Here is a 72,089-nt window from a genome sequence, read left to right on the forward strand (position 1 = left end):
CATTGGTATATTTCCCTAAAACTGGGATATTCAGCTTTATTCACTATTACCTGTTGTATAGTATCTGCTACTTTATTATGTTATTTGCCTTTTCATAAATATGTTCTGTATCCTCAACTTGACTGTTTGTTCCTTGAGAGCAGGTATTTCCTTTGCCTAGCAAAGTTCCTGACACAGAGATGGTATTCAATGACAGTTTGTGGTTGATGAGTGTGGGGTGATACAGTAACACAAAACACTCTTAAGTTATGAAATACCCATTCCTTCTTCAAATATTGTTTTCTCCTTGTAAGACATAGTTTATGTGTAGAATAACATTCCATGAACCTCTGGGTTCTCTTGGCAGGGCTGTTTTGCCTCCTGGCCTACTCAAAGCATTTTCCTCCTGGTGTGTGCTGCTTACATTGTGACATACCTTCCCTTCTGCCACAAGTTAGTCTTGTATTCTTGGTATCAAGCACAGGTCGGCTCAAATATTGGTGACAAATGTGTTTAGGAAGTGAAATCCACAAGAGATGTGTCACAAAATCACCAATACTAATGCTGGGCTCCTGGGGATTTGTGTTAAGAAATTTCCCCACCAGCTTTTATCTTTTTCTGAACAGTTGTGTCAATAGAACTTCAGTGGCCTGCTCTGGCAATTCTTCAATTTGTTTAACACAGAAATATTCCTCTCAAGGATAAATTTTCCTCTTTTCAACTCTACTAGTTTTCACATAATAATATATCTTTGTCAACCAACACTTTCTGTGTGTGTTCCATTGGATATCAAACATGACACAAAACAAGGAAGGTCTTACTCTTTTATCAGTACAATGTTTTTTTCTATCGTTCGAGCTGACCTGGTGTCAGCAGCTATTTCACCAGACACCATCATCTGTACTCACAGTTAACCACAGAGATGTACACTCAGATTTTGACCTTTGTTCTACACACTGAGGACAAAGAAGAAGAAACAAAACTGGTTTATCTGAATAAATAAATTCTACCATTTACTATAATTCAGTTTTAAGGTGGTTTTTAAGAATTATATACTCATTTTAGCTAAATAAATTGAAATCTTCCAAACAATGGCAGATATATGATTTTTATTATTTCATTGATTGCCATATAATTTAATGATTTGCATCTTTGCTGGGCATTATATTGTCTACCTGGCTTGTGAAACAAATAATGAAATCACAACTTAGTCTTTGGTGGTAGATTAATGATACTAATAATCTTATACTTTATGCAGTGTGCAATAAACTCAAGGAAATTATATTGTCAAATGTGGAATTTGGTCTGAGAAACTTTTAACTTAGTATTTGTTGGGGATCATTGAGGGGGACAAATAAATACTACCTCTCTTCCCCAGGGAGCAAGGCTGATGGAAGTCCAAATATGATCTCTATTCCACACAAAGCTAATATTTCAGAATGTGGCCTACATTGTATACAAATGTGTTTCTTAATACTGAATTCTGGAATTAGACCAATTTCCTCACAAAGTCATAACTGTATGGATTAAGGCAACTTTCTGCACAGACATCACAAACCAAAGGGCTGGAATCTGTGGCTGGAGCTGAACAGACTGCCCGCTCATTGTGGGCAGGGCCTTCCTAAGAGAACGGACAGCCTAGAGGAAAGGGTTTTCATACCCACTTTCTCCTTCTGGACTCACCAGTCACCTACAGGCATTTAGGGGATCATGAATGAGGGGGTGGAGAGAGGCCAGGAGTGTTTTACTAATGAGGCTCCCTCTGCATCAAAGGAAATATTGGGATGGCCAATAAGCATCTCTCACCACTAACATCTCCTAGGTTTTTGCACCTTAATCCATTGGGTTTAACTATTAAATCTTTGGTCAACCAAAGTTAGAGCCATGCCACTGGGAAAGGGAAGTAGGGGTCTCTCAGGATGACCCTTCCCCTGAGGCTGCTCTGCAAATACTAGTCACTGCTCCATTGAGTACCTACTAGGACCACTAGTAGGCAGTATAGATTTTACACCCAAAAGGCTCTAAAATAGGTCATAACAATAACTAATTAAATTAACTCCTCTAAGGCCACTCTGTATTCAAGGCTGAAGTTCACTTATATGTTACTTCACCTCCCAAATGTATACAACCACGAATCCAGAAGGGCCTATCAGAGGTTCTTCAAAGAGAACAAATGACAAGTCATAAAAATACAATCCTTATTATCAAATTCCCAGGGAGAAATGAAACTTGTAAACTTAATTCCCCTTCCAAGCTGTATCCATTAAACTCTAGTAGAAAGCAGATGGCACGCTCAAACTGGGCAATAGAGAAGAGTTTAATAAAAGAATTGTTTACACCAGTGGAGACAGGGTATAGGGAAACAGGGATGGACAATGTTCTGGGATTATCAGGAGGGAGTACTTGACAACACCCTGGGTCTTAAGGGGCACAAGGAGGGAGAGATCCTCAAATTCTGAAGAAAGTGATTGTATGGAGACGGCTACCTTAAATAGAGGGAGGAAAGTTAACTCGTGGTGATCTGGGAAGGAACAAAGGGAATAAACACCCTGACCTAGTTTTCCTCTTATCCTACTGGTGCTTTCCAATGGTTGAGTTCAGTGGGGAGTCAGAGGGCCAGGTGCCTGCATAGGCTCTGGGGCACAAAGTGTACAGAGTGATCTGGGGGAGCAAGCAGAAAAGAACCAGCTCGTAAATCCAAGTGTAAGAAAAAGTGCTAAGGAAATAAAGTCCAAAATCTAATTCTGTTGCCCTTGTGTTGTAAAATGCCAGAGAAATTTAAGTGCAAAATCCATTCTGTTTAACTTAATATTCTGCTCAGTCTCAGCTAGAGTCATTGCTCAGTGCTTGGCAGAGTTGGGTTTCTTTGAAAAGCTGCAGGCTGAGCTATTTCCTTCTGCAATGGCTCTAGATCCTTCAGGGCCTCAGAAGTTGTATTTGCTTAATGCCAAATGTTTGTTTTGTGAGCTACACTTTTAAAGAGACCAAATGATAACTAGGCGCATCAGACGGTATCAGCTCTAGGCACACACACAGTAACTTTTGAAATGAGCCAATCCCTAGTCCCTAGACCAGTTGTACAAGACAAAATAATATTTCCAGAATCCAGAACCCAGGATTTCATCTACCCAAATATTATTTTTCGAAGACCACAGTATTAACTCAAAGATAGCTAAGTGAAGACAGAGAAAATATTCTTTTTTTTTTCATTTTTGTTAATGTATTTATTTTAAACTTCATTCTTTGGAAAATCTCTGAACATTAAAATATCTAAATTTTGAAGCCTTCCCAGAAGACAAAACTGGATCTAGTGTTGGGAGTATGAAAAAGAAGGATTTTGACTTAAAAAAAAAAAGTTAGAAATCTTTATCAATTAAGAAATAAGAGATGACCTAAGAAGGATTCCACACTGGTAGATGTTCCAAATGATAATTCTAAGATTTCTTCCAATTAGAACATTTTCTAATGTTATGGTTCTTTCCTGGTTTCTTTGATCACTGTTTTCTCTGAACTCCTACAGATTTTATCTACCCAAAACATAAATTAACCTTATGTTTCTCAACTGCCTATCAGATAAAATATTCTTGATCTAGCTTTTCTGTAATGCCAGTCTGTGCCAGTTGGTCCAGAATTCTTAAACTCAGATGGGAGAAATCAGTAAAAGCTTATTTTTTCCTTTCGCCATATATGGGGGAGATATCCACCTCTGTGTGCCATGTCTTCCAGATCTTGCATTTGAGAACTGGCTGCTGTTTTTCAAAGTTTAGAAATGTTTAATGGTGGAAGCTTCAGACAGAAAATCTTATTTGAGGAGCCCCTCTTTTCCATCCCATAGTCAAAGCCTCTTCTTTTTGCATTTTTTCTTTGTACAGTTTATCTGTGCCTGACATTGAAAATCTAAACCTAGAAACTTACTAGTGTAGTGTGGCACAGGCAAAACTCAGATATAGCATGAGATAAATCCTTTCAGCATAATAGAAGCAAATTTCTGTCTCCTGTCTTATTTTAGGGCCTCTGTATAAAAAGACTGCTTCCTACAGTTGAACTTTGTCTCAGCCACACATGCCTAGGAAGCTACACCTGTGTGGTCCAAGGTCTTGCAGCAGGATCCTGCCTCCAGAGCTTGCCAAGTCAGCTATACATCAATCTTTAGATGAAGCCCACAGCCCCACATTCCTTATGTCTATCATCCTGTTCATTAGTCCTAGTGCATGTAGCACTGCCCCCCAAAAAAGGAGCCACTGTAAGCTCTGATCACCAACAAGTGAAAAAATACCATGAGGCTTAAGGCTTAAAGTCTTTCAGGCCAGGGCAGAAACAAACAAACAAACAAACAAAAACCAATTGGATAATTGTACATTTCAAGGTAGTCTGATAATATTTCTACACGTGGTCAAAGTTAAAAAACTGAAGCCATAGATCATAGCTACCCCAGAAACCTCAGTCACTCCTGGTGTATGTCAGTCCCCAAATATTAATTATCCTTTCTGTTACAAAGACCCTGGCCCCATGTACCAGATATTTCCTCCCTTAGAAATAAAAACAGGCCTCCTTACCCACCATAGGGTAAATCTTATGTCCTGACCTGGAACAATAAAGAGTATAATCTTGTGGTGAGTTTGGTTCCCAAGAAAAGGAGAGAGGAAGATGCCAGATAACACATGTTCAGTTTCTCCTTCTGTGGCGACCAGGAAAATGCAGTGCTTACATTTTCTGCAGCAGGGAGCATAACTGACTGACTGCCCCAATTTCTGCCCTTTCTGGAGCCAACTCTGCAATTGCTCTGAAGCACCTAGGGCTGCTCCCACACCGTGACTGAGAAAGGCTCAGGGACTAATGCCACTCATTCCTCAGACTTTTATAGTGGGCAACCTACATGTGAGGGCCCCATTGACCTTACCAAACCTCTCAGAATGACACCTCAGTCTGAGAATTTTACTGATTCTCCTTAACGGGTATCAGACCTGCATTGCGTTATGAAGGCTCTCTCCTGCCTTCCCTGGCCCCCTTCCCTGCATCCTTCTTGGGCATTTCCTTCAATAAACCTCTTGTGTGTCTGATCCCATCTTGCATCAGCTGTACAGAGGACTCGAGCTGGCATACCTTCCAAACTCAACGATTTGTTAGGTAATTCTGCCCATCTCCCCTAGACTGAGTGAGAGGGAGGAGAGAGATAAGAGTGTGAAGCTAGAAAAATATCTCTTTACATGGAATATGACATCAGGGTTGGGAAATAAGCTGCATGCTGTCTGGCTTCATTACAAGAAGTTAGGGAAACTAGAGTATATCCCGTCTTTTGTCTGTTTAAAGTGTGGCTACATCCAAATATGTCTTAAAGAAGTTGCCAGGAACAGAATATTAAACAGGCCCTTTATATGGCCTCATATGGCTTTTCATTGTGGTGAGAAAATATAGCTGATTGATTTAACTATTTGAATAAAAATTAAATGTCAAGTATTTAGTTTTTAAATTTCAAGTAATTGCTGTTGTGTCTTACAAAAACTGTGACCTCTTGATTCTTTCTTTTTAGTGCATTTCAGTTTGGTTAAAATTGTCAGCATCCATTCAGTTGCTCAGCCTAGAAATTTTGATTCAGCTTTCTTTATGGTCCCTAGTTAATCAGTCATCAAGGGCTTTAGAATGTACTCTTCAAAGATATCCAGAATCTATTTCCTCCTTTCTGATAATGTTCTTGTCATCAAATTTGACCTGCTTAAATAGCCTTGTTATTAACTCTCTTCAGTCTCTTCATTATTCCAATTGATTCTTTTTTTCTAATCTATATACCAAATTATATTACTTTCCTGCTTAGAAATTACTTTCCATTACCAGTAAGATGAGGTTAAAACTTCTTATCATGATGCAAAAAGTTCTTGATAATCTGACCCCAGCTTCTCTTTTGAGAATCATGCCAGTGAAACTTCCCTTCTTCACGTCCCCTATTCTAGTCACACAGCATAATTGGATGCTCCTTATATTTATTTGTTAGCTGTTTCACTTTTTTTGTGTGTGATTGTGAATGTTTTTCTTTAGGCCTTGAGTGTTATTTCTTCTTCCCACTTTCCTTTATCTAATGACTTCCTCCACATTTTTTGAAGCCTGGCTTAAAATCACCTCTTCTAAAAAGACCTCCAAGGTTTCCCAGGCAGAAGTAATCATCTCTAATATTTGCTCTTAAGATGTTGTATATATAGATCTACCATGGCACTTTTCAATCATGTTTTAATTTTTTTCCCCATGTGTCTTTGTCCTTTTTGATTGTAAACTCCAATGAGGCTAGGCAATTCTGGTTGGCATATAATAAATATTGCTGAATTTAGTAAAAATTTCAAGACATTATAGAAAAGAGGTCTAGGAATAATCAACATTAAAATGTATTTCTCCTTTAATATATTTATTTCTGTTCAATAAATAGTAAAATTTCTAGATATAAATTAAAGTAGCAGAACCTTGCTACAAACTACTTTTCAATATCATGAAATTTTAAAGATTTTGGTTTTCATCAAAAGGGCTGTATGTAATATTCAGAATTACTTAAATTATATTATTGCACCCAAGCGTCTCTTACATCTTTTAGCTCCAAAGAAAAGTTTTAGCTTAGGATGTAGTGAAGTCATACATCAAAAACTGATTGAATATTTTATATATATTATTTCTTCTTGGTTTTTTTTCTTGTTTTACTATCGACAATCAGCAGCAAAAATAACCATAACTTACTTAGCAAAAAGAACCTAAATGTAGCAAATACTAAAAATGTATATGGAGCTGATAAATCAGACATATATAATATAAGCAACATTTATGAAACATTCATACTGAGTACAGATTCATTTTAGCAACCTCTTAGTTGTTCTTACTGAACAAAGGGAGAAGATGTATGACCTTTTTGGTTCTCAGTTTCCTTAGTTGTAAAATAAAGGGGTTGGTCTAGACTCATTCATTTATTCAGAATGCTTACGTGCCAGGTGTTAGTGTTGGAAATATTAATACAAAGGTGAACAAGATAGATAGAGCTCCTGTCTTCTACTGATTTAAAAGACTTAAGTGAATTTAAAATTCTTTTTTCTTTAGAATTTCATAAACATGACATTATGGTACAAATTAGCTGAGATGGATAATGAAATATTCATATTTTCTTTTTTATTCAGAACCTTATTTTACTGATGTTTATATGATTAAACATTCTCATTGGAAGACAAGTTTTAATGGTTGAATTGTGATAAACATATTGTCACTATTTTGAATAGTAATTGGCCCTTGACTTTTTTTTGGCCCTTGACTTTAAACAACAGAAAATTGGTTGATGTATTGACCACACACAGACTAGGGTTTAGTCCGACATATGCATTTTAATTCCCAGAGAATTAAACTAACTAACTAACTCCCTTATAGAGAGTTCACTTTGCACACCAACTCTTATTCAATTCTAGATTGACATTATTGTCTATGGCCTTGCATATGACTTAGTAATGGAGACTGGACATTTTTCTGTTGCCTTAAATGTTGTACAGAGGGGACAACTGATTCAAAAATATGAATTATTTAGCCCATCTTAAAATGGACAATGGGTGATGAATAAGGAGGACAAAAGATAAGCAAATATCCACTGTTTTAGTAAATCTGCCCCATGGAAGTTTTAGGAATTACCCAGATGACATAAAGACACTAAGAGGAAGATAATGATTTTTGAATCCATATTATAAATGATTTTCATTTCAATTGCTAATTATGTATTTGTTAATACCATGGGAGATGTATTCACTATCACACTCCGATCATATCCAAAGGACTAGTCTTTAGAATCAGAAAACCTTCCACTGTACTTTTAAAAACATGATCCCAATATGTTGCAGCCATATTATATTCCTCCTAAGTGAAACAACTCAAAGATAAAGAAAGGATCTTTCAGCTCACTTTTCCATTTGAAGATTAGAAAACTGTAATATTCCTTAGTGTAACAGGAATGATATTTTCATGGTATTAAACCAAAATGGATTTTTTCCCTGTAGTTTTATGGCTCTCATATGAAGAGCCATGCCTGGATATTCAGATTATGCTACTATTCTTTAGCTTAGAGAAGATACCTCTTCTATAATTGAGGCTGGGAACTGGGGTTTAATGGCTCCTGGGAAGGAATTACATATAATGGAGGAGAAGTCTTTGCCAGGGAGAAAACAGAAATGGGATACTCTCCTTTTCTGAACATGTGAATTTAGGGAAGGAAAAGAAAGAAAGAAAAGATGTGGTAAAGAGGTCCGATTTTTAAGCCCTCATTTTTCTCCTCTTGAGAATAGAACCCAGTGTGTGTGTGGTAGAAGCATCCATGCATGTGTGGAATAATCTGAGTACATCAGAGAGTCAAGTAAACACAAGCCCAGGGGAGACTGCAAAATTCAGAGAGAATCTCATATTTGACCCTATTAAATATGGCAAGGGTGAAAGCACAAGTATGGTAAAGGGAGTTGGCTACTGGATGACACAAGGCAGCATTCTTGACTTCACAGGTATGAACGGGTATGTGAGGGGATTAAGAAATTTCCTTATCCTCTGGTGAGGAGATGTGGAGGGACCGATACTGTCAATGGTCCATCAGAGGCCCAAAGTTGAGACAAAGAGGTCTCTGTGTGAGGGACCTCATGACCAGAGTCACAGATCTAAGACCACAAACTCCCATGGTGGATGTCATCATGATGCTTCAATAGAAACGTCACACAATAGTAGGCATCAGTTCAAGAATTAGATCAGACCAGTCACATCACAGCAGAAACTAGAAAGGATCCAGAGGACACTGCAGAGATGCAAGATCACTTTCGCCATAACGCCACGAGGCCCTAGTAATCCCACACACTATATAGGAGTGGATCCAGGAGAGGGAGAATATCCCCATGACTACTGCTACATAATAAACCAAACAATGGTGTAAAACAACCTTTTTATTATGCTCATGGATTTTGTAATCAGGAATTTGGACAAAGCATAGTAAGGATCATTTTCTTCCACCACATAATGTATGAATCTAGGAACACTCACTGGCTGAGAGTGATTCGATGCCTGGGGCTGGAATCATCGGGAGGTGTCTTCACTCACATGTCTGGAGGCTGATGTTGGCTGTTGGTTAAGACCTTGCTGGGGCAGCCAGCCAGAGTACTTCCACATGGTCCCTACACGTGGTCTGGTTTTCAAAATATGGAAGCCTCAGAGTAGTTGGACTCCTTACCCGGTAGCTTAGGGTTCTAAAAGCGAGTGTCCCAGTGGACAAGATGGCAGCTACATCACTTTTAATGAACTAGCTTTGGATGTCACATAGCATCACTTTGGCCATACTCCCTTGTTTGGAGCAATCACAAGATTACTTAGATTTGAGGGGAAGGAACTTTGACCCCATTTTTTCTTTCTTTCTCTTTTATTTTTTACTTTTTAAATCATGTTTTAATTTATGTATATGGCTTTTACATTTAATTGGGAAATATTTGAATTATACAAAATAATATATTTAATGTATATACAAAGTAAATTACATATTTGTCACTTAGATGTGTAAAGTAACTGAAATATATAAAGTTACACATAATCAGTATGTATAGTAATAATATAAACACTGTAAGTACAATATCTAACTTTAAGGGTTTTTTTCTCAGGTCTTATTCTTTTGTTTAGAACATATTCCTCTGTTTTTTCATTTTGCTTGACCCTCTGTGTTGGCTTCTATGCATTAGACAAAACGCCACCTCTCCTAGTCTTAAAGGAGTGGCCTTGAGTAGGAGATCAATCTTATTGTTTAATCCTGCTCTAGCTCTCTGTTGTCTCTCAAACATCTGTGATTGTTCAAGCAGCCTATTTTATTTTTCATGGCTCCCAGTAGTTGAGGGTGTGCTAAGACCTGTCAGTGTTGCAAAGGGGAGGATCTCAGTCAGTACCTAGATTCAGGTTGTTTGGAAGCCAGACCTGCAGGCAGCAGCTTTTAAAGTATGCTAATATATACAGTCCTATGGGACCACACACATAATCCCCACCCACCAGTGGCAGGCAACGTAGAGGTGTCCCCGGTGGCAGCCACAAAAGCTGGGGCACCAGACATGTGTGAAAGCTCCTCTTTGGGAGATACTGGCACTCTGGAGCATGGAAAAAGGGAGAGAGAGCACAAAGATGGCAGCCACCAGTCTCTGTCACCAGACCATGGCCCCCAAATCAGATGCCTGCCCCTCAGGATGACACCCCAAGGCAAGCAAATGAGCTTCTCCCACACAAAGTCTGGGCGCATCATGATCAGCCACTCATTCACTTGGGCCCTGGTATGTGTGAGTCCAAGCATGTGAGCCGTTTTCTGAGCCATTTCTCAAGTTACTATAGTTTTGTGGGTCTCATGGACATGAACCCCCATGGTTTTCAAAGCTAGATGCTTTGGAAGCTTGTTTCCAGGGTACAGGTCTTAAAAGGACTATGAGTCCCTTTAAGCTGCGCAGGGCATGGGGTTATGGTGGATTGTATCCCACCTTCTCCTACCCACTTTGATGTGGGTCTTCTTTCTTTCAACCAGGGCCATCTCTCACTCAGCCATTTTCTATGTTTTTTTCAGAGGAAGCTGTTCCATATGTAGCTGTAGCCTGGGTGTGTTCATGGAAGGAGGGGAGTTCAGGATCCTCTTCTGTTGCCATCTTGAACTGGAACTTTAGACCCTTTTCCTTCCTTCCTCCCTCCCTCCCTCCCTCCCTTTTCCTCTCTCCCTCTCTCTCTCTTTCTTTAATTTTTTTTAACAGTTTGAAGTGTAGTTGATTTACAATATTGTATTAGTTTCTGGCGTACAGCAAAGCAATTCAGTTATACATATATATTCTTTTTCATATTCTTTTATATTATGGTTTATTACAGGATAGTGAATATAGTTCCCTGTGCTATACAATAAGTCCTTGTTGTTTATCTATTTTATATGTAGTAGCATGTATCTGTGTGTATCTGTGTCCCACACTCCTAATTTATCCCTCCTCCCACTTCCCCTTTGGTAACCATAAGTTTGTTTCCTATATCTGTGAGTGTGTTTCTGTTTTGTAAATAAGTTCATTTGTATCATATTTTAGATACCACAAATCAATGATATCATATGGCATTTATCTTTCTCTTTCTGACTTTTTTCACTTAGTATGATAATCTCTAGGTCCATCCATGTTGCTGCAAATGGCAGCACCTATCTATCTATCTATCGATGGACATTTAGGTTGCTTCCATGTCTTGGCTATTGTAAATAGTGCTGCTATGAACATTGGGGTACATGTATCTTTTCAAATCATAGTTTTGTCTGCATATATGATGAGGAATGGGATTACAGGATCATATGACAACTCTATTTTTGATTTTTTGAGGAACATCCATTGTGTTTTCCATAGTAGCTGCACCAATTTACATTCCCACCAATAGTGTAAAATGGTTCCCTTTTCTCCACACCCTCTCCAGCATTGTTGTTTGTAGACTTCTTAATGACAGCCATTCTTTCTGGTGTGAGGTGGAACCTCACTGTAGTTTTGATTTGCATTTTGCTAATAATTAGCGATGTTGAACATCTTTTCATGTGCCTATTGGTCATCTGTATGTCTTCTTTGGAGAAATTAGATCCCATTTCTTGATGGAAGGTGGCAAGGTCACATTGTAGAAGAGAAAGTAGGATAGGAGATATTGTTCTGGTAGTCTTTGGAAAGTACAGGGAGAATCCCTGAACTGTATTTACTTGAAAGGGAGTGTTATACACGAAAAGGAGACTAGTTAAACTCAAAATGACTGAGATGATATTAATTGGTATAAATTTCCCTGTTACCCAGTGGAATGTGGTTCATTGAAAAGATTAGATATGTTTTCTTTTTCACATATTGTAGTAATAGGTATTTATTTTGTAATCCCACTATGTTAGCCTAATTGATTTGGGTTTAATTTTGAAACCACTATATTCTCTGCCTATGACATTTTGGTAGCTAGCCTGTGCGGTCTCCAGTGCCTAATATCAATTTCAACTGTCCATGAACAAACATTTCTCTCTTGACCTATAGTTAGTCTTTTGAATACCTCCAAATGATGATTGCCTATTTCTTGGGGTGCTCAAAAGTTCTTCACCTTAAATAACAGTCTATGATGTCTTTGAGAATACACGTCTCTTCCAACTGTCAGCAAATTCTTCAGATTAAACAGCCTTCTCTTCACTTTTAAAAATGATTTCCTTCCTTTTTAGTCCTCAAGTGATTTTTCCTCACGTCCCTTTTGCCCCCAGTCCCAGGTGAATTTTGCATATGCTATCTTGTCTATTTACTAAATTAGACTTTCTAATTGTCCCCCAATTTGTTGAAAAAATATATCCAGTCATGGCAACAGAAACACACAGAAGCATAAACTATTTATTATGTTTGGGAAAATATATAGCTATTACAGAGTGACTAAAATGGGGCATTCTGCAAAGAAATTTTCCTTTGTAAGAGTTTGGGATGGAGTGGGAAGTCAAGTACTCAAATGGGAATCTACCCATGATACAGGTAGATGCAATTCTCTGAAAGTTAGAGATGATTTCTGTAACTGAAACCCTAAGAATGGTGAGAGTGCCAGAGTGCCAGTGCCTGAGGAAAGAGCTAGTGCCTCCTCAGGCCAGAGAGGAAGGAAAGCCAAGAACCTGCCTGCGCCTCTGGTCATTTTGCCTGAGCTGAGAGACATTCCAAAAATAGATAATTTTATTTTATTTTATTTTTTTTAACATCTTTATTGGAGTACAATTGCTTTACAATGGTGTGTTAGTTTCTGCCTTATAACAAAGTGAATCAGCTATATATATATATATATATATATATATATATATATCCCCATATCTCCTCCCTCTTGCATCTCCCTCCCACCCTCCCTATCCCACCCCTCTAGGTGGTCACAAAGCACCGAGCTGATCTCCCTGTGCTATGTGGCTGCTTCCCACTAGCTATCTATTTTACATTTGGTAGTATATATAAGTCTATGCCACTCTCTCACTTGGTCCCAGCTTACCCCTCCCACTTCCCCTGTCCTCAAGTCCATTCTCTACATCTGCATCTTTATTCCTGTCCTGCCCCTAGGTTCTTCAGAACCATTTTTTTTGTTTAGATTCCATATATATGTGTTAGCGTACAGTATTTGTTTTTCTCTTTCTGACTTACTTCACTCTATATGACAGACTCTAGATCCATCCACCTCACTACAAATAATTCAATTTTGTTTCTTTTTATGGCTGAGTAGTATTCCATTGTATATATGTACCACAACTTCTTTATCCATTCATCTGTCTATGGACACTTAGGTTGCTTCCATGTCCTGGCTATTGTAAATAGAGCTGCAATGAACATTGTGGTACATGACTCTTTTTGAATTATAGTTTTCTCAGAGTATATGCCCAGTAGTGGGCTTGCTGGATCGTATGGTAGTTCTACTGTTAGTTTTTTAAGGAACCTCCATACTGTTCTCCATAGTGGCTGTATCAGTTTACATTCCCACCAACAGTGCAAGAGAGTTCCCTTTTCTCCACACCCTCTCCAGCATTTATTGTTTGTAGATTTTTTGATGATGGCCATTCTGACGGGTGTGAGGTGATACCTCATTGTAGTTTTGATTTGCATTTCTCTAATGATTAGTGATGTTGAGCATTCTTTCATGTGTTTGTTGGCAATCTGTATATCTTCTTTGGAGAAATGTCTATTTAGGTCTTCTGCCCATTTTTGGATTGGGTTGTTTGTTTTTTTGATATTGAGCTGCATGAGCTGCTTGTAAATTTTAGCCTTCCGCAAATTCCTACCCTCCTCTAGAAATTGTAATAATAAACAAAACACACAGGACATGTTCTATTTAAATATATTTACCACAAGATTTATAGAGTAGTCATTCACATTAAAATTTAAAATAGCAAGCATTAGGTCAGAAAATGACATGCAGATACTAAGCCAATTGCTTAGCTATTTAAAATTGCCTACAGGCAGTTCACGGAAGGCTATCTTGACATGCTGCTACAATTCTCTATTATGTTTATTGTATGCTATCACATATAATATTCTGTTCTATGTGGATGTAGTTGAAAGGGCTTTAGACATAAGACTGTGTTTTGGTCATAATTTTGCTATTAAATAAGTTATTTCTCCTTTTTTGGGTTGTTATGTTCCTCATGTTAAATAATTAAACAATGTGTTAGATAAAATAATTTCAAAGTTTCTATCCAGTGTTGTCAATCTATTCATTTCTCTTATTTTAAGGAGGTGATGAAGAATAAAAAAGAAACTATAGTTTAATTTTGCACAAAATGATTCTCCTGAATCACATATGTTGGTCGCATCCTGACATTTATGAAGGAATTATGTTAAAGAGATTTTGACTATTTCTTATCTGTATAACTTTAAGTGGATTTTGTAGAATCTTGATGAAATTACTGAGGTATTTTCATTATAAAGGTGGAAACATGTTTCTGTACAATAACATAGCACTTCAAATAAATTTATAAATACCACAAATGAATAAATGTAAAATTAAATTATCCTTGAACTTCAGGCATATGACATCATTTAATTTTGTCATATGATAGAAATGCCTCATTTCTATTCATATAGGAGAATAGAAAAATAAACTAGTGTAGACAGTAGAATACTTTGGAGAAAAAATAGTCAATTTAACTGCAAATAACTAGAAAGATTATTGATAGGTGTGAAAAAGAAAAGAAATATTTACCTCAGTTTGATGATTATTGTGAAAGGTAGTATATTTGTTTTAGGAAAAGGTGTCTAAATAACTTTTCTTCAGATTGAAAGCGTATTACCTTTAATTGTGACTTAAATGTTTTGTGATATTTGATTACATTTGAGATTTTACTTAATATGAAATTACATAAACCAATAGCTGAGCATAATTAAAGCACATGATCTTTGAAACCACTAAAACATTAATTGTTTTTACAGGATGAAGACTAGAAGTAGATTTGTAATATTTTCCTTTGGCAGAACAGAATTCCATTAGAGGTAGTTTATTTATTTTTTAACTAGAGATTATTTATCCCCAAACTATATTGTATGTAAAACTATAATTTATGATAGATTTAAAAATTGATTAGAATGATGCTTGTGGGCCCAATTCCCTTGGCCATTTAGTTCTCTTCCTTTTTTCACCCAAATAGACTCCTTACACACCCCAGAACCCTGGGCTACAGGAAAGCAGTTTGAAAAATCAATACCTTATTGTATAAAGTAATTCTATATTAGTACATAAATGACAACACTAACTTGTGACAACATGACCAATATTTAAGATTGATAGACGTTATTATTGAAATTTCTTTGTTTATATATGTAAAATTCAAATGATTGTTGCCTTATTAATAGATATTTAATCTTTATGTCTCAAAGAGATTGGCATGTGAAAGAAAGGTAGTCAAGTTTAAAATGGTGTTCCAGATCACCTGGGAATAATTAAATGAACTAGAGAGTTTATATGTAAGAAATCAATGGGTACCCTCAAACAAATGAAATAAAGTATTGCTTGTAAGTTTGTTCAAATTGCTACATTAAAATCCTGGCTAGAGTCAGATGTTTGTGAAAAACACAGTCCTATTGATTTATGAAATAGTAGGAAACATACTTTGTTTTAGGTTATTTTTATTGAGTCTTTTCACTTTTGAAAGTTTTAAAATGACTGGAGTGTCAGATCTGGATGGTTCTCTGGATGTTAATGAACTGTTCACATTTACTCAGATGAGGTTAGCAGTGGCTGGAAATCTCTCCAACACATTTTACGGCATTTATGTAGTAATGTGCTTGTCTTTGTAGAATATTTGCCACTGAGCATCTTCCTGAGAAGCAGTCAATAAATATTTGACTGACAGGACACAGAGCTACTAAGCTAACAGATGTTTTTGTTGGCAGTCTCAATATAGCAAAAGCAGAGTTACTTGTCATTGTTTATGGGCTATCCTATCTTCCTCAATCTTCTGTCACCCTTAGTCATAAACACTGTACCATTTCCTCTGAGTATGTAATCTCAGATTCACCTCACCTTTTTCTCATCTCATATTTCAGTCATCAGCAAATCAAGAATAGTTACTGTTTCCCTACTCCACAAAACCATAACCATATTTTTGAACCAAAACCTCCATTCCTTTGACTCTGAACTGGATATACATGTGGGAAACTGGGCAAAAGCCTGTTGATTTTCAGATTAGCTTCTGTTTTTCTAGAAAGAGAGAAGCAGCATCACTAGCTAACAGTAACAATAATCTTGCCCTTGTTAATGACATCACACTGGACATCATTAATTCTTGAAAACCTTCAAGGTAGTTTCATGTTATAGAAATTACCCAAGCCCCTGAGAAGTACTCATGTAGACACTTCTATTTGTGAGCCAATGGTATAATCACATCATACCAGGAACTGCTAGAGAAAAATCAAGCATGGTCTCTCACTTTAGGAATTTATAGATAGTTGGGAAGGCAGTGCTGTGCTGTGGTTAAGAACATAGATTCTAGAGCCAGACTGCCTGAGTTCTTCTGTCACTGTGCAATTTTGGGCAAGTTACTTAACTTTTCTACCCCTCGATTTCTGTATGTCTTAAATGAGGATTATGAAAATCACAACCACATAGAGTTGTGAGAATTAAATGAGCTAATATAGGTAAAAGACTTTGTGTCTGGTATATAGTAAGCTCTCTGTGCTTGCTATTACCATTAGTTGGCAGGGCACTTTGTTTCCCCATTTCTTACTTCTCCATTTTGGACTTAATTGAATTGAACTCCAAAAATAATACTGCGGAAAATGCCTTTCCCAGTATTTACTTGCGCCAATTGATATGCTTGTGTGTGTGTGTGTGTGTGTGTGTGTGTGTGTGTGTGTGTGTGTGTTGCATATGAAAGAAAAGGAGCTGAGAATTAAGCCAGTATTTGATATCTGTTTCCAGTCAGGCAGATGAACTGGGTTTGAATGGCCATGTTTAAAGACTGATAGAACTAAGAAAGATCCGGGAAGATGCCAGGCAAGAGGTGGTGGTCAGGAGCTGAGATAACTCTCAAGCAGGACTTTGTGAACAGCAAACAGAGTTACTTCAGAGTGTTTCAGAAGAAGCTCTTTATTATATAAATAAAGTTCAACTTTATTGATTTACAGTCACTTATCCTACTTCACTCTAGTCTACTTGCCTAGTTCAAGTAAATCAATACCCTTTTAACACTGGGCACTTAAACAAACAAAGAAACCCATTTAGTAGGTGCAGGCCTCAAACAGGAAAAGCTAAGAATGAATAGTTTTCTAGGCCCCATTCTCCCATTGCTGGCTCCAGAGCTGATCCTGAGTAATAAGGTATTCTGTCCCTGGGCAGAGATTAGCTGGGGTAGCTCCGGTGTGAATGGCTCCCCCTGGACCATGGTTGAGTGGCCTGGATCCACATCTTCCTAGTCCTAGAAGAGTTGGAGAAGGGTCCATTCTGATGTATGGGTAATACCACCTGTAGCAACCCACTTGGTGAATAGAGCTCAGACCTTTCGGAGCTTTTTCCCTTATTGCCTTCCTAAGAACTTCTGTCAGAGCAGAATCAGAATCTCACTAGTTCCTGTTTCCCAAGCCTGTCACAATGAGCTTATGTCTCATTGGTTTATTTCCCCCTAGTACCCAGACAGAGAAGAGGGACCTCAACTACTTTAATAAATCAGAATATAATAGATTCTTATTATTTGTTGTAGTTATCCAGGCATTTTTAGGAACACTGAATTAGGGAATAGGAATCATTGCCCCAAGGGAAATACAGGGTGAGGTGCCTGTGAGCCTCTGGTCACATTTTCATCAACCAATCAATATGTAACCTTCTTTTATGTGTGTTTCTGTTTTTTAAAAAAAACGTATTTAATATATTGTTGTTGATTCATTAACAGAGAACTCACAGCCAACAGCACTGTAACTCCTGCCTAAAGGAAGTTTATCTAGCACGTGTATTTTCTTCATAAGACATACCACAGCCTTCCTGTGCTTAGTTAGGAACACTAGACAGGTCTTCAGCACTATGCTTGGGGCCATTTTAAACAACAAAATCACCAACAGAAAGCACAATAGTGTGAAAAATGTGGCACTAAACATTCTTGAAAAGGACACGTTTAAAAGGATACTGTTTACACTATGAGAATTAAAACAAGAAGGCAGAGGATCTCTGACTTCCACTGGGAATGTGCATGATGACAAACTTTTCACCACTCTGAGTATCTCCATGTTGGAGGATTACCTTGAAAGTACCATATGTATTGATTTGGGGGCTACAAATAAATTTTAGCGAGTAGGAGGCAAATTCGCAAATACATAATCTGCAAATAATGATGATTTAGTGTATTCTTTGGGCTGGGTCATATTGATGGGTACAAAGTTATTTTGATTCAAGAAACTTTTTGATTCTAAATATGCATACTACTTGAATCTTAAGCATTTGAAATGGCTTTGGCTCCTATTTTTTACCAAGGGCAGAAAAACTACCTGCAGAAATTCCCATATGCAGATTGAAACCTGCCTCATTTAAAAAAAAAATAAATCCCAATTCCCAAACTTAAATTATCCTCCCTGACCAAATAACTTTAACAAATCTTGTCTATAGTCTGACATAGAATTAGGAAAGAGTCTCTTTCCTTTTTCCCTGAAGTGCTCTGTCCTGGTTGCCTCTTCATGCAGCAGCCTTTGCTCATTCCCCATTGGTCATAAGGGGTGGTGGTGGGACTGGTCTGGGAGGCTTCTCCAGGTGCCTCACAGGCAGGAAGCATAGATACAGAAGGCCCAGAACAGGAAATTGAGGAGCAGATAAAGGGAGTAACTAGTTTCTGGATAATTGTAAGGACTTTTTCGAATGCCCCAAAATAACTGGGGACATTTTTAGGGGTGCCATTTTTTGGTTAATGAAGCTTGTGGAGAGTTGTGTCATGATAATTTAAACTTTAAAAGGATATGTGGCCTTGTTTGGTAGGCCTGTGAATTTATGGGCACTCGGATTACAAAATTCTGATTAAAATACCATGGAAATCTATGTAATAAAATATCCATCATTTATTGAATACCTACTGTATGCTGTGCACACCTCAAGATGTTTACATGCATTATTTTATATAATAATGGAATTACTACTTCTGTTTTGTAGATGAGAAAATGTAGGCTAGAGAAATTAATAAATATGCTTAAGCTAGAAAGTTAGAAAACAAGAGTTCAAAGTTTTGTCTATCTGGCTTCAAATTCCACACTCCTTCCAGTTTACATTTCCTCAAATATCATGTAAGAGGGTGATCAAGTGGAAGTCTGTAGTGGGAAGATTTTCCAAAAGTTGGTTAAGATATGGAAGAAATGTAGATGTAAGGTGATAATCCTTTACAATTCCCTCCATTCCAAGGAAAAGATTCTTTCTAGTGCCACATGACGGTCATTAATATACATCAACCTTTAACAGTGGTCCACATAGGAGATTGACTGTCATGAAAATGATAGTATTGATCTTTTGAGAATACTGGAGCACCTTTTAGTAAAGACTGAAATTTGAAAAAAAGACATTTTATAAATTTACTGAACTTATTTTAAGCCTTATTGAACTTTAGAAAAATAATTTGAATTTTTATCAATCCAAAAATATGTAGGGTTAAAAATCACACAGTTTAAAAGTTTATGACAAAGTACAGCAGTTTTCTGCCTCACTCCTCTCTACTCCAGATCCTGCCTCTTCAAGGGAAGCTGCATGCCCTTCTTTCTATTTTCTATAATTTCCTTCATATGTCTAAAGAAGCTGCTTCTAATGCTAGCTATTAATTTATTGATTTTTAGATATCTACTGGCTCTTGTTACTATTAAAGATTGACCTTACTCACGTAAGACTTCTCCTTCCCACTGCCTCTCAGTGTAATTTTATCATTATTTTTGGTTTTCACTATCCTATCAATATTTACAACATTTAAAAAATATATATTTTATTTATTTATTTTTTTTATACAGCAGGCTCTTATTAGTTATCTATTTTAGACATTTTAGTATATATATGTCAATCCCAATCTCCCAATTCATCCCACCACCACCACCCCCAATATTCACAACATTTTGACTGCTGAATTGTATATACCATGCCTTGTACCATGATTATGTTTCATGTCTTTTGCAATAATTTTTGGACATCTCTCATTTGCTGTCTCTACCCTCCTGTTCTCTTTGTTCTTATGGAAGTGTATTTTTTCATTCTTCACTGTCAGTTTTGAGGGGCTTGAGAGTGGATATAAAACCACGTTAAAGTGAAATTCCCATTTTATTATTCCTTTATGGCAGTGTTGGATTGGAAACATGGCTTACAGAACTTTACCTGTAGGTATGAGTAAAGGTGTGAGTAAAAGTCAGAGCTCATTTCTGTCCTTAAGAAATGAGTGAGGAAACATATCACTTCCCTCTTTGAGACAGTCTCTGAGGCACCAGTGTACTTTTTAGATTCTGGAATTTGACATTTTCTTGGTGTTTCGTTGACTATTTAAAATTTTTTTCCTAATCATTTTGAGTTAATTTGTTTTGTATTAAAGAAAACCCCACATTACTGACTGTGTTGTTTATATTTTAATAGAATTCAGCCCATTTACATTTAGTGTAAAATGTAAATTACATTTACATAATAGTGTATTACATTTACAAAGTAGTGTATTATATTTTGTTTGTTCCATGTTAAGATGACCATTTCTTTAATTATATTCTTCCCTTTTCTTTATTTTTGCAGACTTGTTGAAGTTATTTTTCATTCCCTATTTTCCTCTTGTTAATAATTCTTCTGTGTGTTTTCATATTATGTTAATTTCCATACTACATTTCTAATGAGGTATGTCTTTACTATTATATGAAAACAAAATACTAATGATCTTCTCCCCGATGCTTTATTTCTCCCTGCTTTCCCTCCAATAAGATGATATATTTAAAATGCTTTTACCTTTTCTCTCTCTATAGCACCTACATTTTGCTGAAAAGATTTGTGACTTTTAAGGCAGCTATTAAGTTTTCTTTTTTAAATGTCTCATTTATATTACACATTCACTTTATCCACTTAGATTTAATGATAATGTATTGAAAAGCTCATATCCTTCTGTTCTTCCCTTCCTCCTTAACTTTCTCCAGCTGTTTTGACTCATTTGTTGCTTAGTTTCTCTAACCTTTTCTTCAGATATGGCATGTGGGTTATATATTGTCTGAATCCTCAAATATCTGAAATACTTTTCTTTCACTCTGACAGGTAATTAACATCTTGGCTAATTTAAGATACTTGGTTTGCTGTTTTAACATCAGTTGTCTGTCGATATTATTCTATTGTTTTCAGACTTCTAGAGTTGTAGGGGAGGAGTCTGATATTAGTCTGATTCATTTGCCATTTTTTTCCCTCTTTTGCCTTTTTAAGTAACTTGTTCTTCCATGAGAATTTATAAAATTTTCTCTTTACCCTTGTGTGTTAGTTTCCTGCAGTTGCTGTAGCAACTTACCTAGAACTGGGTGGTTTAAACAACAGAAATTTATTCTTCATAGTTCTGGAGGTCAGAAGTTTGAGATGAATATCACAGGACTGAAATCAAGGAACCGGCAGGCCCACACTCTCTCTGGAAGCTCTAACAGAATTCATTCCTTGCCTGTTCCAGTTTCTGAATATATTACAAACATTTACTCTAAATGTTTAGCAGATCTCCAGAATAGATAAGCAATAGAGAGCATTGAGATACATCTTGTTTTCCAGTTTCTGGTGGCTGCCAACATTCCTTGTTTTGTAGCTGCGTCACTCCAATCCCTGCCTCTGGTCACACTGTCTTGTTCTCTTCTGTCTGTATGTAATATATATCTGCCTCTTTCTTATAAGGATACTTATGATGGCATTTAGGGCCTAGCCAAATAATCCAAAATAATTTCACCTTCTCAAGATCCTTAATTTCATCACATCTGCAGACTTTACCATAAAAGACAATATTCACAGGTTCTAGGGATTAGGAGTTGATATTTTTGTGAGGGCATTGTTCAGAATATTCCACCTTAAAATTCCAACATTATTGCCAGGTATCCCTAGTGTGTATCTTTTAAAATCTCTGTGAATCTCAGTAAGGACCTTAAATTGGTGGATTCAAATCTTTCTTAAAACCAGACAGATTTTGCTTTATAATGTAAATAATTTTTCCTTTGTTATTTACTTTTTTCTTCTGAAATTTTATGATTTATTTATTAAATATCCTAGATCATCATCCATTTTTCTTTTCTTTCCCTCATGATTACCTTTTCTTTGTACATTTTCTCCCTTTTGAGATATTTCTTCCTCTGGATCTTTGAATACACTTCTCAATAGTAACCATTCTTCATTTCAATTAAATTAGTTAATATTCAATTAAAATATACAGCTTTTTAATTTATAGAAATATTCTTCTTAATGTAATTAAATCATAAATGCTTTAATTATTTTTGGTTGCTGTCTGTCTGCTCTAGTAGTTTGTGTTCTACTTGTTCTTTCTCTTTCCTCTTCTTTTTATATTTATTGTTATTTATTTAACTATTTACTTACTTGCCTTGCCTTAGGTGTATTGTTCTTTTATTATTATTTTTCCCTTGGGGCTTACATTAAACTGCCAGGGTATCTTAGAGGGGGCAAACCCTGTCAGGAGAGCTGGGAAGTAGTCACTGCTGCTATGCTGTCATTTCTTCACATCTACTAATTTTTGATTGTGTGCTAGGCATTCTAAGGTATATTTTCAAATGTTTGAATGAATTTTTGACTTTTCTCTTCTTTCTTTAGAAGTATTGGGTTTTGAGCTGGCAGGCAGGTAATTTACTGCTGAATCAACTTTATTCTTTAGAGCTTATTTTTAGCTAGAGTAGCCCTACTCCTATTATATGGCCTTTCTATGAAGTGTCAACTGAGACCCTGGGTTGTTTAGTAAGGCCTCTTCACTCTGGCTGCTCAGAATTTCTATTTTGCAAGCAATTTGCAGCTACCAGGATATCCATTTTATTTTACAAATCCCTAGTGGTTGTTCTCTGTCAGACCTTCCCCAGTCTCACTATGTGCAGGCACAACGTTAGAATTTACCCGAAAGTATTGGATGATCCCTATGTAGATTTATGAGATCTTTCTCTATGCAGCTTCCTTGTCTACAATATCCAGTTCCACAAACTTTAGCCTCCTTAGCAGCTCCCAACTTTGATCTCTACCTCCTCAATTCAGTGATATTGTTGTGCTCTGCTTGACTTCCTCTCCCTGCATTATAATCTGGAAAATTTTCCCTGGGGCAGAAACTCAGGGCATTTATGGGACATACCTTGTGTATTTCCTTTCTTAGGGATCAGAGTTCAGTGCTGCCTTTTGACCAAGCTCTGTAAATACTGTTTTATATATTTTGTCTAGTTTTACAGTCATTTACTATGGGAAGAGTAGTCTGGTACTGGTTACTTTATTATATTTAAAATCAGAAATTCTCTTACTGTGAACATGGGAGAGGGAAAGAGGGAGGGGCAAGGTAGGGTAGGGGATTAAGAGGTACAAACTACTATGTATAAAATAAATAAGTTGCAAAGATATATTGTACAGCACCGAAAATATAGCCAATATTTTAGAATAACTTTAAATGGAATATAATCTACAAAAATATTGAATCACTATATTGTATACCTGAAACTAATATAATATTGTAAATCAACCATACTTCAATTTAAAAAACAACAGAGAAAACAAACACAAAAAGGCATTTCAAATGCAGTATATCCACCCCCCCCCCAAAAAAAAGAAAATTCATGGTTTTCCCTTCCTAAATCTGGTCTACTTATACAAGTCAAAAATTTAGAAATTATCTTTGATATCTCTTCTTCCTCATCTCCCACATCCAGTGAATCATCAAGATCCCTGAATATCTCTTGAATTTATACCTCTTTCCATCTCCACTAATCATCTGGTGGACTAAGATATCATGTTTAAATAGCATCCCGACTGATTTACTTAACTCTTGCCTCCTTCTCTCCCTATCTATCTTCTCATTGTAGGCCTACTAATCTGGTGTAAAGTCAAACTTGATCATGTTTGTCTCCTCCTCACCTCCTGATAGGATCCAATGGATTTTATTTGGCTGTCTGGTGTGGTAAAACTCCTTAACATGGCCTTATATCACAGTATGGTCTGTTCTCTACCTACCATTCCAAGTTTGCGGATGATCTCATTTACCTTATTCTTTTACTTCATTCCATGAGACTTAGCTCATGCTGTTCCCTTTCTGGGAATGGTCTTTCATTTATTCATTTGGTTAACTTCCTTTCACCTTTAGGCATCATTCCAGTTCTCTCTTCTCTAGGGAAAATTTTCTAATCTCTTTGACTACACCACATTCTTCAATTAATATGCTCAAAAAAATTATATAAATCAGTTGAAGTTTCACACTTGTGTGATTTTTTTTGATTAATGTTTTTATCCTTTACTAGAGTAAACGTCATGAGAGCTATTTTGTTGATAATGTTACCGTCCATACTTAGCAGTAGAGATGAAAAAAATTTAAAAAGGTGAAATGGAGGTGATCAAGGAACAGTGGCTGATTGAATAAGCAGATCTGCTCAAAATGAATAAGGTAGTATCCATAGATACATTGCTGTCCATAACTCTTATCACTATCAGAATTGCAGGCATAATTTCCATCAGAAATACAAAGCTCTTATCTATATCAATTACATAAATATCACAACTCCAATCTCCAAATTGAATGATAACCCCTTTTCTGTGAATTCTGTTTATATCAAATTGTAATGAATATTTAAAATTTTATTGCTGTTTCTAGAATCTAAAGTCTCAAAGGTATGTGTAAAAAGTGTTTCTAAGATCATGCAAGTGTTAAATATACACATAAAATTAATAATATCTAGAGTTCTATTCAACATTTGTATACTATGATTCTATGCCCTTATATTAACTTAGACTAGGTTCCTTTATGCCAGGCACTATTTTAAGTGCTTTACAAGAAAACTTATTTAATTTTCAGAACAACATTATGAGGGAGGTATTATTATCATCCCAATTTTATAGATGAAGAAACAGAGGTACATATATGTTAAATAATTTCTAATGCTCAATAATAAAATCAGTATTCAAACTCAGGCTTTTTGACTTTAGAAAGTTTAATATTTGCTAGATCCTCTTTGTGTGGCCTCCAACATCTAGCCAGTTACTTGAAAGCCATAAGAACTTGAGGGTAAAAGTTTGTTGTTTCTATATGACAAAGTATTTTTTTAATGTCTAGTCCACTCTGGGTTTTAAAAATCTGCACCTCCTTCTTCATCTCAGCAAAGAAGCAGGTGATGAAAGTGAGTACGTATATGAAGACAGGGATAGGTACTGTGTTAACACTCTCAAAGAGGTATTTCTCTCACCTCATAGTTTCCCTGTAGAAAATAGTGTTAATTGCAAAATATTTGCGGAAGTTGTGGAATCACGTGAATTTAAGGATTTCAGTGTGACTCATTAGATTGAATGAGAGAAGCCAGAAAATTAGTTAAAGATACTCAATTTGGTAAATGATCTGTCATAGGATTTGATTTAAAAAATCCTTTTAAGCAGAGTGTAGATTTTTGTAGGTTTGGCAAGGTGTCAAAACTTATGAAATATTTGGAGGTCTCAGTTCAGCAGTGGCCTCAAAATAGATTCTCTTTAATGAAAGTTAAACATTGAAAGGCAGAATTGAAATACAGCCTGCCTTAATCTTTTCACAAAATTGCCAGATTGCCAGATGATGCTTAATTGGAAGCTCAAAAAATAATTATGAGCAACCTAATCAGGAAAAATCTATTTGGTCTAAATCTCTAGAGAAGGAGGTTGCACAGATAGTAAACAGTAAACTGGAGACATTTAAAAATTAATTAGATGGTGAAAAACAAAACAAAACAAAACCAGCCCCTCCCAACAAAATCAGGCATAAAAACAACAACAAAAGATAGAAAACAGCTGTTTAACTTAATATATCACCACATTATTATTGAGAAAGAAAGTTAGACTTTATCTAGCTAAGAAGTTGTGAAGAATGAAAAAGTAGCTCAGAGTTCTTCTAAATAATAAGGTTGCTCTGAAATTAGCAGTGGCTGCTAAAAGTTTTTAATTAATATCTATGATACATTTACTCTATTTTAAGAATTAGAGCTTGGAATTCCATGAGTCCAATTTTGTTACAGCTTGAGGGAGAGGAAAAGTATGGTCAGTGAACTAGAAATCTTCTTCTGGAAATTCAGAGTTGCATTGATTTCTTATAACAACCATCTTAACCCTTGGGTATATTTTATTAGAAGAATAGAGAAGTTCCAGGGATCCTTTAGCACTGTACTACCCAATACAAATGGATATTTAAAGTCAAATTTAAACAAATTAAATTTAAATAAAATTAGAAAATTCCTCATTTGCATTAGCCACATTTTAATTAATAGCCACTTGTGGTTAGTGGCTACCATGTTGGACAGAACAGACATAGATATTGAACATTCCCATCATCCCAGAAAGTTCTGTTGCAGAGTACTGCTTTCGAGCATTTATACTTGGCCATCTCAGCACAGTTTTCAATCTCCTTGGTCCTATTCAATCTGTCTGAAGCCTGTAGGTTCTATTAGTTTTCCACGTGGACATACTGTAATGGAAATACCTTTCACTATTCACTTCTCAAAACTCAATTTCCTAATCTGTGGAGAGTAAGACAATTTATAGGGTTTTTGTAAGAATTAATGTAAAATAATATAAGAAAACTGTTTGGCATATAGTAGGTTCTCAATAAACACTAATTTGCATTCTCTATAATACAGTAATTTCTTCAATGATAATAGATCATTATTCTTGGAAAATTAGGAGAAGGTTATAGGAGAAATCTGTATACTCTGAATTTAGAGAAAGCTTGTTCTGACCTCTATATGACTCTCCTCTATTATTCTTTTGTCTTTTTATTTTTTTCTTGTCCTGCCACACTACTTCTTAGGGAGTATACTCAAGTACCTAGTCATTATGCCCTCCTCAGGTCATGGCTTCTGTACTTGTCCGTTTACCATCTAAATTGGGCAAGGGAGTAATAAGCAATGTCTAAGCAGCTCACCTGTGTGCCAATGCCTCCATTATATAATAGTAATTTCCTCTTCCTAATGATCAAGTTCAGTTACCTCTGTAACTTGGTGACTTCTTGCCTGTTGGTCCTTTGTCTTATGAAGAATACCATACTAAGCAGATGGCCATAGCTTAAAGTTCAATGAGACTTGTGTCATTTCCCCTGGTAGAAGAATTTCTCCTTTAGGAGTCAGGACTTCTCAACCCATAGAGCCCAGAATTGTGTGGCAGGAAGCAAAAATTCTCCAAGTGGCTCCCTGGGAGGGATATAAGTGAGACTATCTCCTTTTTACCCCTTGGTCCTCAGAACCATGTATTTATCTCTTGGGAACACAGTGTCATTATATGTATGTAGATGTGTATGGGTATGTGCATCTTGTGTTCTGGAGAAGGGTGCCTTGTTCTTATAGGATATTTTCTCTGACATGGTGCCATAGCTATACCCTCAGTAGGCTTTTCTTTGCTCTATCAGGTTGGCAGGTTCTAGGTGGTGCAGTATATGAGAGGACACCTGAATCCCAAGTTCATGTGCTTACTGCTGCACCCCCATTGGTCTGATGTGATTTTGTGTGGGATTCATGTTGATGGATTAAATACTCTTTAAGTTACTAGATAATGGTACAGGCTAAGGCCCTATGGGAAGGAAAGGGAAACCTGTATCTTAATCTATGCCTATAGCAGACCAAATAAATCGTTGCCCTTCCCAGGGTAGAAGGGGTCAACTTGCCACCAAGTATTTCCCTGGTCTCCTTGAAATCCTCTGTCTTGTACCCTTAGCCTTTAAGTGTTATTTAATCTCTCTGTTATTTATTATCTTTTCTTCTAAAGCATCATCTCCAACAATAGCCACCCAATTCCATTATCATTACAATTGTACTATTTCCCTAATATTTCTCAAACTCCTGACGAATTTCATATGCTAGTACATCTCCTTCCACCACAGACCATCCCAGTTCACCACTAGTCAAGGTTTTCATATTTATCTTTCTATGCTTCTGGGAACTGTTTATATTCTACCTATCCCCAGACACACAGCCATCCAGCAGGCAGTTAGTTCCAGAATTCACTGACTATTGCAAGTCGTATTCCCTGGGAGGCCAACTCTGGGACGGAATTAGTGTGAAGGAAGTTTACTAGGAAATGCTCTCGGAATTAACATGTGTGGATAAGGTTGCCAGATTTAGCAAGTAAAAATATAGGATGCCCAGTTAAATTTAAATTTCTGGCAAGCAATGACTACTTTTTAATTAAAAATGAAGTACTTGGAACATAATTATCTGAAATTCAAATTTAATTGAGTGTCCTGTATTTTGGGTGACAAACCTATGTGTGGAGAAAGGGGGGGAAGTGGGAGTGGACACAGAGAGAAGTTGGACTGCTAGTCAACAACAACCAAGGCCTCAGCTGACTCTTTAGGGAACTGAAACTGGGATGGCTCTTTAGCCTTGTCCCAGGTCGGGGAACAGAGGCTGGATTTCTATATCCTTGCATTGACCAGTCATGGGGTGCAAACTGTAGAGGGGAAAGAATCATGACCTTGGGGAAGGCAACTCTCTTCAGCTGAGATTACCTTGCTGCAAGGGTTGTCAGCCAGCTGCACTCCCAGCAGCCAGGGGAATACAGTTCTGAAGGGAGTACCTGGGGGGATATATCAGGGGATGTATTTTAATCATCATCATTATAATTAACATTCTCATTTGTATCTCCTCTCATGTAAATTCTCTGAATGTTATGTGGCAGCTCACATTGATAACAAGGCTTTCAGTGACCGTTCCCTAACCAGGGTCTTTGTCACTGCTAAAGGCTCTAGATGAAAGCCATCTCTCAGAGTAAGGCCCTTGCTCTCAGTTTCTGACACCCTTGCTCTCTCTTCCCAAACTCTATGGCAATCCATCCTCAGATCAAGGTCTTGTCACTGCTCTGAAAACCAGGTAGGAACACTTGCTCAGAACAAGCCTTCTCTGTGGGCTTGGATGCTGGTTCCTATGTTCTTTCCTCTGATACCAGTGGAGGTCAAGATTCTTCATCAAGGCTAACCAATCCTTCTGTGTTCTTGACTTCATCTTGCCCTCTGTCTTCTGGGACCTTAATCCATTTGTTTTTCCCTCTCTCCTGTATTTTTAAGTTCTTCTCTTCAGCTTTCATGAATTCAAGTCTCATATACTAAAGGTATTCTCTCCTGACCCATACATATTTTTCCTTAGCTTCAATTTAGTCAATCCTCTTCCTTTCACCCTGTAAAAGAGTAATCTATACTTGCTATCTATTCCTCTTCATGTTCTCTACTTGTTGGCATTTGGCTTTCGCCTACACTTACCTACTGAGTGAAAGGCTTTTTATTTCTTCAATTGCCTAAGCCAATGGCCATTCTTTTAGCTTTTATTTTGCTAGAACTCTCATTTGAAACCATAGTCTAATTCCTCCTTCTGAAAGTCTTACTACGTTGACTTGACAACTCTGCAGTCTCCTGGTTCTCTTCATTTCTGAGGACTTCTCCATCTCTACTTTATCCCTTTGATCCTTAAATGTTAGTGTTTTGTATTTTATTCCAGTTGTCTTAGGGTTCCATATGTTCTTCCTGAACAATAGTATTTCCTCTGTAGTTTCAGCTATATTCTTTGTGCTCATTACTCTTGATTTTATTTCTTCCAACCAGAATCTTTTCCCGGAGTTTCAAGTTTGCAAATGCAAGTCTTCAAAGGTTATCTCCATTCGGATGTTCCAAAGATGCCTCAAAGGCAATATAAACAACAAAATTGCCGTAAACTATGTCCCCTTCCTCATATAAGTTGATGGCACTCAGACACCCAAGCTTGAGTTCTTAGAGGTATCTCTGACTCCTTTCTCTCACTTTAAAAAAAAAATAAACTGTCTCATCCTGATAGTTTCAATCCTAAACATTTATGAGCTTCTCCCTTTCATCAGACTAACTTTTTCATGTTCTCCTTCCATAGGACTGCTAGAGTCATTTGAGATACAAAGCTAACGTCAACCATGTCAGTCTTCTGATTAAAATCCTTTATTGGCTCTCCATCAACTATAATTTAAGGTCCAACATAAAGCTTTCACTCTGAGACTGGACTTACCTTCCTTCCATAAATAATTACAAAATATATGTTGGACAATATACATGCTGCAACAATTTTTGGACATTGGTCAAACAGTTGGCACAATACTGAAAGAGGGGAAACAAACAAGATGAGCCTACAGTCATCCCAGCTTTCTGCCTTCAGGCACTTTCTGGACTACAGTGTGGAGAGGGGTATTTTGAACAGAGGACAGTGGTATCATTGAGTTGAGCAGGCAGAATTGTCCAGGAAGCTTGAGGCATCTTGAATTTGTGGAGCCGAATAACAAGGAGGTAGTAGCTGCATGGAGAAAGAATGTTAGAAATTTGTTTAGGAATCCCCTTGAGTTTGTTGCTAAATACTAAGTTGTGCATATGTATGAAGAAACTACTGGAGGCCAGGCAACAAATAGCTAGGAAGCTGTAAATTGAAAAGTTCCAGAATTCACACACAGTTGGGAGACATTTGAGTTTTAATCAGTTAGAATAAAGAGTCTTTCTTGAACACCTGGGCCTTCAGAGAGACTTCGGAAGGGTCATGCCTTAGTAGTGCAGCTAAATTGTCAGTATTTCTCAACTGACATTGTATGGAAAATAATTTGAATAACTATTTTCTTGTTTCTTTCAAGGTTTATACAATACCATTCTAAAGACATTAGATATAAATTAATTCATTATGTACAATGTTGCCTTAGGCACTAGGGTTTAATTTTCTTGTAGAACCCTCATTGAGAAGGAGTATTTTATATCCACTCCTCAGAACTTAAAAACAAACTTCAAAAGTATCAAGAAAGTTAACTGCCTGTTATACCAAAATCTAATGTCCAACAATGTGAAGCACACACACACAATATCTGTCAATGAATCAAAAATTACCAGACTTATGAGGAAGGAAATTGTGACCATAGCTAGGGGAAAAATCAGTCTATAGCAATATGCACAAAAATGATGGAAATGATGAAATTGACAAGTGATATTAAACGTTTCTTATGGATATTATAAATATACTTAAGGATTTAAAAGAAAACATAAACAAAATATTGGCTATATTCCCTGTGCTGTACATTACCTCCTTATATTTTATTTATTTTATACCTATTAGTTTGTACCTCTTAATCATCTCCCCCTATCTTGCCCCTCCCCCACCCTCTCTCCACTGGTAACCACTAGTTTGTTCTCTGTATCTGAGTCTGTTTCCGTTTTGTTATATTCATTCACTTGTTTTATTTTTTAGATTTTACATGTAAGTGAAAAATACACTATTTGTCTTTCTCTGTCCAACATTTATAATCTGTAAAAATTTCGAATCAGTATGTTGTACACCTGAAACCAATGTAATATTGTAAATTAACTATACTTCAATATAAAAAATGGTTAAAAAAGTAAAAACAGAAAACATGTACATAGTGAGAAGAGATATGGAAGTTATAAAATGAAGTAAGTGGAAATTTTAGAGGTAAAAAATAAAATATGAAAATAATTCACTGGATTGGCATTATAGTAGGTGAGACACTGCAGAAGAGAATATCAGTGAACTTGAATATGTTGATATAGAGAGTATGGAAAACGAAGCCTAGGGAGAGAAAAAAACTAACAAATGTATAATCTCAGTGACTTTTGGGATAATTCCAAGGAGTCTGTCAAACATGTAGTTGGAGTCCCAGGAGAAAGGAAGAGCAGGATAAAACGTATTTAAAGTCCAAGGCAGTTCATATGTCTCACTATGAATTTAATGATCTGTCTTTGGCCTGTCTTCAAGTTTCAAATCTAAACCAATTCCTGACATTTGTTTTTCTCTTCAGGTCACTGAATGACTCACAGTTTATCACACATACCATGCTATTTCTTACCTCTATATCTTTATTAATTCTGGTGTCTCTGCCTAGAATGCTCTTAACTATTACTCTTGAGTAATCTAACTCATATTTCTATTTAAAGTCTCAACCCACGAGTCATCTCCAAGAAGTCTTCTTGCCACTATTCCTTCGTTTTGCACCCAGCCAGACACAGTTGTACTCTTTGATGCTTCCAAAACACCTTTGCATTCTCTACTGCTGCAATAAGACATTATATTACAGAGATCTGTTTTTGTGTGTTTATTCTACTAGAAGGAATATATCTAATTCATATTTCTGTCTCCAGCACTTAGTACAAGGATTGGCACAAGATCAGCTGAAGAATGAATAAGTGATGACTTCATTGATCTGACTTTGGATCTGAATTTGATATTTTCATACACATATTGTTAAAAATAATAAGAATACAATTTCCTTTAAGTCTCATTTAGTATAGCTTACTTTTTTATTTGAAAACCAAAATATATTATCTTACAGTTAATGAGTCTAAGTTTAAAGTCAGAATATAATATCTTGGTAACTTATTTTATATATGTATATACACATAAATGTTATACATATAATATTAATAAATATAACATTGTTAATAAATATAACACTTGTTAACAAAGCTTCAGTAAGTCTAAAATTCAAGATGAAGAATTATGGAATTTATAATTTAAATACTTTCAAATTTTAATATGTCCAAAGAGCTTGAGATTCTGTTGTAAGTGATAGATAATGTCTGAGAGAAACAAACATTTATGTTCCATGGCTAGAGAAATGTAGTTTAACAGTGGATTGTACATTTGTACTTTGACTAGATAAAGAAAAGAGCGAGGCTTGGAAGAGTAACATTTAGAAAAACCTCTTCTGAAATAATGAATCCACATCAACTATGTTAATTTTAAAGTTTTGTATAACCTTTGTAGTTGAGCAGTTAATGGGGACTGAGTGTGATGAACATTTTTGTGGAGACAGGAAGAAAACAGTAAAGCAAGCAGGAGAATCCTCTTTATTCTATTTTAAAATCTGTGCTCTAAAGAAGAAAACGTTGTTTTAAAAACTTTTGACTTGGAGCACTTGATTCTAGGAGGAACAAATTGACGCTGGAAGCTCTGGGATAAAAGGCTGGAGGGAAACTGCTATAATCTGTGCTCAGCAGTTAGTATAGTTAAGAGCAAGATTTCCCACCTGACTGCACCATTCTAAATATTGTATTAAGTCAGTTACTTAAGGGTATTTTAGAGAACACGTTAATGGGCAGTCTTGTTATATTATATTACATGTAGCAATTACACTGTGCTGAATGGCTATATCTGAGAGAAACTTTTGAAAACCTGAGCCAACTCAGAGAAAAAGAGAGTTAAAAACTTGTTTTTAAATATGAAAGTGACAAGCCATGAAGTTTAGCTTGTTTTATTAAAATATACTCATTAAATTAAATTAATTGAATTAATTAAATTAAAATTGCTTACAAATAAACTCTTAAAATATGTTCACCCTTAGCTTTGCCTTTCTCATATTTCGTTAATTATGGTTTATGCCTATTGTGTCCTATATCAGTCTTGAATTTTGAGGGATATTTCCAAAAGAGGTTAAGCTGAAGGGCTATGTTCTACATTGGTAGAAATAGGACTGAATTGATGCCCTGCCGTTAGGCCGTAGCGCTGCTAGGATTGCATCGATCTTCCTGTTTGTACTGTTTGTAACTATGGCCCCATCTTAAGTATTTCTAATTGAGAAACAAAACCTCAGGAAACCGAAACTTAACCAGCCGCTCTCGCTTCTGTAACTATGCTTGCTGAACCCCCTTTTGCAACCATCCAACCAATCAGACGGTGACTAGTGTCTTTGTTTAAAAGTTAACCAATCAGTGACTAGTGTCTTTGTTTAAAAGTTAACCAATCAGTGACTAGTGTCTTTGTTTAAAAGTTAGCCAATCAGTACTCCCCACCCCTGGAAAGCCCCGCAGAAGGTCCCGAGCTTGTTTGTACCCGTCTATAAAAGAGCTGTACTAAACTCCATCGGGACCTCTTAGCGTCACCGGCAACGAGTGCGCGGAGGTCCAGGTTCGAACCTGCAATAAATGACCCTTGCCGTTTGGCTTTGACTCTTGTCTCTGGTGGTCTTGTGGAGGGGTCTCGCGACCGTGGGCATTTCAAAGCCACCTTTATTTAAATGTTTTTAAAATCTCTTTTCTAAATTTCTTTTTAATTTCAATCTTTTAAATTTTTCTTGGAGTATAGTTGATTTACAATGTTGTGTTAGTTTTAGCTGTACAGCAAAGTGAATCAGTTACACATATACATATATCCACTATTCTTATTTTTAGATTCTTTTCCCATATAGGCCATTACAGAGTATTGAGTAGAATTTCCTGTGCTATACAGCAGGTTCTTATTAGTTATCTATTTTCTATATAGTAGTGTGTATATGTCAGTCCCAATCTCCCAATTTATCCCTCTCCCCCTTTATCCCTTGGTAACCATAAGTTTGTTTTCTACATCCATGAATCTACTTTTATTTTGTAAATAAGTTCATTTTTACCCTTTTTCTTAGATTCCACATATAAGTGATATCATATGATATTTGTCTTTCTGTGTCTGACTTACTTCACGCAGTATGACAATCTCTAGGTCCATCCATGTTGCTGCAAATGACATTATTTTGTTCTTTTTTATGGCTGAGTAATATTCCATTGTATATATGTACCACATCTTCTTTTTTTTTTTTTTTTAACATCTTTATTGGGGTATAATTGCTTTACAATGGTGTGTTAGTTTCTGCTTTATAACAAAGTGAATCAGTTATACATATACATATGTTCCCATATCTCTTCTCTCTTGTGTCTCCCTCCCTCCCACCCTCCCTATCCCTCCCCTCCAGGCGGTCACAAAGCACCGAGCCGATATCCCTGTGCCACGCGGCTGCTTCCCACTAGCTATCTACCTTACGTTTGTTAGTGTGTATATGTCCATGACTCTCTCTCGCCCTGTCACAGCTCACCCTTCCCCCTCCCCATATTCTCAAGTCCGTTCTCCAGTAGGTCTGCGTCTTTATTCCTGTCTTACCCCTAGGTTCTTCATGACATTTTTTTTCTTCTTAAATTCCATATATATGTGTTAGCATACGGTATTTGTCTTTTTCTTTCTGACTTACTTCACTCTGTATGACAGACTCTAGGTGTATCCACCTCATTACAAATAGCTCAATTTCGTTTCTTTTTATGGCTGAGTAATATTCCATTGTATATATGTGCCACATCTTCTTTATCCATTCATCCGATGATGGGCACTTAGGTTATTTCCATCTCCGAGCTATTGTAAATAGAGCTGCAATGAACATTTTGGTACATGACTCTTTTTGAATTTTGGTTTTCTCAGGGTATATGCCCAGTAGTGGGATTGCTGGGTCATATGGTAGTTCTATTTGTAGTTTTTTAAGGAACCTCCATACTGTTCTCCATAGTGGCTGAACCAATTCACATTCCCACCAGCAGTGCAAGAGTGTTCCCTTTTCTCCACACCCTCTCCAGCATTTATTGTTTCTAGATTTTTGATGATGGCCATTCTGACTGGTGTGAGATGATATCTCATTGTAGTTTTGATTTGCATTTCTCTAATGATTAATGATGTTGAGCATTCTTTTATGTGTTTGTTGGCAGTCTGTATATCTTCTTTGGAGAAATGTCTATTTAGGTCTTCTGCCCATTTTTGGATTGGGTTGTTTGTTTTTTTGTTATTGAGCTGCATGAGCTGCTTGTAAATTTTGGAGATTAATCCTTTGTCAGCTGCTTCATTTGCAAATATTTTCTCCCATTCTGAGGGTTGTCTTTTGGTCTTGTTTATGGTTTCCTTTGCTGTGCAAAAGCTTTGAAGTTTCTTTAGGTCCCATTTGTTTATTTTTGTTTTTATTTCCATTACTCTAGGAGGTGGGTCAGAAAGGATCTTGCTGTGATTTATGTCATAGAGTATTCTGCCTATGTTTTCCTCTAAGAGTTTGATAGTTTCTGGCCTTACATTTAGGTCTTTAATCCATTTTGAGCTTATTTTTATGTATGGTGTTAGGGAGTGATCTAATCTCATTCTTTTACATGTATCTGTCCAGTTTTCCCAGCACTATTTATTGAAGAGGCTGTCCTTTCTCCACTGTACATTCCTGCCACCTTTGTCAAAGATAAGGTGTCCATATATGCATGGGTTTATCTCTGGGCTTTCCACCCTGTTCCATTGATCTATATTTCTGTTTTTGTGCCAGTACCATACTGTCTTGATTACTGTAGCTTTGTAGTATAGTCTGAAGTCAGGGAGCCTGATTCCTCCAGCTCCTTTTCTCATTCTCAAGATTGCTTTGGCTATTTGGGGTCTTTTGTGTTTCCATACAAATTGTGAAATTTTTTGTTCTAGTTCTGTGAAAAGTGCCAGTGGTAGTTTGATAGGGATTGCGTTGAATCTATAGATTGCTTTGGGTAGTAGAGTCATTTTCACAATGTTGATTCTTCCAATCCAAGAACATGGTATATCTCTCCATTTATTTGTATCATCTTTAATTTCTTTCATCAGTGTCTTATAATTTTCTGAGTACAGGTCTTTTTTCTCCTTAGGTAGGTTTATTCCTAGATATTTTATTCTTTTTGTTGCAGTGGTAAATGGGAGTGTTTTCTTGATTTCACTTTCAGATTTTTCATCATTAGTATATAGGAATGCCAGAGATTTCTGTGCATTAATTTTGTATCCTGTTACTTTACCAAATTCATTGATTAGCTCTAGTAGTTTTCTGGTAGCATCTTTAGGATTCTTTATGTATAGTATCATGTCATCTGCAAACAGTGACAGCTTTACTTCTTCTTTTCCGATTTGGATTCCTTTTATTTCCTTTTCTTCTCTGATTGCTGTGGGTAAAACTTCCAGAACTATGTTGAATAAGAGTGGTGAGAGTAGGCAACCTTGTCTTGTTCCTGATGTTAGTGGAAATGCTTTCAGTTTTTCACCATTGAGGATGATGTTGGCTGTGGGCTTGTCATATATGGCCTTTATTATGTTGAAGAAAGTACCCTCTATGCCTACTTTCTGGAGGGCTTTTATCATAAATGGGTGTTGAATTTTGTCAAAAGCTTTCTCTGCATTTATTGAGATGATCATATGGTTTTTCTCCTTCAATTTGTTAATATGGTTTATCACATTGATAGATTTGCGTATATTGAAGAATCCTTGCATTCCTGGAATAAACCCCACTTGATCATGGTGTATGATCCTTTTAATGTGCTGTTGGATTCTGTTTGCTAGTATTTTGTTGAGGATTTTTGCATCTATGTTCATCAGTGATATTGGCCTGTAGTTTTCTTTCTTTGTGACATCCTTGTCTGGTTTTGGTATCAAGGTGATGGTGGCCTCGTGGAAGGAATTTGGGAGTGTTCCTCCCTCTGCTATATCACATCTTCTTTATCCATTCCTCTGTTAATGGATACTTAGGTTGTTTCCATGTACCTGTGATCACCTAATCTATGACAAAGGAGTCAAGAATATACAATGGAGAAAAGACAGTCTCTTCAATAAGTGATGCTGGGAAAACTGAACAGCTACATGTAAATGAATGAAATTAGAATACTCCCTAACACCATGCACAAAAATAAATTCAAAATGGATTAAAAACATAAATGTAAGGCCGGACACCATAAAACTCTTAGAGGAAAACATAGGCAGGACACTCTTTGACATAAATCACAGCAAGATCTTTTTTGATCCACCTCCTAGAGTAATGAAAATAAGGCACCTTTAAATTCCACTTAGTACTAGTTCAACAGATTGTTAATCCCCTTTTTTCTTATTTTCCTTTATAAAACCATCAGTTACCCTTTTTCATTGATACCTAATACATATCTTTTAGCTCAGCTCCAGTAAAATCTGTTATCTACTCTTTATATGTGAATCTTTGTCTTGAACTATGTAGCAGACTGCTTAATCATATCAGATTTGGAATTCTACTGTCTGGGTTTAAATTGCTGTCCTACCACTTGCTAGATATGGGCAAGTTAGATATCCTTTTTAAGTTTCTGTTTCCTCATCTATGAAATGAGGGTTATAAAAGCACATAGTGTATAGGAATTTTTGAGATTTAAATAAGATAATATAGGTAAATATAAATATAGGTAAAGTATCTGACACATAATAAGTACTCAATACATGTCATTCTTTGTTGATATTGTTACTAGTATTGCCTGTGTTTTGCAGGTTTTCTGAGATTTCTGTATTCTGTTTCTTGTTGGAGCTTTGCAGTTGTGCTATACTAATAGTAGTTTAAGAGAAGTGACTATCTGTTTGGATTACCATGCACTACCACTCTTTTTAATACAATGCCCCAATTGACTATAATGATCTCCTACCATTGCCTCCTTCTAGTAATTTTAATAATGCCTGGCTACTTAAGACTATGAAAAAAAACATACCCATAAAGATTGCCTGTTCCATTTCCCAATCTTAGCACAAGCAGTATAACCTACTTGGTCCTGCAATTCTGTAGTCACTAACATAAGAGAATCTACTTGAATGCATTTCAGAGCAAAAAGATTCTTTGGACCACACTACTTATCATAAGATATTGAATAGCCCCTAGATGGCTCTGTGAGAATAATAGATTTTTCCTGAAATCAAGTTGCAGATATGGAGTACAGACAGAAAATACTTACTTTTCAAGGTTGTGGTCAGAAATAGAGTACATACTCTTAGGACACAGGTGGAAGTAAGTGTGTCCTGATAAGCACCTGATGAGTCAAAGGATATGTTTACAGGTGAATCCAGTTTACCTGGAGAAGGGTTGAAGCTGAGAAGACTGAAAGACAATTGGTGTTTTCAGGATTTAAGCTCATTGAGTAATATAAAATTGTGAACTTTTAAATTACATTTTCCTTACGTAGTTTGAGGTCTGAGATTTCTAAAACTGTTAATAAGTCTGGGCTTTTAGGTGACATAAAGTAAGAGACTGCAAGTAGAGAGAAAGACCTATGGATCCTAAGATCTTATCTTTGAAGGAGAAATTTTCTCTATTATCTTAATTGGTGACAGCCAAACTTTAATGAAAGCATTGTGAATGGCTCAGAAATTCTGTTGCAGACTGTTCTGGTGGACGTTTTTCATTATTTATATTTCTCATTATTGGAATACAGTTATACTTTCTTATGCTTTTAAGAATTTTATTGAAGTACTTGATTCACCGACAACCTGGATCTTTTCGTGAGTGACTTAGCACCACAACTGCTCAGTAGTATTTTGACTCTACTTTTCTTTTAGCTTATATAAGAGTTTTGCCTGCAGAACTTTTAGAAATAAAATTATTCTTTCTGTATCAATTTTATGTTATTGCTAATGAAATTGCATATAGAATAATTTACATGAATTACAGCCATTGTCTACTTCTTTAAGAAATTCATTCTATTCTTGGCTTTATAGGCTTTTTTGCTCATGTCAATGGCAATATATTGATTATTCATTTGTTAGTCAAGTTTATATGCTGTTATCTATGAAATACTCTTTCTCTTTGTTTTATATTTTCTTTAAAATTATTTGTTTTTATCAAAACAGTATAGGTATGCTAAAAATTCCAGTAGTACAGAAAAGCTTATAATGAAAAGCTCCATCCTTTATACTCCCTTGTCAGAAACTATCATTTTTCAACTGTCATTATTAGATCTTTTGGTGGATAATCCCATGCATCTAAATAATAAGGTATTTCTTGAAATATCAACTTTGGAAATATCAACTCTATTGCCTCTACTATGAAAGATAAGTATTTTAACTCATATTTTTCAGTCCCTTCCTACTCTCTCAATCAGTCCTTGGTATTATTAATTATCTTTTATTAGTTCCTTTTATAATGTTAAGCATTATCTATCAACTTACATTTATTATTCCATCAAATTCAGACAGTGACTCTTCTTGGTTTTGCACTAATATAAGACATGGTTATTAGCACCCTTACCATTCCTCTTCTAATTTTGCCATCTATAATTTTACTTTCACATTATTATTATTGATAATATTTATATTTGGTTCTACAAGCATAATGGGGTCTTTCATTGTTAATCTATAGGTTGACTTGAGGTAAATACTTTGCTTCTGCAAGCATAATGGGGTCTTTGTTAATCTATAGGTTGACTTGAGGTAAATACCCTATGCTTTACCTAATCCTTATTCATGTAAATTTTTCATGTGTTATCTATATTTAAATAAATATCTCAGGATTTTTTATACATTGATTCTACATACATTTTATTATTTTAATATTTTTAGTTTCAGAATCAAGAGGTGTGCTAGAATTCTCTTCCTAAAGGTCCACTGTTAAGATTTCATTGTTAGAAAAAGAATATTAGCAAAATTAAGGTCAACTGGATTAGTTTTTCTAACCCTTCATAAATTGCTGTAAGTCATGCCACATTGTAATTTGCTTCATATTTGAACCATGAGTTTTCCATAAAATGTACTTTTGTGTTGTTTTTCATGGCATTCTTTATGAGGAATTTCTTCTTGGAGCCCACTGACTTCCTCTTCTAATTTGGACCGGTTATTTCCTAGACTTGCTGCACAACTGTCATCTCGGCACTTCATTCTATTGGAATCCTGGGAGAGCTCACTGTTTTTCATATCCCAAGTCTTCCTTCTTATTTTACACTCTTATTTAAGTGTACGTTTTTAAGTGGATATCCTGGAAAGAATAGTGAATTAATGTTTTAAGTTCTTGAATATCTGTAAATATCTTTGATTTGGATTCACATTTGATTTATAATTTGCCATGGCATAGAAATAAGGGTATGTTATAATTTCATGTAGAAATTGGAAACTTTGCTCCACTGTCATTTACCATCTTGATGATGAGAAATCTAAGCCCAGATGATTTTTGTTGATGCTTTAAAAATTTAATTAATTTAACTAAGTAATTAATTGCATTTTCAGCATGATTTATTTGATAATAATTTTGTCTTATTGTTAGTATAAGTCCACTTAATTTGTATATAAATTATACATTTATAAATTAAATTTATATTCTATACTTGGGGTACTGATATAGCATTTAACAATAATTTAAAAATGATTTGGTTAAAAATATTTGGATGGCACTGAATTTGTTCCTATGGCAAGTATTAAGTTGTATAAAACCTGCTTCCTGACCTAGAGAAATTATTGTGATTATGGTTATTTTATATAATGTTTATACTACTTAAAATCACCTGTAATTTAAGAATTTTTAGAGTACAAATTATTATCCTATATTTTTTAAATTTAAAAGGAAAATTCAACTAAGTTTTTCAAAATATACAATTCTCACATCTAGAAGATTAGTGGTGATAAGAAAACAGAGGATAATATTTAGATATAGCTTTTTACAAGCATCAACTAAGGTAAAAATATATCTATTACTATAGCATCATGTTATATCATTTAACAGGTATAGGCTTTAGAACCAAGTAGACAGTGGGTTGAAACAAAAACTCTTTTCTTTATTGTCTGTGTAAACCTTAAAAGTTATTATTTTTAAGCTCCTGTTTTCTTATCTATTAAGCAAGTCATTCCTGCCCATGGAGTTATAAGCCTGTATGAGATATATAAAGCCTGGCTTATTGTTGGCACCAATGTAACCTAAGCATTTTATATACATTCTCTTTATAAACATTATTCTTTTTCAACAGCTTCTCACGGTAGATATTATTATCAGGTAGTCCAAATTGTTGGCATTCGTTTATTCAGATTATTTCCTTATTGTCCGTCCTTTTAATGTCTTTTAGATCTGTAGTGACAACACTTCTTTCAAAGCTGATATTGGTAATTTGCATTTTCTCTGTATTTTTCTGGATCAGTATAGCCAGGGGTTGATAAACTTTGTTGATCTTTTCAATTTTTGGCATTTTAAGTTTTCTCAGTTGTCAGTTTCCTGTTTCTTTGATTTCTACCCTTACTTTTTTTTTTTTTTTTCACCTTTTTATTCTTGGTTTACTATTCTTTTTCTAGTTTCTTCTAGTGGAAGTTTAAGCCATTAGATTCAAATCTTTTCCATTTTCTAATATAAGCACTTAAAGTTAAACATTTCCCTATATGCATGGTTTCATTTGCATCCCGCATATTTTATAGATTGTATTTTCATTATCACTCAGATCATAGACAGGATATACTTTGTCTTGAAACATATTTTGTCTGATGTTAATATAACATTACCTCAGGCTTTTCATGCTCACTGTTGGCCTGGTATGTTTCCCATCTATTTACTTTAAGTGCATCTGTTCTTTATTTTTAAAGTTCATGTATGCAAGAGCCAGCATTTAGTTGGGCTTTGCTTTTTTAAAAAAAAATCCTATTTGACAATTTAGTTCTATTAATTGTCATGTGTAGTCCATTAACATTTAATGTAATTATTGGTTTTGTTGGATTTATTCTATCAATTCTTTGTTTTCTCTTTGTCACCTCTCTTTGGGTTCCTCTGCTCTTCCTTTCTTTCAGTTTTTGATTAATCAAATACTTTTTAAAATTCCATTTTTAATTTAGTTATTGGCATTTTGGCCATACCTTCCTGAATTATTTTTAAGTGTTTGTTCTAGGAATTACAATATATATTCTTAACTTTGCACACTGTACTTAAAATTAGTATTTTACTCTTTTACGTAAAATGTAAGGTTAAGGTGGATCCTCAAAAAGAAAAGCGTGCCATGCAAATCATTGCTTTTAAACAATAGTACTTTTAAGGGCATGGTGGTCGTAAAACAGCTTCAGAGGCAGCTCAAGGTAGAGAAGGGATCATTCTGGCTAGATTTGTGGATGTGGTTTTCGTCTGATAGAGTGGACCACAAAATGTTTCTAAGGTAATTACACTGTTGGAAACATGAAGAACTTGGACAAATAAGAATGGAGTTAGTTAAAAATATAATAAAACAATGAAAAGAGGCCCTTGAACCTATAACTATATTGGGTAGAAAGCAGGCTGGGATACATACTGTCTGCTTCATAATTTTGTCTAGGTTAGTTGTGAATAGAGCAATTAATTAAAATTAATTCTGAGAATGTCTTATATTTCACTTGATGAACTTTACAATATTAAGGCACATTTTAAACCCTAATAATTTTACCATTTAAAGTAGACCACACAGAATAAGACATTGATTAATTCATTTGTGGAGAAACTATTCCAATTTCCTTAATAAGTGTTTCTACTAGATCTTTACTAACAACGTCTATAAATAAATAATGATGGACACACTAGCTATGATTATGAACGTCAGAGCATGCATTTTAAAGGTTTCAGAATTGTCTATTAATATTTTCTAATTTTGGTTGTTTAGAATCCTACTTTTTCAGAGCCTACTAATGAGACACTTAATGAGCAACAAAGCTGTCACACCTTCTTGTGAAGATTAGAACTACTCATTAATACACTAAAATTAAAAAGGAAATAGTTATCTATGGATTACTAGTTATAAAACAGATTCTTTATTTCAATGAAAATGTTCACTGCCTCTTTGGGATACATCTAAAACATTTGCTGAAATCATTTTTTTTTTCTCCTGGTGGTGACAGCCAGACTGTTGAAGTTCATGACATGTAATTTTCCAGACACTCTTTAAAAAGAGTGCTCAATAATATCATTTGGACATGGATTAAGGCATGTGCAGATGCTGATATGCTGCTCAAAGCTGCATAACAAATAAGATACCCACAAAAGTGTTCTTTGGCAATTCATATTGTTGAAAGATGGTCAATTATCTATGTGAAATGATAAAGTGTAAGCAATAGTATAATGAAAAAAAGTGATATCTATGTGCTGTCTCCTTGTGTGCAGAATAACCTAAAGAACTTAGGCAATCTCTGTGGGTAATTCAGACTAAACAATATTTTTGATTTGAAAAATATATATACCCAAGTAGTTTGAATCATGGAGAATGCCTCAAGTTTTCTCATTATGTAGAATGTATGTATTAGAGTGTGTAGGATGTGCTTGCTTTTGTGTCTCTGTGTGCATCACATGGACCAGATCCAGAAGAAATTTTGTAATGGGTGTCACTTACCTTGAATTTGGCCTCACCATCAGAATTTTGACTCTAATTGTCAACAGACACAATCCAAGGATATATATTAGGGTCTTTCAGCCTTGGCCCAATTGACATTTGAGGCTTTATTGTTCTGGGCTACCTTGTGAATTCTAGGATGTTTCACAGCATCCTTGACCTCTACTCACTAGATACCTTGGTGGTGACAACCAAGTGGAAAGTTCTCAGATATTGCTGAATGTTCCATGTGAGAGGTGGGAAGGTGTCAAAATCACCCCAGTGGTTGAGAACCACTGGTCTATATTTAAGCTTGTTCTTATGATCTGCACTTTCTGGAATGGTGTATAAGGACAGTTAACCACTAAAAAGAACCATTGTACTTTAACTTGTATCTAATCAAAAAGTTAATTGGAATCTAGAAGATGATGTAAAATAATTCCTTCAAGTCTATACCTTCAAGTTCTACTTCCATCAAGTTCTCTTTTGGTATATATACAGTCAGCCTCAATGTGTGGCTAAAAAATTATTCCATAATTCTGTTGTAGTCAAAGCTGAGAACCCTTTCCTGGTTCCATGCTAAAAAGAATATGTTGGATTCTCACTTTCTTCAGATTGGAGAACCTTAAAACAAACACAGCTTGGGCCTTTTTAATATCAGTTGCGCATCTTTCCACTGCTTATATGTAATTTTGTGCTGAATGAACCACTTTTCATCAGGGATGAAGATAGGTAAGCTTGAAGAGAATGAAGGGGTTAGTAAAACCTATCATTCCACATGTGAATAATAGTTAATAGAAGCCTTCTTTACTTTTACAGGCTAGGTCAGGATTCAGCAAAATTTTTCTGTAAAGAGCCAGAGAGTAAATATTTAAGTATTTGTAGGCCATATAGTCTCTTTTGCAACTTCTCAATTCTGCTGCTGTAGTGCAAAGCATCCACTGACAATATGTAAAAAAAATGGACATGGCTGTGTACCAATAAATCTTTATTTTCCCAACAGGTTGCAATGGGATTTGGCCTGTGGGCCTAAGTTTGCCAACCCCTGTCCTAGAACACCAGCAATAGCTTTCACCTTGCTTTGTGTTCTTCCTTTATCTTACATCTCTGCCCTCCGTGGCGATCACTATTAAGATTTCTGTTTCTACTTTCTATTTTGTTATAAATAGATGTGTATCATTCATTTGCTTTTTAAAAATAAAGTCTTATGACCATTGTATATATGATAAATAATACATTGTCTAACTTCCCTTGGTTTTGAGCTTTGTAAAATTGTATTATACTCTTACACGGGTTACTGTGAAAACATGGTAAATTATGAAACCAGTTTTAAGAGTTGTTATTGTTGAAGATACAAATTATTTAGTAGTGATTGTCCTCCTACATCTCTGCATTTAGCTTCTTTTCGTTATTAACGTCAGCTTAATTTTAATCCATTAAGAAAGATTGAATAGTTTTTTAATAAGTATATTGGAAGAAACAATAACCAGAATGTAATGGGGTAGATTTTTTTTTAGCATAAGCTAATAAGCTCATTTCAAAATGCAATCAATTATACAAAAAAGTTCATCTATAATTAGACAGATATACAAAGTTACATTTTGATTCTTTTCTTGCTCCCATTGTATCCCAGTCATAAGTTAGGTCTTCTTTAACCATTTCAATTCAGTTATGAAGCATAAATTTAAAGAACGATATGTTACTACAGTAAATTGAAAGAATTAAGAGTGAATTGATACTGATTATCTTACTGGAATTCAATTCACTCATATGATACTCCAATATCGAAACGGTGAAAGAAAGGAAAAACCCAAAGGATTGAATCCTGTCTCTCTTTTTTCTTTGTCTCTAGGGTTATTCAGCTTTTCATCTTTCACTCATGCTCCTATGTCCCCTAGCGGAAAGTGCCTCTGTTTAGCACCAAATCAAGCTCATGGGTAGCAGCTGAGGCCACTGAAGTTGATTTTTGGGAAACTGAATATTCAGAACTGAGTAATATTGAACACACGAACATAAATCTACCCCATGCATTTATTGTCAAAATACAACATATAACTTCTGTTTAGTTATAACCAACTGCAAAGAGCCATACAACTAATGGTCAGATGTTAGGCATTACAAAAGCAAAAACTTATAAATCAAATGTAATGGATGTGGAAAATATGGGACCACAATGGTGTGCTAAAACTCTGAATGACAACTTTAAATAACTTCTCTAAATTCGCCTGTTGCCATAGGGTTAATAACAGCTTCATAACTATGGACGGGTAATTCTACAGCCTTTTCACATTCTTTTGGCAGCATTTGATGTGATTTTTGTTTTAGGGCTCTGATCCCCTGGCTGTGAATAAGTAATGTGAATGCATAAATAGATTGCAACAAAAGTATGAAATAGCATGTGACAAATTGGAAGTTTCATTGGGGAAGGGTTGGGGGGTCATGCAGATTGTTAATGAATCTAAAAATAGTTTTCATTCAGCTAAGATTCACTCCTTGATTTACTTGTTTTCTAAAAGAGTACAATGTATAATCATTTCTTAAGATTTGCTTTTTTAAAATATTAGTCTTAGAAGAAGAAAGACAGATAATTTACATCCTTGGGTCTAATTCTGAAATATTTCCAGGCTACCTCAGAGACAAAGAAAAATTTTGCTAGTGCTCTTTAAAAAAAGAAAATCTGCTTTTTACTTTCTTTATTCTTCTTTCTTTACAGCAAGAATGGGGTCAAGTATACAGCTACAGCTATCTGTAATGTGACTTGAGGACATATGAAAAGTACTCTTTGGTCATAAAAATTCCTTCTTTATCAGTTGACAAATCTTTGACATTCTATAGTTAGGAGTTACTTGCTTTAGTTTTTGACATCTAGTACCCTGGAACTGAAACCATTAAGTAGTCTTTTATAAAAATGAGCAATTAGCTTATCATATTATGTGAGTTAGCTTTTAGAGCAATAATCATGGCTAATTTGTATTGAGTACTTTATCATGTTCCAGGTATTCATGTCTTATCTCAATTGGTCCTCACTTTAATATTATGAATGTGTTAATTATATTATTCCCATTTTGCAGGTAGGGAAAACTGAGGCTCAAAGAGGTAAATAATATTGTTCAAGGTCAGAGAACTAATGAGAGGCAATACTGAGGGTCTAATTCAGGTCTCTGATTCCAGTATTTGTGCTCTTAAATGCTACACTGTGATGTTAGGGAACGAGGGAAAGAAAAAATAAAAACACTAGGCACTGATGGAAGCACTGCAGTGGGTGAAGGTCAGGAAGGGACAGAAGAGTATGCTAGAAGGTGATCCTGACCTCTTCATTGTTTTTTTTTTTTCTGGAAAGGCTGATGCAAGAGCAGGCATGAAATGATGGCTCAGCTATTGTAGGTAGTACAGGGTTTTATAAACTATAAATTAGAACTGAATAGGTCATGAAGTCAATTTAGTAGATTATGAGCAGCATTTTAGGATAGGAGTTGGCACAATCTTAGGAGATTTTATTAAAATATGTCATAACCCATGTTATGGGAGTTAAATAATGTTAAGGACCAAGGCTCTGAAAAAGAGAATTTCCCAAAGTGTTTACTCATAGGTATGTGATAACATATGGAAAATAGTAGATATTGGTGAAGTCTTCTCAACATCTATACCACTCCTCCCCCATTATATAGCAGTGTGCACTTTGGGGAATTTATCATAGCTCCAGGGGCAGAAACTGATTAATTTGAGCAATTCATTGTAACTCTCCCTAGCATTCCCATCAAAACTGTTTCAGGCTTCCAGGCCTAATTCAAGAAGCTTAAAAAAAAAAAGATTCCCTAGAGGAAGAGTTATGTGGGCAGTATGTTAATAAAATAAAATAGAAAGAATAGAAAATATTAGAGTGCATTGCAGGAATTCCTAGCAAGAACAGGGCACATTAGAATTTATGCTGTGGCTACTTGTGATTTGTTGTGAGACGGAAATTAGTGGAAAGGATGTTATAAATGCAACACACTAGCTAGAAAGAGCTTTGGTCTTTTGCTCATCGGTGCTTTATCTGAATTTGTGCCATATAATAATAATAGCTACTTAATGCCAATAAAGCCCTTACCATATTCCAGGGACTGGAAATAATACACTTACCTTTAAATAAGTGGTTTTTATTATTAGAAGAAGGAGGATGATTAAGTGAAAAATACAAAGGCATGTTTATGTTCAGCTGTTGGGTATGTTGAGAAAATGTTGACAATTGTCAAGGTTTGGTCAGAAAACCACAACCAGTATGAGTGATATATAATAAAGGATTTATTATAGGAATTATTATTTATTATAATTATTTATTATATAATATGAGACCTAATGGATATGTCTACCCAAGGACTCTTGAGTCTTGTGTTGGATCTAATGTTGCTATGGGTCAGCCAGGCTGGCTGTTGGGAAGGAGAGTAGAACATGAAATGGATAAGAGCAGGGACATATTGGAACCTAGTCTTTCTCTTGTCATCTCCAACCCAAAGAGATGATGTGGGTGACCTTCAATAGAAGCTGGCACCCTTTGCCATAGAGCTACACACACACCTGGCCCAGCTTATAGAGAAGCATAAAGGGGAAATCCCCTGGAAGCTGGAAATTCTGTGAGCCTGCTCTCTCCTACCGGTAAGGTGAGCTTGCAGCAGATCAGCAATAAGGTACATGAGCTGCTGTATTGCCTGACACCCCTACACTGACCTTCAAAAGGGAAAAAAAAAAGGAAGGAGGGAAGGAGAGAAGGAAGGAAAGGAGGAAGGGAGGAAGGGAGGGAGGGAAAGGAAGGGGAGAGAAGGGAAGAGAAGTATTGTTTCCTCGCTTCCATTTTCAAATGCCATGCAAATTTCTATTGTGGCCAATCTCAGTTGTAGTCATACAAGAAGGAGATTCTAGGATATGTAGTTCCAGCTTGGCTAAATTGATACAGTCCAATGCCACCATAGTTCTAGTCAGTAAACTTTGATTTCTTATAAGCTACATTTTCAAGAGACAAAATTAAGGGCAAGACTTGAAAATGAATATTATTTCAAATGTGATTTTCTCAAAGTATAAAATTCAATGAAAATGACAAACCTATGTGTTACAGGTCATTATATTTTTGTACACAAAACTTTCTCTCTTGTTTTTGTGTATCTATTGTAGGTTTTTGATGTGTGGTTACCTTGGGGTTCATATATGTTGACCTATAATTATATCTATTTGTTTTAAACAGGTAGTCATTTAAGTTCAAACACATTCTATCAATAAAAATCTGCATTTTTACTCCCCTTCCCCACATTTTGTGTTTTTGATGTATTTTACATCTTCATGTTTATCCCTTTACTAATTTCTGTAGTTTTAGTATATTTTATAATTTTTTGTCTTTTAATCTTCATACTATCTTATTCAAGTGGTTGATCCTCAGCCTTTACTATATATTCACCTTTACTAGTGGGATTTTTTCCTTTCCCACTATATTCTTACTTCTTGTTATAGCCTTTTCTTTTCTACTTAGAGAAGAAGACTTTTTAACATTTCTTTTAGGGTAGGTGTAGTATTGATGAACTCTTAGTTTTTGCTTGTCTGAGAAGTTCTCTATCTCTCCTTCAATTCTAAATGATAACCTTACTGGGTAAAGTATCCCAGGTTGCAGGTTTTCCCTTTCAGCACTTTAAATGTGTCATGACAGTCCCATCTGGCCTGCAAAGTTTATGCAGAAAAATCAGCTGATAGCCTTATGGGGTGTTCCTTTGTATATGTTTCTTTGCTTTCTCTTGCTGCCTTTAGAATTCTCTCTTTAACTTTTGCCATTTTAATTATGATATGTCTCAGTGTGGTTCTTGTTTGGGACCCTCTGTTCTTCCTGTACTTGGATATCTGTTTCCTTCTTCAGATTTGGGAAGTTTTAAGCCTTAATTTCATAAAATACATCTTGACCCCTTTCTCTTCTCCTTCTGGGATCCATATAATGCAAATGTTGGTATGCCTGATGTTGTCCCAGAGATTCCTTAAACTTTTCTCATTAAAAGAATTTTTTTTTTGCTGCTCAGATTGGGTGATTTCCATTATCTATCTTCAGGATCACTTGTGTGTTCTTCTGTATCACCTAGTCTGCTGTTAATTCCTTCTAGTGTGTTTTTTATTTCAGTTATTGTATTCTTCAGTTCTGTTTCTTTTCTATATTTCTAATTCCTTGTTAAAATTCTCACTGTGTTCCTTTATTCTTTTCCCTGAGTCAGTTAGCATTCTTATTACTAATGCTTTGAATTCTTTGGTAAATTGTTTATTTCTTTTTCCTTAGCTGTTTCCTCAGGGATTTTCTCTTGCTCTTTCAATTGAAACAAATTCCTTTGTCTTCTTATTTTGCTTATCTTTGTCTCTTATGAAATTAGGTGAAACAGTTACCTATTGTGGTCTTGAAGGATGTCCTCATATAGGAGCATCCCTATACAGTCTGTTCATGCCCAGTGGCTATGGTGGGAGAGCTGGATCTGATGTGAATACAATTCACGTGTTTCCTCAGAGTGCTGGCAGCTATCACTGTGGTAGGAGGCAGGGCTGGAGATGGAGGGGCTAAGGCCAGAGCCAGGTGAGGGCTTTTCCTCTGCTCAGTAGCTGTCACCACCCTATCAGGGGCATGGTTGGGCCCCGGGTTGCTGGAACAGAAGCCCAGAGGATCGGGTCTGAGCTGGCTCCATTCCCTTTAAGTATGTACTCTCCCTTCTCCCAGCATCAGCACCCTCGCCCAGAAGGGAATAGTGCTGGAACAAGGGGGGCTGGTGTGGGTGCTCAGTGTGGGTCTGGGCGCAGGCTGTGGCGGTCTGCTTCTGATGTGCTGCCTGTGTATGTGCCAGTATGTGGCTCGAACTGCTCACTCCTCAGGGAGGATCTCCACCCGTGTAATCCCCTTCCTCTTCTGAGTCTCTTCCCAGGGGCACAGGTCCCAACCAGATCGCTTCTCTTCCCTTTCTACCCAATTCCATGTGGCTGTTTCTTACAGCTTTTGTTGTTCAGGATCCTTTCTGCCAGGCTCCAGTTAATTTTCAGTGAGAATTGTTGCACATGTAGATGTATTTTTGATATGTTCAGGGGAGAAGGTGAGTTCTGTGTCCTACTCTGCCATCTTGATCTCCTCTGAGAAATTCTTAGTAGAGATGAATTTGCTTGTAATTGTGTGCCATAAGACAAATGTCTCATCAAGATGCTAAAAAATTTTCTTTCAGTAGATATGGGTGAGGTATTTGGGATTTTTGGTGATTAAACAACTTACAGGTTAAGCTACATTGTTTATTAATAACCCACTATCCTCTCAAATATGCACAGTTGCAGAGTATTTAGAAGTAATACTTATTACATGAATAACAGCTGGTGTAGATTTTATGCTACAAGTTGATGATAGCACCAGTTTTGCATGTTACAAAATTTTTGGCCAGAGTTATATGGCAAGATGATTTTATGAAGGTTTGCTATGGTTAAATTTAATCCACCCACAACTGGATGAGACATATCTATAGGATTAGGAAAATGTACTGTTGATTAGTATAAAGCAAAGTGGAAAAACTGTAAAGGAATCAGAAGTTTGCAGAGTAGTAAGTATAACTGGAAAATACAGTGGAGTTATTTAAAAATATCAGAAGCCACCAGTGTCAGTGTTGTTTGTCATATCTACACGACATATTTCAACAAATCAGATATATCTGAGATAATAAGAAAAAATTACTGTTACAGTGAGATTTATAAGTAATGTTCAGAGCTATTTTTTTCTCAGCATTGTAACTTTTAACGACAATTTGAAAAAAGTATAATTAGAGATATTATTACATTTCAGTTCTCTATTTCAAACTTTTAATTGTTACTTCCAAGAGAGATATCTGAAAGATTAAGAGAAACATTTAAATAAAAGATGTACTTGATTTTCAAAGTCCTGAACAAATAATTGAGTTAAACTTAGTGTCTGAAGATATAAATGAAGTATTACAGCATAGTTCTTTATTTACACTGAAGAATGATCACAGACTTTAATTTTACCATAAATTTCAGTTAGCTTGAAGAATTTTCTTGTTATTAGGACATACTGCTATTAATACCATTCATAATGACCTGTTTGTGTAAATTAGGATTTTCAACCATGGCCTTCATTAAAAACAAAAGAAATAAGCTCAATAGTGAATCAGATCAGCATGTATCCCTATATGTGTGTGTTCCACATTGGATCGAACTAAAAAACAGGAAAGCATATCCATGATATTCAGCAAAATCACTCCAATCTGAAACTTTTTGTTGTGTTGTATTTAAATATTAAGACGATTCTATTAGATGTTAACTTTGTTACATTCTTACTTTATCACATATAGTTAGTTATGTGTTTTGTTTTGTTTTGTTTTTGGTGAACTTTTGGGTGTGTGTGTGTGTGTGTATGTGTGTGTGTGTGTGTGTGTGTGTGTGTGTGTGTGTATATTTTATCCATGTGTATATTTTTAAACGTAAATTGTATTTCTTTTACCAGAGGGCAACAAATAAATCGGCAAAAAGCAATATAATGAGGGAAGAAAATAGAGGCATAAAAATGTATGGTGAGCTTATTGTGGCTAAATTAAGATTTGTTCAGAGATGGATGCAGTAGTGGAACAATGAAGAAAGGGAAATGACCATGACTGAGGTACGAAGTTGTATCAGGAGGATATTCCACAATGAGAGTCTCCCAGTGCTACGGTGCACTCCTTGACTGGAACACAGCCAGGTCTGCTGTAGAGATAGCAAGCCCCCTGTGTTAAACAGAATTGGCAGTGAGTATATGGCTGTTTCTGTAGGAAATTGGAGAGTCTTACCATTCTGCCTTCTCTGTTTTAAAAAATTAAATCTGGTAAAATGGATGGAGAAGGAAGCACATAGTACTTTTAATATTCTCTGTTCCACAGGGTGTGAGAAGTTCAAGAAGATCCAGAAAATCACTATAACACATTTTTTTGCAGCAATGCTTGCTTATTATGCCAAGAGTTTATTTACTTAAGGTAAATAGGAAGGGTATTGGCTCCAGAGTCAGGATTAAGGATCAAGATCTTTCTCCATCTTTAACCATGCGATCTCTAACTCATTCAGTAATGGATTGGTAAGGTTAAGGCTAAAATAATGATAAGAGAAATAGAGATGGAGATGGAGATGGAGATAGAGATGAGAGAGACAAGAGACAGGGGGATTGAAAGAGAGATACCTAAAGTACAGGACTTAAGTAACATAGGATAGGGATTTGTGTTTCTCTCATGTAACAGTACAGACATGTAAATATATGGTACAGGTAGGGAAGTAGCTTTGATCCAGAAGATCCTCCAGGGGCAAGATCCTTCCATCTCATTGGTCCATTATCTCTTACGGTGCTGTCCTCCTCCAAAGATTGAATCCGGCACCACATCTGCCTTGCAGCCTGCAGAAAGAGAGAGGGTGTAAGAAGGATATGGACTTTAATGATGTGATCTGGAGGTTGTACAGCTCAATTCCACTCACTACCTGGTGGCCAAAACTTACTCAAATGGAAATATAGTCTCTAGCCTGGGTGCCTTGTGCCTTGCTAAGCTTTGAGTGGTTCTATTAAAACTAAGGAGGATGAAGGAACATTCAGGAATGCTCAGTATGTGCCACTAGTAAGAAAATAAATACGTACCCAGTCAGGATCAATGTCAGTTTCTTTACCTATGAAATGGGGATAAAATCTTATTTCAGAGTGTTATTCTGAGAAATATATAACACATATATTAGAAGAGTGCTTTATAACTGTAAAATACTAAGCTATTATTTTTATTTCTACTAATTATTGATACTAGTATTCATAAGACATGTATACATAATAACCTATGTGCTTGTTCTTTTATATGGTAGTCCATCTTGCTTCTCAATTATAGATTTCTTAATGGCAGAGTCTCAATTTAAGTTGCCATGTATGAGACCTAACTCAATGTCATAGAAATAATAAAACTTTATGGGTTAATATTACTTATCAAAATATTGCAAGTTTAAAGTTCTTTGAGTACTTAAGTGCCTATGTAACCTGAGAAATAAGTGAATAAATTAACCTTGACTCCATGTGGAAAAGCAGCTCACGAAATCTGATTTGCCTATTCCTATTTGTCTTTGCCCGATAGATTAATTGAACATTTAGAAGCCTTCATAAAATGTGTCAGTTAATTTCCTTTTAATTTTATTCATTTCTTTGGGGATGTAGGAAACTAAAATGTTTGGCTATGCAGTTTCCAAATATTCCCTTTGGGGCATGCTTCGTCATGTTTATTTCTATAAGACTATGCATTGAATGCACCCTATTAAAAATATTTTATTGGCCATTTGAACATACTATTATTTTAGAAGTGCCTCGTAGGATCTTTTGCTTTTTTCTATTATTATCTCAGCCTTTTTATTGGTTCCAAAGAATTTTTTATATATTGTTTTTTCCCCCAATCTTTGTTGAGGTATGCTTGATAAATAAAAATTGTATATACTTAAGGTATACAATGTGATGTTTTAATATATGTATCGTTTGTGAAATGATTACCACAATCGAGCTAATTAACATATCCATCACCTCATATAGATACCATTATTACTTTTTTTTCTTTTTTGGTGTGTTGAGAACACTTAAGATCTATTCTCTTAGCAAATGTCAAGTATATAATACAGTATCGTGAACTATAGTCACCATGCTGCACGTTAGATTTCCAGAAGTTATTCATCCTGCATAACTGAAACTTTGTAGTCTTTGACCAACATCTTTCCATTTGCCCCAACTTCTAGGCCCTGGCAACCACCGTTCTACTGTCCATTTTTGTGAGTTTGACATTTTTAGATTCCACATATAAGTGAAATCATTCAGTATTTGTCTTCTGGCATCTGGCTTACTTCACCTAGCGTAATGTCCTCCAAGTTCATCTATGTTGTTGCAAATGACAGACTTTCTGTCTTTTTTTTTTTTAAGGCTGAATAATATTTCATTGTATATATCATATTTAAAAATATCCATTCACCCATCTATGGACATTAGGTTGTTCATAGAGTTTGACTATTGTGAGTCATGCTGCAATGAACATAAGAGTGCAAATATTTATTTGAGATACTGATTTTATTTCCTTTGGATATTTGCCCAGAAGTGGGATTGCTGGGTGATATGGTAGTTCTATTTTTAATTTTTTTGAGGAACTTTCATACTGTTTTTGATAATAGCTGTGCCAATTTTCATTCTTATGAACATTGCACAGAACTTCCCTTTTCCCCACATCCTTGCTAACACTTATGTCTTGTCTTTGATAAAGCCATCATAACAGGTTTGAGGGGATATCTCATTGTGGTTTTGATTTGCATATCTCTGATGATTAGTGCTGCTGAGCGGCTTTTCATATACCTGTCGGACATTTTATATCTTCTTTAGAGAAATGTCTTTTCAGGTCCTTTGCCTATTTTTTAAATGAGTTATTTGGTTTTTTGCTATTGAGTTAAGTTCCTTATTTATTTTGGATATTAGCCCCATATCAAATGTATGCTTTACAAATATTTTCTTCCATTTCATAGTCTGTCTCTTCACGCTGTTGATTGTTTCCTTTGCTGTACAGAAACTTTTTAGTTTTATATAATCCCATATTTGTATGTTTGCTATTGTTTCCTGTGCTTTCTGGGTCATATCCAAAAAATTCATTGCCCAGACTAATGTCTAGAAGCTTTTTTCCCTATGTTTTCCTCCAGTAGTGTTACAGTTTCAGGTGTTACGTTTAAGTCTTTAATACATTTTGAGTTAATTTTTGTATTTGATGTGAGATAAGGGTCCAATTTCTTTATTCTGTATGTAGATATGCAATTTTTCCAACACAATTTGTTGAAGAGACTATCCTTTCCCGTCGTGTGTTCTTGGCTTCCTTGTTGAAGATCAGTTAGTTGAGTGTCAATGCTTAGATTTATTTCTGTGCTCTCTATCTGTTCCATTTGTCTATATGTCTGTTTTGATGCCAGAACCATACTGTTTTGATTACTGTAGCTTTGTAATATATTTTGAAACCAGGAAGTGTGATGCGTACAGCTTTGTTCTCTTTTACCAGGACTGCTTTGGCTATTCAAAGTCTTTTGTAGTTCCATACGAATATTAGTATTGCTTTTTCTAATTCTTGTGAAAAATGCCATTGGAATTTTGATAGGGATTGCATTAAATCTGTAGTTTTGGGTCATATGGGCATTTTAATAATATTAATTCTTCTAATCCATGAACATAGGATATATTTTCATTTACTGTGTCTTCTTCAATTCTTTCTTCAATTTCATATAGTTTTCAGTGCACAAATCTTTCACCTCCTTGCTTGAATTTATTTGTAAGTATTTTATTATTTCTGGTGCTATAGTAGATGGGATTGTTTACATTAATTTCTCTTTCTGATAGTTCATGTTAGTATATAGAAATGCTATTGAATTTTGGATGTTGACTTTGTATCCTGTAAATTTACTAAATTTGTTTATTAATTCTAACACTTTTTTGATGGAGTCTCTGTGGTTTTCTATGTATCATGTCATCTGCAAGCAGAGACAATTTTACTTCTTTCCTAATTTGGATGCCTTTTACTTCTTTTTCTTGCCCAGATGCTCTTGCTAAGACTTCCAGTACTATGTTGACTAGGAGTGGTGAGAGTGGGCACCATTATCTTGTTCTTGATCTTAGAGGAAAACATTTCAATTTTTCACCATTAAGTGTGATGTTTGCTGTGGGCTTGTTATATATGGCCTTTATTATGTTGGAGTACATTCCTTTTATATCCATTTTTGGGAAGCTTTTATAGTGGAAGGATGCTGCTTTTTGTCAAATGCTCTGTTTTCATTTATTAAGATGATGATATGATTTTTACCCTTCATTCTGTTAATGTGGTGCATTACATTTACTGATTTGCATATGTTGAACTATCCTTGTATCCCAGGGATAAATCCTATTTGATTATGGTGTATGATCCTTTTAATATGTTTTTGAATTGGTTTGCTAGTGTTTTGTTGAGGATTTTTGCATCTATGTTCATTTGGGATTTTGGCCTGTAATTTTTTTTTTTTTTTTTTCCCTTGCAGTGCCCTTGTCTGGTTTTGGTATCAGTGTTATGCTGGTTGTGTAAAATGAGTTTGGAAGTGTTCTCTCCTTTTCAGTTTTTTGGAAGAATTTGAGAAGGATTGGCATTAATTCTTCTTTAAGTGTTTGGTGGAATTCACCAATGAAATCACCTGATCCTGGGCTTTTCTTTGTTAGAAAGGTTTTTGATTCCTGAGTCAGTCTCCTTCTACTGGTCTCTTCAGATTTTCTATTTCTTCTTGAAATAGAAGTCTGAGCGGGTTGTATGTTCCTAGGAATTTCTATATTATCCAATTTGTTGGCATATGGTTGTTCATAGTAGTCTGTAATGATTGTTTGTATTTGACTTCTGTCATTATATAGTGACCTTTTGACTTAAAGTCTGTTTTGTCTGATGTAAGCATAGCCAGCTCTGCTCCTTTTTGGTTACCATTTGTATGGACTATCTTTTTCCATCCCTTCACTTTTATCCTATGTGCATCCTTAAACCTAATGTGAGTGTCTTATAGGCAGTATATTTTGGGGGTTTTGTTGTTGCTGTTTTTTAAATCTATTCAGTCACTATGTGTTTTGATTAGAGAATTTAATCCATTTACATTTAAAGTAATTATTGATAGGTAAGGACTTACTATTGTCACTTTATTTTCTGCTTTTTAATTCTTTTATTCCTTTCTTCTCTTGTTGTCTTCCTTTGTGATTTGATGATTTTTTTTTTTTTTGGTAGTTGTATGGTTTGATTCCTTTCTCTTTATCTTTTGTGAATCTACTAGAAGTTTTTGCTTTGTGGATATCATGATACTTATATAAAACATCTTATAGGTATAATAATCAAGTGTAAGCTGACAAAAATTTAACTGTATACAAAAATTCTACATTTTTACTTCTCCCCCTCCCACATTTTATGTTACTAATATCACAATTTATATCTACTCACAGCATCCAGGTGCAGAATTCTACAGAGAGCTACCATTTCTACTAACCACCTCATGTATTCCACTAAGGGGCCTACCCACAAACTTTGTAGATGTAACAACTATAGCTAGAGCTTTTAAATTTATGTAGCATGCCTAGGCTCTTGACACTTTCAAAATAAGATGATAGCATCAAGAAGGATTATAGATAGCATATGCAGTAGCCTTTAGCTGCCTTCTATCTAATCAGCCATGCTGATCCTCTCAGCATTCTGGTTGGGGTATGAAAGGAGTGGGCTTCTTGGTCAGTGTTCCTTACAGCTGTGGAAGCTGGGCATTTACTATGCTGTCACTTTCTTTGTGGGAGAAATTGTGGGCTGAGAGGCCTCTCTTGGCACTGAGCTGCCACCTTGGGAGAGGGCTGCTATGGATAAAGTGAAACTGTTTTTCTTATCCTCTTCGATGCATCTATTTTCAGACATTTTTTGCTCCAGTGGGGTTCTGGGAACTTACCACTGGACTTCCAAGCTCGCACAAAGGTATTCTGATCCCTAAGTGTTTGTTAAAATCAGTGTTTCTTTGGGTGGGGAAAGAAGGCTGAAAAAATCCTATTCTACGACCTTGTTGATGTCACTCTCTATTTTGCTAATAAAATCTTATAGCTGCCTACTAACTGACATTGAAGGTCACGTTTGTGGTGATGGAAAAATTTCCATGATAATAATTACCCACTGAATACTTCCTATATGCCAGGCACTCTGCTAAGCATGATCTATGCATTATTATTAAGTATTGGAACCCATGTTCTTAAGTACAGTGATATATAATGATGAATAAGGTGTGCAGAGATGATTTTTTTCCGTAACTAGGGCATTGAATTCCATTCAGGGTCAATAGCCAAATAATAGTTCATTTCATGCTTACTGTGGACCCCCTTGGAAAAATCCACATTGTAACAGCCATTGTGAAAGATGAAGTAGAACTGTTCAGTTGCATGCAAATAACTATTGGATACTTTTTCTGAAACAAGTTTTTGAGTAAGTTTAACTCTTGGGTTTCAGGTGAAAATATAATAATGAGATGGGTCCTTTCTGTGCTTCAAGGGAGAGAGTAGAGACAAGAAGCAAGTTTATGCCCTCTTCTGGTAAAAGATCTCATATAAATTAGGAATAATAAAATATCTGTTAAGATAAACTTTCTTCTAAATAGCTTTAATAATTGCTTTTTCAACATGTTAAATGATTTTAAGCTTTGTAGATTATTGAAAGGAGTAATCATCTTTTTTTGTTTTGTTTTGTTTTGTTTTTTTGCGTTACGCGGGCCTCTCACTGTTGTGGCCTCTCCCGCTGCAGAGCACAGGTTCTGGACGCGCAGGCTCAGCAGCCATGGCTCACGGGCCCAGCCGCTCCGCAGCATGTGGGATCTTCCCGGACCGGGGCACGAACCTGTGTCCCCTGCATCGCCAGGAGGACTCTCAACCACTGCACCACCAGGGAAGCCCGAGGAATGATCATCTTTTAATGGCTGGTTGTGATTATCAAATTTGAAAAACATTAGTATAATCAATGGGCAACATTATGATATGTATGCAAGTGAAACACTTTTGTCTCATTTGCAATTTGCAGCAGAAATTTATGGAGAAAATTTTGCAGCTCTTTTATGAAATGGAAAGAAATAGCATTACAAATGACATACATAAAGGGCTGACTCATTGCAGTAATGAGGCTCTGACTCTAGAAATTTGTTATTCAAAGTATACAATGTGACTTCAGGAAAAAAAATTGGCAAGTGGTAATACGTCAGATTTTCCAACTTTAGGTTGGATTTTGAACTAGATTAGGCATGGGAAGGGAAGTCTGATGTTATGCTTTTTCACTGACATCATTGCCTTCAGGAGTGTGGTAGGTTAACTGATGGTGTAAGGGGCAAAGATGAGCTTGTAGCACCAGTAATGATAATCTCTTCCTTTGGTGAACTCTGCAACCACTACCTGTACTCACAGGAATCAGAGATGCCATATTAGATGAGAGTGCATAAGATTGCCACATAGCTAGTAGAGAAATGAAAACAACAAAAGTAAAGAATGGTTGGACTAGCAAAGGTGCTATGAAATCTTAATGTTTAAATTTGTGCTTCCTCTTCCTTTTCTGACTGTTTTCTTTACTTTTAAATTTATTTAGCATGCCTGTGCTCTTGATACTTTTTTAAAAAGATGAGAGCATCAGGAAGGGTTGGTATGTGGTAAAATCTTATCTTCAAATAATATAGGAGTGTGTGTGTGTATGTGTGTGTATTTTTTAACTATTATGAGAGTAATAGTTGGAAATGGCAAGGGAAAATAAGAAGGATACCTAGCCCACTTCTAGGTACTGTGGCATGTGGAATTATGAGAGAAAAAAACCTGCTTTACCTCCAGGACGTAAAAAGAAACAGTGTCATTAGGGAATAGTCAGGATTCCCTTAGGCCAAAAAGGTGAAAAAATATTAAGAAAAAGGCTGAAGCCTTAAAAAGAAATGAAATTGAGTTATTTGTAATGAGATGGATAGACCTAGAGTCTGTCATACAGAGTGAAGTAAGTCAGAAAGAAAAAGACAAATACCGTATGCTAACACATATATATGGAATTTAAGGAAAAAAATGTCATGAAGAACCTAGGGATAAGACAGGAATAGAGGCGCAGACCTACTGGAGAACGGACTTGAGGATATGGGGAGGGGGAAGGGTGAGTTTTGACAGGGCGAGAGAGAGTCATGGACATATACACACTAACAAACGTAGTAAGGTAGATAGCTAGGGGGAAGCAGCCGCAAGGCACAGGGATATTAGCTCGGGGCTTTGGGACAGCCTGGAGGGGTGGGATGGGGAGAGTGGGAGGGAGGGAGACGCAAGAGGGAAGACACATGGGAGCATATGTATATGTATAGCTGACTCACTTTGTTATAAAGCAGAAACTAACACACCATTGTAAAGCAATTATACCCCAATAAAGATGTTAAAAAAAAAAAAAAAACAAAGAAAAAGGCTGAAGGCATAGGATATATATATATTGAAAGTTCATATTGTCAGATGGCCTTTGAAAAAAACTATGCTAATTTACTCGGTCATCAGCAGAGTGGATTCTGCTTCCCTATTCTCTCACTCACCATGGGTATTCTTATCTTTTTAGTCTTTTCCAGTTTGATAGATAAAACCTACTAGCTTGCTGTCTTAAATTTTATTAATTTTATTGGTGAAATTAATTGCTCTTTTAAATGGCTATAGACATTTTACATTTTTAATATGAGTCAAATAATTATCTTTGTAATACTAGTTTAAACAAAGTAAAATTATTGAATTTGCTCACCATCCTCTCCCATTGTGTTTTTAAAGTTAAGGTGTCCATTGCTTTATTTTCATACTTGTATTAAGTTATAAGCTCCTTAAAAAGATGTCTTATGAAGTTCTATGAATTATGTTATTGAAGCCTTTAATAGTGTATTATTCAGCCCAAACACTCAACATTTTTGTTAAATGAAAAAATAAGTGAAGATCTGAGGTTAAATCTGGACAAAAGTCATTGGAGGTAAACAGATATTTAGTGACATGTGCTGGATATTTTGCTTTGTTAAACTGGTTTCCTTTAAAGGTTTATTGCGTAAATCTCTGCTTTACCATATCCAGAAACATGTCTCATGGATTTATAGCCTTTTTCACTGAAGTGAGATCAATTTTTGTTTTATTGAGGACACTTTTGTTCTTTAGGGCAATAATATTCATTTTTAACAAAGCACTTCATTTAAACTTGAAACTTGGTACCATAAAGGACCCAGGCCACTTCCCCCTGCCACACCCACTCACTGTATTTTTCAGGTTAGTGATTTGTGTGAATAGGCTCTGAGAGTGAATCAATGTTTTCATCAGTCTGGAATTCATGAGGCAGACTGAGAAAAATAAAGATCAAGGACTGATTTATTTGGCAGCCTGTGGGAAGGTTCATAATTCTCATCAGTGATGTTCACACTAAAATGGTTTATGTATCTAATGAAATGGACCCTTGTCTTCTACCCATTCTAATTCCCTTTAAAATTACCTATTACCTGATATTTCATTGCAACATCCTAAAATTTTTCTTGTTAGTTTTTCTTTCATTATTTTTTCCTTAAAAGTCTCTATTCTGTTGTTATCTCTTGATGTAACATTTAAGTCTCACTTAACCTGTATTGTTGAGGTTGAGTCAAATAGGGAAATATAGTAGGAGAAAGAAAAAATACACATATTCTAAAAGGTCATAATAAACTATTCTTTACTGATATTCAACTAGATGCTGTAGCATAACTTTGACTGCTCATTGCTTCAGAAACGTGTTTATACTTCTTGACATAGCATTGCCCTTTCCTTTGGTACTCCCTGGGAAATGTCTTCAAGTAGTAAAAGGATTTGAAAGTCATTTAGTTTCTCCCAAATTATTTCTCTTCTTATTACGTGTTAAGAATAAAAATTGTATATATTTACAAATAAAATATATCCAAATGTTCCAGTACCCTCATCATCAATTTTGTCATTAGTTAATTCATTTAAGAAAAAATGACTGACATATATACTATGTGTCAAATAATACATAGATGCAAATATGTAGATATTGGCCTGCATAGAGTGTCTGGAACCTAGTTGGGAAGGAGAGAGTGCAATGTAAATGCTATGAAGGAGATACGCTTGGAATGCTATGGGAATGCTTGGGAAAATCATTCAGTGTCTATAGGATGTGTGGCTTTGGAAGAGCATCCTGGAAGAGACTGGGATTTGAGTCTTGGAGTTACAAGGAGTTAATCAGGAGAATGGGATGGGACTGGAGATGGTGGTTGTTGGAAGAGGAAAAAATGTCAAGAGAAAAGAACAAGCTGTGGGAAAGAAAGCAGATTGCTTTTACAAAAGGAATTTGGCAAGATTAGATCACAGCATTGAAGGGTGACTGTGAGGAAAGATGATTTGTAAGAGACAGTAAGAGCTAAATCATGAAAGATCTTCTATGTTACGCTGAGGAGTATGGCACTTAAGGTCAAAAAATAGGGGAGTGACATGAGCAATTTACATTTTATTAAGGTGGCTTTGTAATGGAAGAATTTATAAAGACTAAGATAAATACATTTAATTATTTGAACATAAAAAGACTGCAGGTCCAAAATAAAAAAGATTAAAATTAAGAAGCAAGCTAAACTGGTACAACTATTTATAATAAATATGACAAAGGTTAATTGTTTTAGTATTTAAAGAGTTTATTCAAATTGGGAACAACAGCACTAAGAAGATACTCGTAGATAAAACAGTGTGACACTAACAGACAATTAGGAAATAAAATAGGCTAACAAATTTATCAGTATGCAAATTAAAACAACAGGGAGATCTCATTCTTTGCTTGTCAAATTAAGATATTTTTGAAAAAAGAGTGACAATCAGACTACCCAATGCTGACAAAAATATGGAGTGAAAGGAGTTTTCATGCATTGATGGTGGGAGCATAAATTAATATAATCTTTGTGGATATAATTGTATTTTGAGTTTGCAAATTGCCCACATTTAGTGACCCAGGAATCCCTCATTTTGGGATTTTACCTGAGGAAGTAATCTGAAGTACAGAATGAGGTGGTCTCACTTGATGCTTAAATGAGATAATTCATTTGAAACACTGGTATATAAGCACAAAATGAATATCATCATCATTATTATTGGCACAAATATGGGCCATAAAATATGTTCAAAAGTCACTTCCAGTAACAGTCATTTAGAATATTGTGGTACAGAGAATAACAAAATTTTAATTTTTTTCACCACAGTGTATTATTTTAAAACAGGTCTCAGGAAATCATTTGACAATCAAGACCAAAAAAAAATACCCATCTTGAGACATGTTTGTATCCAGAAGGATCCTTTTAGATGATCATAAGTAATGTTGCACTTGACCATTAGTGAAGCATGATACAAGTTTGAAGAGAAACTTGAAATTAAAAAAAAAAAAAAAAATTCAGGCTAGCATTTAACCAGAGAAAGGAGAATGGTACAGCAGACTCTGGAACAAATATGTGCTGTTATCTGAAATTATCTCAAAATGGGAGAATTAAGGTAAAACTTGAGTCAATTTTTCTTATGGCCAGGAGGTTGTAACCTAGCTGGAAGCAGGAAAGTAGAAAGCAAAATTATGTGAATGATGGAAAATGGCTTAAATTATACTTTTGGAAACTCAATGTAGTCCAAGATTTGTGACAAGTCTATTTTTTTTTTTTTTTCTATTTGAAATAACTTTCTTAGGCTTGGAACTGCATAATGAATCAGACTAACTCAAACCACCCAGCAACTAGCAATTGACATTTAGTAAAATATACACAGTTGCAAGTTTCAAGACTAATATTTCTTTTGAAATGCGTTTGTCCTAAAGAACTGTGATGTGCACAGCATGTTACATCCGATAAAGTCGAAGAGAGAAATTGAACTGTTAGATTGGCTCCCACCTATGCACTTACCAGAAAAGCACACACCTGCCTCATTTGTTAGAACTTAATTGCTGCCACCATGATGTTATTGTGAAGTTGAAATGCACCCAGGATGGAGTGGGGGAGCGGGGAGGGGAAAAATTGTTGCTCTTCTGAGTCCCCTCCTTCCCACCCACCCCCCTTTTCCCTTATCCTCCTTCCCTTTCTCCCTCCTTCCCTTCCTCCTCTCCTACCTTCAAAATTTCAACTTAGATTCCTGGCTTAGCTGACCTGACTCTGAGTCAGTCTTTGCTTAGGAAGAGTTTGAGAGCCTAGGATGGTTATGGGTACCCCCAAGGATGTATGACATATACCTTGATGCCATGCGTCATTATTCTTGTGAAGTGAGCATAAGCTTTAGAGTGAGATGGTTCTAGTTGATTCCCAGTTCCACTGCTTATTAACTGTGTGGTATTCTACAAGTCACCGAATTTCACTGAGCTTCAGTTTTCTTAATTACAAGTTGGCTTCCATAAGACCCAGTTTGCAAGGCTGTGGTAAAGCTTTTGACATACAATAAATGTTTAATATTTGGTGCCAAATATAATTATAACCCCAAACAAACAAATAAACAAAAATATCTTGGATTTTATTAGAGAAGATTTGATGAATGCATAGATTAAAAAATGATTATCAACCTTTCTTGTCACCATGGTAGATGGCTCAGATAACAGTCACAGAAACTCACTCCTAAGGTGTAAACATAATTTTGGAAATTCCTACCTCTAAGTGTATACCATCCTTTTATCTTCCATTTAAGAAAGCATATCATAGAAAATTATAGTTTCAATATTCCAGAAATAACCTTGAAAATGACCCAACTTATTTTTAAAGAGTCCATAAATTTTTTGTCATTAAAACTGTACACTGTTGGGCTTCCCTGGTGGCGCAGTGGTTGAGTCCGCCTGCCGATGCAGGGGACGCGGGTTCGTGCCCCGGTCCGGGAGGATCCCACATGCCGCGGAGCGGCTGGGCCTGTGAGCCATGGCTGTTGAGCCTGCGCGTCCGGAGCCTGGGCTCCGCAACGGGAGAGGCCACAGCAGTGAGAGGCCCGCGTACCGCAAAAAAAAAACAAAAAAAAAAAACTGTACGCTGTTATTAAAATTATTTAAGACAACCATACAACTGACCGTCGGTGAATCACTAACCTGTTGAAAGAAACCTAGTGGTTGAGAAGTACTTGACTTGAAGATGTCTTCAGATCCCTACTTGTAGCCTTATTCCATAAAACATCATCCTGACTGCCTCTGATTGAAGAGAAGAACAGCAAAAATTTTGAGATGTATATTTTTTAAGGAATAGCTAAAGGCAGAGAGGGAGCTTTTATAGTTCAAAGAAGACAGATAAGAAGATGACGGCAATAGTAAGATTAAAGACCTAGAAGTTACTTTTTTTTTTTTTAGAAGTTACTTTTTAAGGTGCCGATTGTTTCAGCTTTCTATCACCAGATTATTTACAAGAGAAATAAAGGGAGAGTGAGATAAAGAGGCAGCAGAAGACTTACTCATATTAAGTATGTTTAAATTTTAAAAGTCGGTAAGAATAGAAATTCTGAAAACTTCCTTATAATTTTATTCACTTTTGCCACCAGATGTGAAAAGAAAGCAAAAAAGCAATGTCACTTTTACTACAAATTAGTTTCATCTTTGTCCTTATAGATAGATAACAGCAGATGTTTACAGCTTATGCTGTTACAATAAACTAAAAGACTGTGTCTAGGACACGTCCCTACATCTCCTTTATCTTTTTTTCTCATCTGCTACTTGAAGGGATGAATCAGTTGATATAAGGTAGCTTGCTGTAATATTCAATGTTTCTATGAATATAAATGATCAGAAGGACTTCCTGCAGCTACACAACCATCTAATCACAAATAAGAATCTACAATTTCCTACAAAGACACAGAAAATCAATGTGTTTGAATGAAGGAGCAGTGGACTGGCTCCATCATCAACTCAAATGGGGTGAGTCACTTAAACTCTCAGTAATTAGACCTTCCTTGTCTAGAGAACAGGGTGTTCATGAAAGTTGAAAGAGATGAAACATGTGAAAACACTTTTCAAATCAGGAAACTGTAGAATTGTAATCCGATTAGGGGAAATAGAGCAGTGCAATAATTATAAATCTCAAGAATTAAATAAACAAGGATGGCAACAACAGTATTTTTACCTGTCATCTAATTTTAACTTGAAATGAGCAATAGATGCTTCTTTATTAATAAGCAGTGTATCATCACCTTCAGGCTTATAGCTCCCTTATATAATTAGGAGGTTGCTGCAAGCATTTAATATGGAGAAATGGAAAACAATTCTGCCAGTGAGAATTTTTTCCATTAGAATATTCAGTTATGATGCAAATAAAGTTTTCAAAGTTATTCATTTGTTAGTTACACATAGGAGTATTATATTCTGTGTTCATATGAAACATACTACTGCCTCATTATCTGTAAATGTCAGTACTGAATAGCCTCCCCCTCCCCATTTCCTCCCCACCCCGTTCTTTCCTCCCTTCCTTTCCTTCCTCCCTCCCTTCCTTCCTTTCTTCCTTCCCCTCTTCCCACCTCCTTCCTCTCTTCACTCTCTGTTCCCATCTAACCCCCACCCACTACCCTTCCCACCACCCACCCCTGTTTCTTAAACTTAGACATCACAGAACGATCTTTCATTATCTGTTTTCTTTTCTCTACATAATCTCTCTCTCGGCAGACAATCTTATCTAATGATACGACTTTTACAATCAATGTGCAGGAAATTTCCACTTCTATATGCCCAATTCTAGCCTCTCTTCCAAACTCCAGTACCATCTTTCCAATTACCTGTTTGTTGTATCTAACTATATTGAGTACTACCTTAAACTCACAGTGGATCTGTTATTTCCTCCCAAACCTGCTCTTTCCTTTCGAATCCTTATTTCTGTTAGTGGTGACTAACCTCCCTACACATAGGCTCCAAACCTTGGTATCATCTTTGAGTCCTTCCCCTCTCTCGCTCGAAATTTTAATATTTATTTGTTCTTCGCCGTTTCCAGGATCATTATAGAGTTTACTTTATTTCTTACCTGTATTATTGGGGTACTTCTTAGCTGGTTTCTCTATCCCCGCACTCTCCTCTAATTCACCTTATATGTTATTGCCAGATAAACCCTAGAATCTAGAATCATAGACCCCAAAATTAGAAACAGACCTTAAAGTGATTGGTCCAATCAACTGGATACTCTTTAGTTCTCTCTAAATACCAAGCTAACTCTATGCTTAGGTAACTCTACTGCTCGCCTTAGTCAGTCTTTAAAAATAACTTGGGCTTCCCTGGTGGCGCAGTGGTTGGGAGTCCGCCTGCCGATGCAGGGGACATGGGCTCGTGCCCCGGTCCAGGAAGATCCCACATGCCGTGGAGCAGCTGGGCCCGTGAGTCATGGCCGCTGAGCCTACGCGTCTGGAGCCTGTGCTCCACAACGGGAGAGACCACAGCAGTGAGAGGCCCGCGTACCGCAAAAAAAAAAAACCAAAACAAACAAAAACTTAGCTACTTTGAAGTATTTTTTCTCTCCCTCTCCTCCTCCTTTTCTTTGTCGTAAGTCTGGATTTCAAGATTCATAGATAGTTATTCTGTGTCAAAGTATAAAAGCTCTCCATTGGGTTAGGGTTTAGAAGCTGTCAGCAGCACTGTTATTTTTGTTTTGTTTTGTTTTTTTGTTTTTTTTTTTTTTGGCGGCGCGCGGGCCTCTCACCGTTGTGGCCTCTCCCGTTGCGGAGCCCAGGCTCCAGACGCGCAGGCTCAGCGGCCTTGGCCCACCGGCCCAGCCGCTCCGCAGCATGCGGGATCCCCCCGGAACGGGGCACGAACCTGCGTCCCCCGCATCGGCAGGCGGACTCCCAACCACTGCGCCACCAGGGAAGCCCAGCACTGTTATTTTTTATCATGCTTGTTGCAAACTTCTGCAGAAAGAAGATAGGTAAATGTGACAGCCGTCTCGGAACCCAAAGCTGTCCTGCCTGTTTAAATTCTAATTTTTTTTTGCGGGGGGGAGAAAAAGGCCGGACTTTAAGGCCGGGAACTTTAAAAACATGCATTATGAATTCATATATGTCTGATGTGATTAAAAAGTATAATTGGAGAAACATTTATCTCCTATATTAGTCATGCTTTATTGTATGTCATAATTAATTAAAACATGTTCCATAATTCTTAAAAAATACAAGTTTAGGTTTTAGATACCCATAAAAATATCTTAATCACAAGACAGTCTTTATCTTTACACTAAGTGGCAGACAAATACAGCAGAGAAATTTGTCATTTAATACAGAGAACAGATCATATCCAAATTTAATTTCATTTTAGACTTCAGTGTAACCTGATTAATTAGCAAATATGTGCTTCATATAGCTCCCTAGGTCATAAGTGTCCTGGATCTCATGTTTCTTTTTATAAGCAGAAAGGAAAAGAATTATAATATAGAAACTGAATAAATAAAATAAACTTTATATCCAAATGATTTACTTTTTGTAGTTTTCCTCTAATCAAGGCTAACTATGTTCTTAAGTGGAAAATTCAATTTCGGATTTTATATTTCTTTTTTTTCTAGGTGGAATAGTCTTCATTCCTTCAACCATCATTCCTGTTATATAGTTTCAAGATCCTTTGTTGCCCTGATTATTTTCCTCGGAAAAAGACTCATTTTGTTTATAACCATTTTAGCAGATGCTGCTGGTAAATCCCTCCAGATTCCTTAGGAACTTACAGTTCCCATTCATAACAGGTGTCCTAAGGCAAGCACCTGCAATTCCCAGATACGGGCTTTCTCTGTCTAGTACTTCCTAAGTCTCCTCCAATATCATCTACTTGACTCAAATCCTAGTCTTATGGTTTGCTTCTGGGGAAACATAACCCAGATCACCCCTTTATTGCTGCACCACGTAGCATGCAGGATCTTAGTTCCCTGACCAGGGATCCACCCATGCCCCCTGTCGTGGAAATGTGGAGTCTTAACCACTAGATCGCCAGGGAAGTCCCCAGATCACCCCTCTTAAAATATCCTACTGTGTACTTTGCAGTCAAACATAGAGTGTTTTCTTTACTTGAATCTCGAGAGGCAGGCAATATTAAGATATCAAAGAGTTTTGGGTAAGCCATGTTACAATTTTTTTTTTTTTAACTTGACTGTAAAGACAAGGCAAAATTATTTAAGGGTTTTCCAGCAATGGAATGGTAAGAGCAGATGTGCTTTGTGGAGGCTGGATTTGAGAAAGGCAAGACTTGGGCTGGATATCAACTTAGAAGTGTGCTCCTGTGGTCTAGGCAAGAAATGGTGGCTGATTCTGATGATAGAAGCACTTAATAAATACAAAGCAAAGGGTGTGGTTTTGAGAGACACGGAGTAGAATTGACAAAACTTGGTTACTGGTATTAAGTAGGTGTTGAAGGTGAGGGAGTAACTGGATAAATGTTGGTGCCATTTTTCTTCTTAAGGAAAGAGAAAGTTTGGGGAATCAGGAGAGAAGCTCTTGTTTTTAACATGCTGTATTTGAGATCTATGTGTGAGCCTGGAAAAGCCTATGCTGTTTTAGAGGGAATGTAAATAAAACATGTTTATGAAGCTGATATATAACTTTCATTTTATTTGTTCCAAAGTGTCTTCCACTTTCTCTCTATAGCATCTGTCATCTGTATCATTTTTACATTAGCAGTGTTTGATATTTTCCTGTTACTAAAAATTATATCATGATGTAACTATTTGGACTAATATCCATTTGCATATCAGTTTATACCTCTTAGGTCCCTGAAGACTAGGTAGAGCATCAACAAATGTGAAGCTTGTATCTGTAAGACTTTTTTTTTTTTTCATTTTCAATGATGACTTTATTGAGAACATTTTGCAAATTAGATTTTACAGTTTAACATTTTACAGTTAGAAATTTTATCTGCTACTACATAAGTTGCAAACTTTTCAAAACATTACAGAATGTTTGAAATTTCTTTGGATTTTTTTGGATTTCTTTGGATTTTTCTGTTCCTTGTTCAGCTCCTGAGATATATATATATTTTTAAGTTATTTATTGGAGTATAGTTGCTTTACAGTGTTAATTTCTGCTGTACAGAAAAGTGAATGAGCTATACATATACATATATGCCCTCCTTTTTGGATTTCTTTCCCATTTAGGTCACCAAAGAGCACTGAGTAGAGTTCCCTGTGCTATACAGTAGGTTCTCATTAGTTATCTGTTCTATACATAGTAGTGTATATGTGTCAATCCCAATCTCCCAGTTCATCAAACCTCCCTTTCCTCCCTCGGTGTCCATACATTTGTTCCCTACATCTGTGTCTCTATTTCCGCTTTGCGAATAGGTTCATCTGTACCATTTTTCTAGATTCCACATATATGCGTTAATATGTGATATTTGTTTTTCTCTTTCTGACTTACTTCACTCTGTATGACAGTCTCTAGGTCCATCCATGTCTCTGCAAATGGCACAATTTCATTCCTTCCTATGGATGAGTAATATTCCACTGTATATATGTACAACTTCTTTATGCATTCCTCTGTTGATGGACATTTAGGCTGCTGTCATGTCCTGGCTATTGTAAATAGTGCTGCAATGAACGTTGGGGTGCATATATCTTTTGAATTATGGTTTTCTTCGGGTATAAACCCAGAAGTGGGATTGCTGGGTCATATGGTAGTTCTATTTTTAGTGTTTTACAGAACCTCCATACTATTCTCCATAATGGCTGTATCAATTTACATTCCCACCAACAGTGTAAGAGGGTTCCCTTTTCTCCACACCCTCTCCAGCATTTATTGTATGTAGATTTTTTGATGATGGCCATTCTGACCGGTGTGAGGTGATACCTCACTGTAGTTTTGATTTACATTTCGCCAATAATTAGTGATGTCAAGCATCTTTACATGTGCCTCTTGGCCATCTGTATGTCTTCTTTGGAGAAATGTCTATTTAGGTCTTCCACCCATTTTCTGATTGGGTAGTTTTTTTTTTTTTTGATATTGAGCTGCAGGAGCTCTTTGTATATTTTGGAGATTAATCCCTTGTCAGTTGCTTTGTTTGCAGATATTTTCTCCCATTCTGAGGGTTGTCCTTTTGTCTTGTTTATGCTTTCCTTTGCTATGCAAAAGCTTTTAAGTTTAATTAGGTCAATGAATTTGGTAAACTTGCAGGGTAGAAAATTAATACACAGAAATTTCTTGCATTCCTATACACTAACAACAAAAAACCAGAGAGAGAAACTATGGAAAAAATCCCATTTACCATTGCAACAAAAAGAATAAAATAACTAGGAGTAAACCTACCTAAGGAGACAAAAGACCTGTACTCAGAAAACTATAAGATACTGAGGCAAGAAATCAAAGATGAAACAAACAGATGGAGAGATATACCATGTTCTTGGATTGGAAGAATCAACATTGTGAAAATGACTCTACTACCCAAAGCAATCTACAGATTCAATGCAATCCCTATTAAACTACCACTGGCATTTTTCACAGAAATAGAACAAGAAATCTCACAATTTGTATGGAAACACAAAAGACCCCAAATAGCCAAAGCAATCTTGAGATAGAAAAACGGAGCTGGAGGAATAAGTCTCCTGGACTTCAGACTATACT

This window comes from Phocoena phocoena, chromosome 17, assembly GCF_963924675.1.
Source record: "Phocoena phocoena chromosome 17, mPhoPho1.1, whole genome shotgun sequence".
NCBI lineage: Eukaryota > Metazoa > Chordata > Mammalia > Artiodactyla > Phocoenidae > Phocoena > Phocoena phocoena.